This window comes from Myiozetetes cayanensis, unplaced genomic scaffold (genome assembly GCF_022539395.1).
Source record: "Myiozetetes cayanensis isolate MyiCay16 unplaced genomic scaffold, myiCay2020 scf1, whole genome shotgun sequence".
Classification (NCBI taxonomy): Eukaryota; Metazoa; Chordata; class Aves; order Passeriformes; family Tyrannidae; genus Myiozetetes; species Myiozetetes cayanensis.
In genome coordinates, this window is record NW_026086604.1 from 46,864,971 (window position 1) to 46,921,454 (window position 56,484).

General features: G+C 41.0%; 2 protein-coding genes across 3 annotated transcripts; one reads left to right on the forward strand and one right to left on the reverse strand.

The window, feature by feature from the left end:
- The first annotated feature begins 968 nt into the window (after positions 1-968).
- USP14 (ubiquitin specific peptidase 14) lies at positions 969-20,853 on the forward strand. The gene is made up of 16 exons (XM_050316444.1): positions 969-1,144; positions 3,705-3,850; positions 4,477-4,509; positions 6,362-6,466; positions 8,158-8,261; positions 10,405-10,463; positions 12,366-12,496; positions 12,806-12,886; positions 13,640-13,719; positions 15,186-15,300; positions 16,585-16,650; positions 16,945-17,037; positions 17,967-18,095; positions 19,165-19,225; positions 19,904-20,011; positions 20,134-20,853. Exons 1-16 carry the CDS (start codon positions 1,003-1,005, stop codon positions 20,283-20,285), a joined length of 1,605 nt encoding a protein of 534 aa, XP_050172401.1. The 5' UTR covers positions 969-1,002; the 3' UTR covers positions 20,286-20,853.
- A 1,787-nt stretch (positions 20,854-22,640) lies between these two features.
- THOC1 (THO complex subunit 1) lies at positions 22,641-41,999 on the reverse strand. Of its 2 annotated transcripts, XM_050316423.1 has the most exons (22): positions 41,862-41,999; positions 40,767-40,840; positions 40,602-40,662; positions 39,671-39,737; positions 38,553-38,671; positions 37,825-37,873; positions 37,268-37,363; positions 36,897-36,979; positions 36,313-36,386; positions 35,602-35,710; positions 34,512-34,643; positions 33,116-33,216; positions 31,967-32,033; positions 31,741-31,791; positions 31,036-31,106; positions 30,203-30,226; positions 29,692-29,787; positions 29,335-29,400; positions 27,298-27,381; positions 26,921-27,068; positions 25,083-25,161; positions 22,641-23,105 (listed from the first exon to the last, which is right to left on the reverse strand). In XM_050316423.1, exons 1-22 carry the CDS (start codon positions 41,907-41,909, stop codon positions 22,810-22,812), a joined length of 1,995 nt encoding a protein of 664 aa, XP_050172380.1. In that variant the 5' UTR covers positions 41,910-41,999; the 3' UTR covers positions 22,641-22,809. The 2 variants fall into 2 exon arrangements, with proteins under 2 accessions (XP_050172380.1, XP_050172388.1); XM_050316431.1 differs by lacking the exon at positions 30,203-30,226.
- Between the last annotated feature and the right edge of the window lie 14,485 nt (positions 42,000-56,484).

Here is a 56,484-nt window from a genome sequence, read left to right on the forward strand (position 1 = left end):
CATTGCTGGTAGATTAGTCATCCCCTTTACCTCCAGTAAAGTTCTTCTGTTTACAGTTTTATCTCTTACTCCACCCTTTCCTATAAACCAAAAGTATTTCATCCACAACAGCCTTTTTATTTTTCCTGCCTCCCTCGCCCTGCCTTGTGCAACCACAGCAGATTTGGGCAGACCCCCCAGGGGGGTCCATAAGCCCACGTCAGTTCTCACAGAGTCACGCAGAATCACTGAGTTGGAAAGGACCACAGCGGGTCATCTGGCCCAACCTCCCTGCTCAAGCTGGGTCATCCCAGAGCACACGGCACAGGATTGTGTCCAGACAGTTCTGGAATATCTCCAGTAAAGGAGACTCCACAGCCCCTCTGGGCAATCTGTTCCGGTGCCTGGTCACCCGCACAGTAAAGAAGTTATTCTTTGTGTTCAGGTGGAACTTCCTGTACATCAGTTTCTGCCCGCTGCCTCTTGTCCTTTTGCTTGGCACCACCGAGAAGAGCCTGGCTCCATCCTCTTGGCACCCTCCCTTCAGATACTCTTATACTTTGATGAGGTCCCCTCTCAGTCGTCTCTTCCTGAAGCCGAACAGGCCCGAATCTCTCAGCCTTTCCTCGTGAGTGAGGTACTCCAGTCCCCTGATCATCTCCGTTGCCCTCCTCTGGACCCGCTCCAGGAGCTCCACGTCTCTCTCGCAGGGAACTCCACACGCTCTCCCTCCAGCCCTTGCGCTCCCCACATCCAGTTCCCCGTCCGCGGCGCCAACACCGGGGCCCGTTCCCGACCCCGGGCCCAGCAGCGGTGGCTCTGCCCACGGCTCGCGGGTTTAACAGGACCAGGACCAGGACCAGGACCGGTCCTGCAGGATCCCGCTCTCCACCGTCGCTCCCGCCCCGGGCGCGCTCCCGCCGCCGCCCGCGGCCCCGCCCGTTCCGGCGGTGCGCGCGCACCGGCCCCGCCCCGCTTCCGCCGAGGGCCGCGCTTGCAGCGTCATCCCGGGGGCCGGTTTGAATGAGACCCCGAGCGGGGCTGGGACCCGCCGCCCACACCGCCCGCACCGCCCGCACCGCCCCGACAGCGCCGCTCCCCGCCGCGCCTCCCCTTCCCTGCCGCCCGCCCGGGACGCGCCGCTCCGCCATGCCGCTCTTCTCAGGTGAGCGCGGCCCCGCCAGCCCGCGCGCTGCCGGCGGGCCCTTCCCGAGCGGGAGCGGCAGCGGGAGCAGGGCGGGAGCGGGGCAGGGCGGGAGCGGGAGCAGGCGGTTCCGCCCGGGGGCAGCGGGAGCGGGAGGCGCCGCACACGTGAGCGATCCCGGCACACGGGCCGGCGGCGGGAGCGCCCCGGGAGGCGCGGCCCGGCCGGGAAGCAGGGCGGGAGGGAGGGAGGGAGAGAGTGCTGGCCTGGCCCTGTGGATGGCCGGGAAGGAGGGAGGGAGGGAGGGAGGCAGGGCGGGTGTCTCACACGTCCCGCGGGTCTCGGCACTGCCCTGCCTCGGCTTGTTTGGGTTTTCTGCTAAAGGAGAAGTGGTGCTGCCCGTCAGGTGAGCCGTAGTTCTGCATCCGTGCCCCCGAATTTATTTAAGTGCGTCTGCCTCTGCTCTTTTAAATCCATTATATCCTAGGTGAAACTGGAGGAATCACAAACTAAATTAGGTTGGAAAAGACCTCTGAGATCATCGAGTCCAACCTATGATGGATCACCACCTTGTCAACTAGACTGGTGCTAAGTGCCACATCCAGTCTTTCCTTAAACACCTCCGGGGATGGTGCCTCCACCACCTCCCTGGGCAGTGCATTCCAGTGGATAATCGCCCCTTCTATGGAGAAATTCTTCCCAGTGTCCAAGCTAAACCTTAAGTTACAGCTTACTTAAGTTGTACCGCGTTCCGCTTGCCCTCCTTGCCATGAGGCAAAGTTTCTATGAAAGACTGCAAGAGCAAAACCTCCAGTTACACTTCCTTGCTTATATCTGTCAGGTCTGGCCTATTGGGGCTTTTTAGTTTTTTAGGTTGTAGGTGGCTTCAGTACACAGTTTCTCCACTATCTTAATTGCGGTTGTCAAACTGTCATGCTTATGTCAGCATAACAGAATTTATCCTGAACTCATCCACATTTTGTGGAGTCTTCCTCGCTGGAGATATTCAGGAACTGTCTGGGTATAACCCTGTACCATGTGCTCTAGGACGACCCTGCTTAGGTAGGGAGATTGGACTGGATGACCCACTGTGGTGCCTCCCAACCTGACCCATTCTGTGATCTGTATGAGCTGTGTTTTCTGATCAGCAGGGAAAACACGTCCTTCCTTTTTCTTACTTTCCGTTATTTTCAATTTAACAAGTTTCTCTTTTGTTTTGGATGAAGTCTTGGTTGTGTTCTCTCAAGAGAAGACACGCTCTTCAGTTCCTCCTCTTGAGTGCTGAGTTGTCAAAACCAGTGACACTACAGATTAATAATTGCTAACTCTTCTGCATATTTAGCGGTGGGTGCATGACTGTTCAAAAATTCAAAGCCCAAAAGTCTGTGCAGCTGACTTGTTCAGTGACTGAGTGGGTTGTCTTCCTGGAAAATGGGGAAAGCTGTGTGCTTGGTAGGTCTTAAATATGCAAAATAATAAATGTGTTTCAAAAAACCCAGAACGCTGGGCAAATCAAAAGGTGCTTTCTGCTAGAAATACTGAAAAATCAGTCATTTGAGTTGCCTTGTAGACTAATTTAGTCTAACTAGTTTAGACTTACTTGTGATTATTCTATCATATTTACCCATCACAAATACTGTGTGCATCTGAAATCTGAACCTTTTTGGAAGTTTTTTTTAAATTATGACTTCTAAGAGTTTTGTGGGTTTTTTTAAAAAAAAGGCAGCGTTGCTCTAATATATTTGTGTAAAACTGAAATGCAGGTAGAAGAATGTGGCTTTCCTAAACTCTGATATTTCAGCCATTTACTGTGCATGTAGAGTATTACTGTCTGCTGTATTTTACAGATTTTCAGCAAAACTTCAACTTGCTAAAGAAGACTTGTGTGCCTGTGATAGTGATAGGAAGTGGTCATAGATGTTAATTAGAAACATACAGCTTATTCCAGGCTCTTTTTTGTCTGCTCTGGGTCGGTGCTAATTTCCCCAGAGTAAAGCTAACATTCCATTGTGCCACTCTGCCTGATGTTTCTGCTTGTGATCCCCTTTCCAGCATCAAGAACTGCGCTTTCTGTGACCAAATTTCACTTCACTTCTTAATTCCCATCCTGCACCTTTGCTGGGATCAGTAGCCTTGCTTTTAAAGAACGTTGTATTGTTTTCCGCTGAAGGAGAACGGAAATGCTATGGAAGACAACTGGAATTGCACCCCTGAACTTTCCTTCAGAAAGTTCGTTTGTTTGCAATGAACAGTACCAAGGGAATGGGAGAGCTGGTTCCAAACTGCTTTTGTGAAGACCTGCCTAAAGGATTTCTGATGCTGTTACACACATATTTCTTGCAAAGTTTCTCAGTATATATGTTACTTACAATGGTTTTGTAGGATATTTTTAGACTTGTTGGAAAGCAGTATGTTCTGATGCCTGAGTTGCCATATTAAAAGTTGTCCCTTAGCTTGATTATTAACAGGTTTTAAGAGTTGAAATCTGAATGTTTTGAGACAGTATAAAGTCTTGGTTATCCTGGTAGTTACATTCCTGTATATTAGGAAATAATCCAGTTTCAAAACATTTTGTTTGCAGTTAATGTGAAATGGGGAAAAGAGAAATTCGATGGCGTGGAGCTGAACACTGATGAACCTCCAATGGTCTTCAAAGCCCAGCTTTTTGCACTGACTGGAGTTCAGCCAGCTAGACAGAAGGTTATGGTTAAAGGAGGAACTCTGAAGGTAGCAATCCGCGTTTTTATATTATTTCTAACTTTATTATGAGATAACATGAGCAATGACTATATTTCCATGTGTTCCTCCAGAAGGTCTTCCATTGTACATTTTAAACTGACTCCACTTTTCAGAAATAATTGTGCATAATTTGTTGCCTACTGCTAGAAAATACTGGCAGAAGTTTGTTGCTAAATAGTTTTGAGATACACTGTTGTTTTAAGACGCTTGTCACTCTTATACCAAACACTGCTCTGCTTAGTGGCTTTCTTTTCCTGTTACTGTTTCATGTTGGGAATCTAAATGCAACTTTTTTCTTTTTAGCTTGTTTAACAAAAGTTTCTCTAGCCCTTCTTTGCTGGAGACTTTCTGGCATAATTAGATAAAGTCAGCTTTGCTTCAAAAAGCTGTTTACATGTAAGCTGTGTTGAATAAGAGATGAAGAACCTTATTGAAAGGATGACTTTGCTGCTTTTTATTTCAGTCAGACAAAACTTGATGTGTAAAGGGTTAATGTTGTGTAATCTTGGCTGAAACACAGTTGTATATTTAGAAATACATGATTAATATTAATGAAAATACTTGCTTGTCTTTTGCTGCAAGATAATTAACTTGTCTTTTATTTTGTTTCACAGGATGATGACTGGGGTAACCTAAAAATAAAGAATGTAAGTTCTCAGTAGTAACTAAATTTTACTAGTTTGATTTTTATTTTGGCATTTAAAGAAAGACTTAGAAGTGCTTGCTGTTTCTCTTTGAATGGGTAGTGCTTTCTTAAAAATCTCATCTTGATGTAAAATAATTTTACAAGTGTCATACATAAGGATGCTTACAAAAGCCTCACCATTGATTTGTAAAATAAACTTTATTTGGCATCAGTAGGGAAATGGCACCATCTCTTTTGAAGCACCTGGGAGCATGTATTTCTTTCTTTCTTTCTTACAAGAAATGCTCTGGGTCTGAGCAGTGCTCCTTCTGTGTGGTCTACCCTGTGACCATAAAAATAAGCGGTGTTATGTGGAGAGAGCTTGTGAACCTGGGCACTGTCTGTGGGCCGTTGTGCTCATTCGTCCCCAGTGTGGACAACCTCTGTTGGGAATGCTGAAGCTACAGCACTTTCTACGTCCTGAAATTTGTTCCCCTGTACCAAATAGCTGCTGTTTATAAACAAAGCCCTTAGGAATCTTAATTCATACCTTCGGCTAGTTCAAAAAGAAAACAAAAAGTGAACGTGTTTCTGCTGCTTACCTGTATAATATTGCACCAGGGAATCCCACAAATTTTGGGTGGTTTTTTTTTGGGTCGTTTTAATTTCTGTACATATCTCGTAACATCTTGGAACATCTGTTACAGGTTTTACTCCAGTTCTTCACTGAGCAGATTGACTTAGGTAGCATTACTCTTACCCTTGTAACTAGTTTGCAGTCATCAGTAACTAGTTAGCAGCCTGTAGATGCAGCTGTTATAGCAAAGTCATTCACCAAAAAAACCCCAGTAATATTCTTGTCCTTTTCTGCATACTGTTCTGCTAATAGCTGCCTTTATTCATTTTAATAATATTATATACAAGTTCTAGGGATTTATTTGCACTGTCAAAGCGGTTTCTTTTCATTCTGTTCATTCTCTTCCTTAGCACTGTATTTTTTCAAGGCCCCAGGTAGTAATTTCTCCTCCTTTGATAGATCTTATTGTGTAGATGTACTCCTGTTGAATGCTAAAAGACTCCTTTTCCTTGTGCTAGTTCAGCAAGCATGGTAACTTGATTGCTGTTTTTCCCCCCCCCTTAAATGTTGGTTCTCATGCCTAAACTGATGGGGTAATTTAGGTTATTTTTTACTTTTCAATTAGTTTAATGACCTTGGAACTTGCCAGGCCACAAATGGCACCTCCCTTTCCTGCTTGCTTTTCAGATGAAATAAAAGTATCTGAGCTCAAAACTGTGGTCCTCATTATTACCCACATCTGTCTAAAATGTCTCCTCAGATTCCAAGTTAAGGATGAGGGACGTTTTGTTGTTGTTTAGAGAATTCTGAGTTTGAGAACTGGAGACTGTTGATTGAAGCTCAAGTGGTGCAGCTTCTTTCAAATCAGAATTTAATTGCTCGATTACCCTTGGCAGTTTGTAAGGCTTAAAGGAAAGAGGAATGTCAGCACTCAGGTGTTGAAGGTGGTCCATCAGGAAGGGACCTTCTCTGACATGTTGGGATGTTCCATGAATGTTAAGTTTAGTCCCAGCTGGCATCCCGTGTTGTCAGCTGTTGGCAAGCTCACTAGATGTTTCAGTGGAAACATCTAGCATGGATAATGATGTGGAAGTGTCCTCAATAAGTACTTTCTTGATAAGAGGAAGTAAAGGTATACCCTTAAATCACAATAGTGCAGTATTGAGTCTGTAAACTAAGAGAAAGGCTGTGTTTATTCTCGGGCAAATAGCTGAAATACATTAAGAGCTTAATGATTTTATTTTAACTGGAAATAACTGTCCTTAAATATTTATTGCTGTTTTTACTGTGTTTCAAGGGGATGACCTTACTAATGATGGGTTCCGCAGACGCACTTCCAGAAGAGCCGATTGCTCGACCCGTCTTTGTAGAAGACATGACAGAGGAGCAGTTGGCTTCAGCTGTAAGCATATTTCAGACTTTGATTTCTTGTAAACCTCAGAGTAATGGCAAGTTTTTAAATACCTGCAGTTGCTTAAAACTGGATTTTAAAACTATGTGATGTGTTTAACATCTTCTCCAAGAAACGCAAATTTAAATTGATGACCCAGCTTGAAGCAGTGACGAGAAGTCTGGGATTTATTTTAAAAGTCATATAATTAGTGCTGTTTTTTCTTTGAGCAGGCAACTTGGTAGATTTTCTAAAAATAGCATTACTAATGTTTTTAAAGACAAAGTTGTGTTGCCCTTGCTGTATTAGTGGCCTGAACTTTGTCTGAACAAGGGCTCTTAGAAGTGCAAAATTGTTTCCTGCCTCTTTCATACCTATGGAGGTAAACCAGGGTTTGTCTGGGGTAGGGTGTGTTTGGGGTTTTGTGTGTCTGTGTTAGTAGTATTAAGTCAACTTTTCTTTGTGAAAAATGGAATTAAGTTTGACATTAGAAGAACAGATTTTATGTCTTGCTTTATTGGAGTTAAGTCTGAAAGAGCATAATTAATCTAATATTTTTTAATGAAGCAACTTCTGAGGTTTTTTTCATTTTTACCCTTTGAAAGACTTCATTTTCCCATCAGTCATTTGAACTGGGAGCTCTTTGTCACACTTAACAGTTGCATGACTGTTGTCAACTGTGCCTGCAGAATGGGAATACTTTTATGCATGTCTGTATGAAAAAGCACCTGTAGTTTAGGATTGTGTTTGTGCTTCAGGATTTAGTGCTTTCCAGGCCACCTGCAGGTGAAGGATATTTATGTATTTTTGAGATTAACCCCGAACACAGACTTTGAGATAACTGAGAGGCAAGCAAAGAGATCATTCAGTGTCAGATAACATTTTGAAAAAGTTGGTCGTATTGCATTTCTCTGATTGAAATTTTGCAATACATCAGAATTCAATTGTCTGTACTGCACGTATTCAATAATGGAATACACAGCTAAATGAATTCTCTCTTCCTCAGGTATTTAATTGGTATTGGTATCCAGTACTACCTCAGTTTCATTAAACTCTGTGATTTTTCCCTGACAACTACCTAAGCATTCAGGATTAAAAAAAAAAGAAAAAGAAAGAAAAATGCTATTATATGGTAATTTATAGTTGTTTCTGAAACTGGTTAGTTTAATTATTAGTTGGCCTTCACATTTGTCAAATTCACAAGTTGTCTGAAAAGATCAGATTAATGATCTCTTGTAGACTTCTGAAGAGGAGTTTAAATAATGCTTTTGTTTCAGACTACAAACTCCATCACTTTCAGAGTTTTACTGAAAACTGATTTTAATTAAAACATCAGTGTTTTGTGCAAATGTATTCATGTGGAACTTTCCTGGAAATAGAATTTTAAGGTCAAAACTTGAATGAGATTATAGTTGAACTTTCTGAATGACTGCCTGCTTGAAGAATATGTTCATTAAACTAAACATGCACAGGAAAGAAAACCAAAGCATTCCTGAATGTCCCCTAAAAACAGCGAATGGTGAAACGATTAATATAATCATAAAGTGCATGTGGAAAACTTCATAAAGTTGGATAGAATATTCCATGTTTTAAGTATCTCTGGTAGCTCCTCGTCTTAGAAGTTGATGTAAAATTACGGCAAATTATAAAAAGTGGTTGCACATCTCTCTGACCTTTAAGCACCCTTGTGAATTTTTTGGTAGATGGAATTGCCATGTGGATTGACGAACCTTGGCAACACTTGCTACATGAATGCTACGGTTCAGTGTATCCGCTCAGTGCCAGAAGTGAAAGAGGCCCTTAAAAGGTAGGATTCAGGACGAAAATACCATGACTAAAATGTTTTGTTTAGCTTATGAAACAAGATATTTTGTGGAACTGCTATCTTAATACTGGTATGGATTATCATAACAATCTGTTACTCTTTAAAACTATTCAAGGTTAACGTAATGATTGAAAGTTTATCCTGTGCCTGTGTTAATCTATACTTTAATAAAGAACTTTAAGATGGTGTATTTCTTGAGACTGGCTTTTAGTAGAGAGAACATGTTTTGCCTAGCTAGAAAGTGCTTCCTATCAAGACTTGTTTAAAATGCTAAAACAAGCTACTGAACTCCTAACCCTGTTTTTTTGTTAGTTTTTTATGGTCTTGTTCTGTATAGAAGAATCATATGGGAGTCCAGTTCCTTTGAGGAATATTTCCTTCAGTGGCTTTACTGTACAATGTGTTTTCAGGTGTGAAATTCTGATGTTACTGGCATTTGCTACTTGGAGGTACAAGCAGGAGGATCTGAGAGAGGACCGTGGGTGTTATGGTAGCAAACTGGAATATGCCAGAGTCATGTGGATGTCTAGGAAACAGAAGACATACCTTTATGGAATTTTGTTTCATTTTCTAATTTGTTCTGATTGTAGGAGAACTTTTCTGATTTTTGTTTGGGTTTTTTTGTTGTTATTCTGGACTGAAATGTGAAAATGTCCAGTGTAGGTTTTGTTTTTTTTTCTTGTCAAGGGCCTCCAAGAAACTTGAAAATTATGAATATCAGAGGAAACAAGAATACCTGGCAATGTGAGCCTGAATTTGTCCTCATGATGAATTGTAATGAGAAAACAATCAGTATTTTAGAAAAGCGAGAATTAGGTAGAGCATTACCATCTTAGGGTTAACTTAATTCCTTTAAAACACACTGCTTTCTTGGCTTCATGGTACCCAGCTGGATATTCCAGATTACTGTAAACACTGATTATTTAAGTAGTTATAAATTTTTCTTCATTCTGTTAGCAGGTGAACCCTAATTATTTAGCACTGAGGACTATTTGTGAAGTATAGAAACTTGGTTTTAAAGGTTTTTATTGTTTATCAGTGTTGCCATTTTAGGAAAAGTCTGTTTATTTCCATGTGAAGGACGCTTGAGTTACTGCGCTGAATCAGAATATTTGACAGATTTAACATTCCAAATGGCAAAATGTAGCCTGTGAAACTGGCAGAGTGCAGTACAAGATGTGGCTGTATTTTCTATGGGAAGTCAGGTTCACACTCAGATTCAAGCTCTGTTTTTCCCTGGAGATTTAGCCTTTATTTGGTCTTCTCTGCTTGACGACAGCATGGAAGGCTGTAGGGTATATGGCAGTAGGAGAGGGGTGAAAGGGCTCACATGGGGAAGCTTAATGTTACAGCTTTGTTTCTCCCCACCTGCTCCAATGGTCTCCCTATTTTGTAGCATGTCAGGGGAAAGTTTCCTGCTTATTATCTGGCAATGATGAATTGTCAGAATTGTAAAAGTGCACCCTGAGATTGGAGAATGTGTGAGACCCTCCTTTTGCTTAACATCTTACATGCTTTGAGGAGTCCATCTGCTCCTCATCCAACTGCTGAATTAAGAATTCATTCAAAGAAGAGTGCTAAGTTCTAGTAATGTGGGTGGACTCCCATACCTTTTCATTGTAGGAAATATCTCCCCAAGAAAACATCGCACCTCTCGGTGTTTTGCTTCTGCTGTGCAGGGAGGAAGCAAGTCTGCCTTCCATCTCTGTGCGTTGTATCTACCATTTATCCTCAAAAGTGGCTTTTTTCCATCTGCAGGAGCTGTGGAAAATGTTTCACAAATAGGGTAGCTTTTATTCAGACTTTTTTAAGAAACTGAGGAATCAAGTCTTTGAGGCAAGTGCATTATGGAAGTAGCAGTGATGTATCCAGACTTCTTGGTCTGCCTTTATTTATAGTCTGAAGGATACCAGTTTTCCTTTGCTTCCATGCAGTGCTTGCAAAATAGCTGAGACTTCGAGGTGAATGTGAGTAAATCTTACCTTCAGTTACTTCTGGTTTGGTTATTGATTTCTTTTGATATATTTAAATAAATCTAGCAACTGCCTGCTTCATGATCTAAAAAGTCCAGCTGCTCTCCTAAGTTGTGTTTAATTGCATACAAATTGTTTTTCTTCTCTTTTAGGTATGGTGGTGCCTTAAGAGCTTCAGGAGAAATGGCCTCTGCTCAATACATTACTGCAGGTTAGTGTTCAGAGTGGAGAACAGGGTTTTAAACTAGTGTGTGATTTCCTGCTAACTGCAGATGAAATTTGCAGTGAGAACCCTGTGTATTGTTCTTTAGTACATATGCCTTAGGAATTATAGATCTGCTAGCACTGGAGGATTCATTTTGTCTTTAAGGGTTATTCTGCCCCTGCCTGCAAAGCGTGTATCTCTGCATATTACCCAGCTGCACGCTGGGGAAAAGATATTCAAGGGTGGTCTAGGCTTAGATAGGAATAATTTGTATCTTTTAACAATGTTTCACATGTAGTCATAGAGTAACTGGAACTTCCTAAAGCACACTTCATCCATTCATTGGTTGATTTTGATCACTTTGCATAGAAATATTTTAGTGTGCAGTTCTTTGTTCCACTTAATGGTAGGCTAATGCCATACTCCTGGAACATGTATTTCATTGGTAGTTTTTAGCATGATTTATTGGCTGAGCATTTTTTGTTAGGGTAGTAGCTGGTGCTTCATCAGTGGTCTTAGCCTTTACCCTAAAGATCCAGATTTCATAACTGAAATGGAAAGTAGTGTCTTCAAAATGAGAGTTATTCTTTGTTGTGGTGATCTGGGTGCTCACAGCGTGGGAGCTCACGGTGGCCCCGTATCTTCAAACTCTAACTAGAATTCTAGTTAGACCCCTTACACTTGAACAAGGGTACTACTTGTCCGCTTTTTCTTTTTTTACTCTATTTCATTGCCCCACTAAGATGCTGGGCCAGGACACTGGGATTTCTACCAGTCCATTTAAGGAAAAACAAAACAATATAAGGAAGGAAAGGTCCAGTTTGTGGGTATGCCTGCTGATCGAATTTTGGGGTGGTAAGTTCAATGGTTACTCTATACAGACATGCCTGCCCCTCCCCTTTTAACTGCCTTTACTTCGTGTCCCTTGTTTTCTTTTTAAGGTGACAGCTCTGCTTCTTAGTTGTTTTATTTTTTTTTTTAATAGTTTAAGTAATTTGTAGTAAATTCTTGGGTGCTGAGCTGTTCAGGAACTCCTGCATGACACTTGTGGCATTTTTTTTTTAATTACTGTGTCATATCAGTTACACCTTTTGTCAAGGTCAGTGAAGGTACTTCTGAAAGAGAGGAAGCAACTGACCTTGGTTCCTTGTAATCTTGCCTTTGTTCACTTACTCAAGAGTACCATTCATTAGTCTCTCCATTTGTAAATTAGTGACCATGCAGACTGTTGCCTACCTCCCAGGGTTGTTGTGAGGATTAACAGGTCTCTGAAGTGACCTGTGGATTTAAAATGCTGTAGCCTGAGTAGATCAGACATAGATGGTAGGGTGTGGAGCAAATAAGAAAGCCATGTGTGTTGTCATGCAGTCAGTATCATTTGTTGGATTGCACATAGTTATGAGCTGTCTGCACATATGCATACACATACTTGTTTTCCTGGGTCTTAAGCATGAGTATTTCCTAGATATTTTAGTTGGGGAAAATGAAAGGTTTTTTTCCCAGTAGCTGGTGAAACTTAAGCTGCTCTAGAGGATGAATTGTGAATGTTTTCTGGTTTCTCTAGGTGTAGTCCTCTTGTTCCTCAAATGTTTTTCAAATGAAATCTTGATTGCTCAAAAAATTTATTTTATTTTATTTTTTGTTAGCAGACAGGAAAGACAAGGTATTTTGTGCCAAACTCTCAAAATTGTCATCTTGGTGCTTGCAAAGTCATGTTCACAAATGAGATCTTGAGTGCACCTGTTATGCCACCTGGAAAACTTGGTCCTGCTTTGGAAAGATCAGATTGGACACTGTTAAATGATTGGTCTTTAAATGTTGTTGCTGCTTTACTATTCTTTTTACACTTCCTGCCATGTTTGAATTGTTTTTGCACTTCTCAAAGCATTCACTTACTTTTTCTTCAAGCTCTTAGAGACTTGTTTGATTCCATGGATAAAACTTCCTCCAGTATCCCACCTATCATTCTCCTGCAGTTTTTACACATGGCCTTCCCACAGTTTGCAGAGAAAGGTGATCAAGGCCAGTACCTTCAACAGGTAAAGACCGATTATTAGCTTATTGTTTAAAAATTCTATAGTATAGTGGAAGTTGGGGACAAGAATATTTTAAAACTTCCCTTCCCTTGTGAAAATAATTTATCCCAGTAAAGTGTCTTTTTGTAGCGTAGAAGAAGTTGAATGTAGTATCAGTTGCTAGTTGTGAAAATGCATGGTGGAATTAGGGAGAAATTCTTAGTTAAGGAATCCTTACAATTATTTTTTTTTTAATAGAATAAAGGTTGATGGGTTTAATATTACTGAATCATAATGCTACTAGTCAGATGTAATGTTGTGTTCTCTTCCTAGGATGCCAATGAGTGCTGGGTGCAGATGATGAGGGTGCTACAGCAGAAGCTGGAAGGCATAGAAAGTGATACAGTTATGGAGGTAATTGTAGTCTTACTCTAAGCAGTTAGAATTTATATTATTTCACATGGTTTTTTGCCAAGTATTATCTGTTAGTGAATTCTTTAAGATGTGTCTGCCTGTAGTCCAGCAAGGGAAATTGCTTTCTGATGTGTTTGGTCAGCATAACCCTACCTACATTGTGTCAGCCACGCTGTGGAGGGTACTGAAGGGATGCCTTCACTCTGGGCTTTGTAAGGCTTGTGTTGGACCGAGCTGGTGGTGACATACTCACATGCATGGCAGCTAGCCCTGATAACCTGTGAATTCGGTGCATTAAGAACTTTTTATCTCTGAAAAAAGTGTGCCACAGTTTTAATTTGAAGCATTTTAAACAGACAGCTAACCAGATCAACCTGATAAAAAAACTGCGTGAAGTTTTTTCCCCAAGGTTTTAGCAGCCCAACTCTCTTCTTTCTCTGTAAACTGTTGCCAATGGCAAAAAATCTGATAGACTACCATGAAATTTAAGATAGATTTAAATGGGGGAGGGAGGTGTGAGTTTTTGATTGAAACTGCTTGCTGGTGTGCTTTGATGTGGTTTTAGTAGCATGCTATAAGCACACTGATTTTGAAACCTTTATGCTGTGTAAAAAGATTGACTGACTAGGAAAAAATGCACTTACAGAAAGAATAGGCTTTAAAGAATTTAAATAAATGGGGTTATTTTGTCTGTAGAGAAGACTGTGTTTACGTGCTATTTAAAGTTACATCATAAGAGAATTTGTTTTACAGACAGACTCTGGAGCTACAGCAGCATCTTCTAAAAAGAAGAGTTTAATTGATCAGTTCTTCAGCATTGAATTTGAAACAGCGTATCCTTAATCTTTAGCAGTTGAGTTCAGGGATGAAAAGCAGTGTTCAGAATAGTATAGAAAATTAAAGGTGTGGAAGAGGGGGAATGATGTCCTGCAGGAGTACACAGAAGCTGAAGTTAAGATTGGATATGCTTTGATAGAGAGGATGTTGTGGGGAGGAAGAATGATAATAGAAATTTAGAGAAAAAAACTTGTTGAATTTAAATAGCAGATTTCCTTCCCACAGAACATTAGACACTCATCAAATTCGAGGATGCTGACATGTTTTATCCAAATAAAAGTAGTTATTGTCCTAAATAGCCCTTTTTTGGCTTGTAGAGGTGTGTTGCTGATATACTTGTAGTAAACATGCACAAAAGGCAGCGTGATTGATTTCTTAAGAAATAAATTAGATGTCCACTCTTAGATGAGTAAGAAACAAATGCAGCTGACAACTTTCCAGTAGCTTCATTACAGCAAGAACAGAAAGTGCATGACCACATGGGGCACACATCTCATGGCAAGTATTACCCTTTTCCCACTTCTCTGCCCCAAAATCCCAGTTGTCATGAAACCGAGCACCACTTTAGAAAGAATTACACTGTGCATTTGGCTTGTCTGAAATAAGGAAGCATCCCCTTAGATGAGGTGCTGTATCTCATAGCTTGGTAGTAAAGAAGAATAAAGGCCTTTTTTAAGGTAAGAGCCACGCATCTCTCTCCCTTTATCATGATGTTTGTTATCCTTGAAATAGCTGGAGTTGCAGAATGTGTAGCTGAGAGTAATGATGCTTAAGCAGTAGCAAGAGGAAGAGACTTGTTAGAAAAGGGGTGTTGCAAACCTTCAAGGTGTGATCATGGCAATGTTTGTAGAATAGGTGCAGTCAGAAAAATACCTAGTAGGAAAGAGGTGGATGAGAGAAAAGGATTGGGGTAGAAATATGAAAAGAGAACAATTAGAAGAACGTGTAGAAAACAATGAAAGAATGGACTTTATTTCAGTGAAGAGGACAGATACAAAGCAGGAAAAGGAGGCTGTGCATGTTTATAGAAAGGAGAAGTCTGGCCAGCAGCAGGAAGAGAAGAATTTTATTAATTAAAAACAGCAATAGAATGTAATGTTGAAAGAGGGCTTCGTAACTTGGTGTTGGCAGCCAGTTGGTATGTTTTGTGTCATGGGGGTTGGGTGGTGGGGTAGAGAAGAAAGAGCAAAGCAGGCCTCAGCCTAAATGGTGATCAAATACTTCTTTTCCTTTTTTTTTGGTGTGCTGTCTTCCTCAGATGCCCCTTGTCATTAGCTACAAAGGAACAGATTGGTTAGAACGAAGGGCTCTTTCAAATCTTTTTTTACATTACGGGAAGTAAAAGTACTATTGATGCACAAGCACAGAATTCCCTTAAATTACTGTGCTGTTTGGCATGTTGGTTTCACTAGAGCTGTAGTTCAGCTCTTGCTGCATGATGGTTTTCCTTAATTTTGTGAAGCATGAAATGTACAGAAGCCGAAGAAGAGGAAGTAACTAAAGGAAAGGAGAATCTGCTTCAGCTTAGCTGTTTTATCAATCAAGAAGTGAAATATCTGTTTACAGGACTAAAATTGGTAAGCCATTGCAACTTTTATCTAATTGAAATTCTAGATGACCTCTGCTTTTAATCTGTGACTTGGAATTGACATCTGCTGTCCAAGCTTTACAAAGTTTCAAGAATCTTTTTGGTGTTCACTGGGAAGCTGGCTGGGAAATGAATTGCATGTTAAATGTCAAGTAGACTTCAACAAAGCTTTTCCTTGACCCTGCCATGGTCTTCCCCATGCAGGTAACCAAGAACAAGAAAGTTTGCTACTTCTTTGTTCAGCTGGCTTTCACTCTAGGCTGAGCTGTATCGTGATTTAAGAATGCAGTCATTGCTTCCCAAAAAATCCTAAAGTCAATTTTAAAGTACTGTGGCACTTTGGTTGCTAAGATAAAAAAAATGCAGATGATGGAACAATTAAACTTAAATTTGATTTTTAAGGGGGTGTTATTTTCCATGAGACAACGTCATCTTTAAACTTTATTTAAGTAGAACTTCCTAAAGTAGTCTGTGCTCTATATATATATATATATATATATATATATATATTTTGAAATTTTATGGGCTCTCAAAAATGAAGAGTGTGAAGTAACAGGTGGAGGAGTACTTGTATAAGATCAGGACAGTGATCTGGTTTGTACTTGACTAAAATCAAGTTGCATGGTTCTCAGATAATCTTTGTATCTGCTTTTTCTTTTTTTTTTTTTTTCCTACAATTTAGAAGAAAAAGTAAGAAAATAGCTAATGCTCACACATTAAAAAGATTAGAAAAAAAGAAACTTCACATTTAGGCCAAAAGAGATCTAGAATTCTTATGCTGGATTGCCTGTAGCACAAGAGTTGCAACACTAAGAACCAGGCTGATCTTTCCCTGAATTTTATAAGGAGACACCAGCTGTCTCCTTTTGTGCAGCTCTGTCTGTTTGAAACAGAGCTGAGAAATGTGCAAATATTCTCATCACAAGAAACTTCAGATTTTCTTTGGTTATTACAACCATGACACAATACGTTTGTAACCAAGTCCAGATGCAGTTCATAACCAAATCCAGTTGTTCTATTCCTGTAGAGTAAAATTTTCTGCAGAGAGAAACTTAAGTTGTTGTCAGGGCTCAGGAATGAGCCTGGAGCTGAAGGAATGAATGGGCATGGTCTTTCTGCCAAGGAATTTCAAAATCCTGTGTTTCATAATGGCTGATAGCAACACAAGAGACTGGCAGGACAAGATTTAATTTATGGTTTGTTTACCTCCACTGTGCTTGTCTTTAAGCTGTGTTGTATGATGAGCATATTTTACTTGTTTTTCTTTAAACAGCGTCTTCAGGAGGAAATCACCAAACTCTCTCCAACGCTGCAAAGAAATGCACTCTATATCAAATCTGTGAGTCGTACTTCTCTTTCTTTCTGTAATTCCTTTAAATGTTGTCAATTTTCTGTCCCAAAACACAAAGTTATTGCTGCAACAGCTTGTGATTTATGTTTATAAAGCATCTGAATATCCACTACCAAGAAATTGAACACCAGTTGAAAATTATTTCTTTGAGTACACTTCTATACAGGAGACCTTGCTGTATTCCCATGGGTTTGTGTACAAATATATTCCCATAACAGGCTGTAGTGCTTAAGGTCTATGAATGTCAAAAGTAAAAGCTTTTTCTAATTTGTTTTTTTGTAGTCCAAAATCAGTCGCTTGCCAGCGTACCTGACTATTCAGATGGTCAGATTTTTTTACAAAGAGAAAGAATCTGTGAATGCCAAAGTTCTTAAGGTAAGTTTTTTACATGTTGAAGTGTAATTCCTCTTAATACTTTTCTGTGAGTTTTTGTTATAAGTAGACAACTAGTACTTGAAGAGTATTTACTAAATTGTTGGCTTTTAAATTGCATTAAAAATATTAATGAAGTAGCTTTGTTCCAATTGTGATGGCGTGGGGCAAACTACACTATCAGACTGAGGAAGGAGGTGAAGGGCAGAAGTGAATTTACCCCAATGCTGTTAGGATGGTTTTTTGGTGTCTTTTCATCACTGGTTCAGAGGAGAATGTTTAACTTAAGGAGAGGGCTACGCTTTCAGTTGTTGAGAGTAAGCTGATAAGAAGCGTTTATGCTGTCCAACACTTCCTGTCTTAGTTACTTTAATTGTTTGGCTTTCTGATGGACAAATGCAAGAACCAGCTGCAAACAGGCAGATGGTCCAGTTTTGTTTTCTGTTGGCCTTGGCTGACAGACCTCGTCGGCTGCCCAGGGAGCATCATGATAGATGCTTCTTTCTTACAAGAGGGGGAAAGGAAATAAAGATTCAATTTTAGAAGATTGTTTGGATAACAAATACTGACATTTTTTGCAATTGTACTGTTATCCTACATGCCTTTTTTTTTTTCTTTTCCTTAGGCCTGCATAAGTATTTCTGTAGTGTAAAAGTAGGAGAGTTAACAGTAAAGAATCTGATTTATTAATTATTAATGTATACTGAATGTAGTAATTTATGGTGGTTTGTTTATACTGAATTAGACATTCTTCTGTGAGAGCATCGTAGCCCTTTAGGAAAGTACTCTCACCAGAGTTTCAGTAGAGCAGGTTGCCATAAATGTGAAGAGAGTTGCATTTAATTTGACTTAGGGTTGTCTTCCCATGGGAGAACTCTTTAATGTGGAGTACCAAATTGTGCTAATAAGTCTTTATGCTCTTTACTTCCTAGGATGTTAAATTTCCTCTTATGTTGGATGTGTATGAGCTGTGCACGCCAGACCTTCAGGAAAAAATGGTTTCTTATCGATCAAAATTCAAAGATCTAGAAGACAAAAAAGTAAATCAACAGCCAAAGAATGTAAGTCTCCTGACATTGTAATTAGGTCATATGTCTGAAATTGGGGTACTAATAAGGACTAGAGAAAACTTGGCATCCTTAAAGATATTATTTTCTTATGGATTATCTTTGTATTGAGCTTCAGATCTCTTTATCGTGCATCTTCATGAAAAGACAAGATCTGCTTTGGTATAACTGCTTGATGAGAAATGTTAAATGCTGTAGACAGACAGCATGTATTTAATGTATTAAAAATGTAGTGCTTCTGCTTGCCAGGGTTATGCCTAAAGGTTTTCTGTGAATTACAAAAAATTATTCTCTGCAAATATTACTGCTTGCTGGCTGGTCTCTTCTTGAGTGCAGTGTAGGAAGCTGTTCCCTGCTTACCAGCTGGAAAGGATTGTACAAGGAACTGCTACATATTTGACTAATAAAATTTAGAATATACATACCACTCAGCTTAAAATCAGTACTCTAAAAACTTGGTAAATGGTTTCATGTCCTGTCCTGTCTGCGGGTCAGTTCTAAAAGTGACTTCTCTGTCTTGAATGAAGAAAAAAGCGAATGAGCTAAAGCTGTAGTGCTTTAGCCAATTTTATTAAAGTTTGCTTGTCTTTTCCTGGCTTAACTCCTGGCAAATTCATTTAAACATTCGGATAAGGCTTGCATCTCCTGTTGCACAGATGGGAGCAAGGAAAGAGTGCTTTTTTTCAAACAAAACATATTGGCACTTAGAGTCTGTCTCTGGTATTTTTGTATTGGCACTTCCGCTGCCAGCAGGCCCCTAAAAAGGAATCAATCTTCAACTACAGAATTGTTTCATAAACAAACCCATAAATCTGGTGGCTGAACAGTGTAGGCACAATCCATGCTAAGATGGTTATATATTTGCTTTAAAACTGGTCTTGCTTAGATAAGGCTTTTGTATGTCCACCTAAAAAATACAGTCAATGGCACTTGATTCAAGTTGAATAAAAAATGTTTAGACTTAGAAACATGTTTAAGTCAGTGGAGATTTGGAATTTGATACAATTGTGCTAAAACTTTTGTTAAACCATTCCACACTAATTCAGCATATTCTGTTTTTCAGTCTAGTAAAAGTGATGGTGCACAGAAAGAAATTAAATATGAACCATTTTCTTTTCCTGATGGTGAGTACAGGGAAGCAAATCTACTTTAAAGTAACTTCCTATTTACTTGTGTTTAAGTGTGCCTGCTGGTAGGAGTATTTTGAGAACCCTGGCTCCTTTTAATGCCTCTGAAAATTATTCTTCAGAAACTGACAGAAATTTAAGGAATGGAAAGATTAGGTGAGCCAGAACGTTGAAGTGATAGTCAAAGGCATAATTGCCATCCACCTGACAGGCTGGTGATAATAGAAGATATGCACATCAAAAGACATTTGCATGTAATGTGCAGTTGTTTTGCTCTCTGCCTTGTCAGTGGGTGGTAGAAAGCTGAAATCAAAACAAAACTTAAACTGGACTTGTAGAAGCGTTGTGGTTGTGCTGGTGCTGCCTCAGTCTTCAGGGGCCTGGAGATCGAAGGGCCGACATATTCTCACCCTTTGCATTTATATCAGTAATGTTTATGGATCTGTGTTTATTTCATGAAAACACACAAAATCCTGGGTTTCCTGAGAGACTCTCCTGGCTGAGAGCTGCTGCTTTTAGTTCAGGGGGGTTTTGTACTGTGCTGTGCAGTGGGGTTTTACACAGCTACAGTGCTGCAGCACGGTTAACCTGTCTTGGGTCTGCAAGCTGCTAAAAATACCACACCTGTTCAAGTAGGACTTGATGTAACTCTTTTTCCTCCCCCTCTTTCCTCAGATATTGGTTCTAACAATTGCGGCTATTATGACCTGCAGGCAGTGCTAACACATCAAGGCAGATCAAGTTCCTCTGGGCATTATGTGTCTTGGGTTAAAAGGAAACAAGGTAAAAAAAAAAAATTAACAAATTGCAGCAGTGTTAACCACCCTTCGCAGCTCCTTTCACTGAAGGGGCTGTTAAGCAAGCTTAGATTTTATGAATTGATAATCCTCTCGTTTTTCTTGCAGATGAATGGATTAAATTCGATGATGACAAAGTCAGCATTGTTACACCTGAAGATATTTTGAGGTTATCTGGGGGTGGAGACTGGCATATAGCTTATGTTCTACTCTATGGGCCTCGCAGAATTGAAGTGGTTGAAGATGAAGCTGAACAGTAGTCTTCCGTTTTAGTCATTCTGCCTAGGTGTGAAATAAATGTTGATTACTGATCACTTCTTTAACCCCAGAGCTTTAGCAAGTGGATACATAATTTGTTCAAACCTTTTCATGTGAAGAGGGATATTGTTTTAAAACTGATCCATGTACCAATTAGTCACTACTGGACTGGACTGCCAATTGTGGTGGTGACAATACTTAAAATAGCTTTAATGTCTTGCAGAAGATAATTTTTTTTTAAAATGAGCCTCTCCTCCTTCTTCTCTAATGTCATCAAGTATTTATTACACACCTACTCTCACATTTGTTACTCTTGCATGGTTTATACCACAATTCAGTAGCTGTCCATCCTTTGCCTTACCTGGCAGTTTTGTTAGGAAGGCAGAAGAGGAACCGTTGCCTTGTTGTGTAACTCAGTGCTGCTGCCCGTAGCCAACAGCTGTGGCTACAATCAAGTATTTGTCCAGCCTGACCTGCTGATTCAGTCTGTTCTGTTGCTGGCATCTCATGATTTCAAAATAAATTGTGATCAGCAATGTGTCTCCATTAAAAACAGTTCCTGTCCTGGTAGTGTAGACAGTATGTGTTTGTTTTCACTTCTTGGGCCACCACTGATGAATGTCTCAAAGCAGTCAAGGAATAAAGCCACTTTTTTTTAAGCTGTAGGGACGTTTCTCCTGTCCTGTTTCTCAGTAGATAAGTAAGTCCAGTGGTGGCTGCAAAAATGGGCTTTGCTTACTTACAGGAACTTCTTCAGTAACTAGCTGTGAGTCAGTGTGACTGCAGTAAAAGAAACAGCCAACACTATCACAAAAAGGCCATCACCACACTCCCCCTTGGTGTGGAGGTTCCCAGTGCTGATGTGTCCCAGTCTCTTCCTATGAAATACCTTCACTTCTGTTGGTAGAGGGGTGAGTTTGCCTGCGCCCCACTTGCTGGGAGGGAGCCCCTCTTTTACCCTTCCCTGGGGACACTGGTGTCAGCTGTGGCCTTCACAGGTGCTTTCTCTGCCTTAAAATTGTGGGTTGCTGCACTGCCACCTTCCCTGCACAGCGTCCCCTGGGAGCACACCAAAGGCCTCGGGGTATATTTTAGATCAGTTGCATGGTACTTAAAGGCAAGCTCTGCCCAGTAAGGAAGCCCCAGTGGTTCTGTCCTTGTGTGCACCACAGAAATGCTACAGCCTTCCCCTGCGTGAAATGCTTGTTCTGTCTCCTGTTAAACAGGAAGGAGGGAGGGGGCCTGTGTGTGGTTGCTGCTCTGTGGAACTGCATCCTCCCATTGTCATCCTCAGCTTTCCCGCCATGGAGGTGGCAGGCAGGCCCCACTGACGAGCTGTCAGTCATCCCTGCACACCTCCACTCACAATATGCTCAAGTCCCTTCACCAAGTGAAACTGTTACATGTTGTATCCGCTACCAATCTGTACCTGCGGCAGGAGGCAAGACTTGGGCCGTTATTTCCAATAACTCCTGTATCTTGGCCTCTACTAACCCAGGACGCAGCACTCACATTCCTAACACATTTAAATCCGAAGTGGGGCAGCAGGCACAAAGCTGTCACCAACGGCTCTGCAGACAGGAGCTCGCTTCTGAGGTGGCATCTCACCACCCTGGAAATTCACAGCTGTGATTTAACAGCTGAAACAATACAGAGAGTCTATGTCGTTTGCCAAACACTCATCAATCAGAGAGATGTTGGTGAATGGCAGAACCACTACAAGAAATAGCCACAGAACAAGTTGTAGCCAGCTGCCACTTGGCGCCACAAAAATCTCCTGCTCGTTGAGGGAAAACAGCTTGTTCCCATCTATAGACAGCCATGTCCTCAAAATGAAACTCTCACTTCACAGTAACCTGGGACCAAAAAAGTTACCATGTTCACCGTGACTCAGGGGAGTTTCTACATAGCCAAACACATGGAGAGGCTAAAAATAATCACCAATAAAAATAAGCATGGAACCCCCCAGTCATGTAATTAAGGTTCAGACCTTAATTCAGACCAGCTCTTCAGCGGGCAAGCACTTCACTGGAAGTCAATGCTATGAGTTGGAGTTCCATCACCACCCTATTATTTTACCTATAACAGGTAAATCACCCCATCACCCAAAGGGTGAATCAGAAGTGCCTGACACACAGTCCCAACCCTGCTTTGAGAAACCACGCAAAGGCAGTGGTAGTTGGAGAGGCTGCTCTGTCCAATGGGAGCGACCTGACCTCTGCTGGTGCCAAATCCTCCTGCAGCCTGCACTGAAAGCTGCCTCTCCATCCTCCCTTTTATGTTTCCTCCATCCAAGATGAAGCTTCCCATTTCTGGGCTGGGATGACTAATCGCTTTCTCAGAAAAACCGGACAATCTTACAGTGTTATTAAAAAGCTTTATCATTTCCTGAACAAAAAATACCTATCAAAAAATCTGTTACCTAGCAACAATAGTAACAATTATCAATGACAACCACCAGAACAGTCACAATTAACGGCACCCCCAGCCCCCCAGGTCAAAGAGCAAGCTGGCAGCTGAAGCGAGTTAGCTGCTGCCTTCGGTGTCGTTGGTCAGGCTTTCAGCAAGGTCACTTAGCCCAGCTTTGGTCAGCGCCGTGATCAGGTTGTCAGGAGTTGCGTGTGCACCCTCCTGATCCTGCCAGGCCACCAGCAGCTGCTTAGCTCTCATCTTCACATCCTCGCTGTCCAACTCGATCTGCCGGATATCAGAATCCTTCATTTCCAAGTAGGGGGCCAAGGCCTTCCACTGCTCCCCAAGCCTGTTGGCAAATAACTCGATCTGTTCGCCCGTCATGGCTTTGTCCCGTTGTACCTCTGGACCTGGGGGAAAAAGGGAAGGAATCAGTGAGACATAGGGAGCATTTCCTGGCACTGCAAATAATTCTACCCTGATCTGCCCCACTATAAATCTTCTGTTTATTTACTGACAGACTGATTCAGGCCTTTCCTGTGGTTGCTAAAACACTTTCGAGCTCTGAGAGCAGGTTTTTACAGATGTCTTATTACCTGGGATTCAAGAGGAATGTCCCTTATTGCCTGTGATAAACACAGTCTTGCTTTTTATGTTATCTCCTGTTATATTGAGAGAGAATTGCTACATCAGAACTACTTCCTCCAAATAAGAAGAAGAATTTTTATAGGTAGACTACAGTACTGAACACAAGTCAACTATAACATTAAATTACAGAGCGATCTTTAACATTTGCCTTTTGGAACTTTTTAGTCACTTTAGTCAAACTTAACCAAGGTAAAAACCCCTTTTCCTTCCCTTTTTTCTCATGTTCCTATTGGCAGCAGGACTGTAACACTAACTTTAATGTGTAGCCAGTACTTTAAGGAATTTTCTGTCATTCTGGCATTGAGATAAAAACCATGGAATACTGTGCTCTGCTGAGAAGTCAAGTGCTGCAGTGATTACACAGGTGGGTTTGCACATGCATAGCTTATCATGGTCTGCAATCTATGGCTTACCACCTGTGTTTATTTCACAATTTAGAAAAAAATCCACCCAAAGACTGAATTACTTACATATAAAAATTAATCATATTCTTAATTTTTATTAAATATCTCACCCTTGTGCCACCAGAAGAGCCAGCTGGCATGGAGCAGAAGTTTCAATTTTGTCCAGTAATTATCAGTCACACTCATTTATCTGAACTCAGGTCACTACATCAAGGGGAAAGGATGGAAGATCCCGGACAACAGAACAACAAAAGCCCTCAGATCACTTCTCTTAAGTCTAAACCCAGTGGTGTACAGCACACCACAGCTCTGCCATCTTTGCTTTAAGACAATATTTAAAGAAAGATTTACATCTTTCTTTTCACACAGTGGCACCACCAAGGCTGTGTTAATCAGCATTAGGCTAAAGAGAACTTCTCTACTATTGGCAAGGAGACGGTGGAAAAGGTCAAGTGCTGGATGGAAAAGGGCAGCAGAACAGAGATTCACAGAGGCCCAATTGTTTTCCGCTAACAGAAAAAAGCCTTCAACAAAACCACCAGAGGTACCCAGTGTTTGGCTTCCATGCCCTGCATATCCCACCGGCCCACGCTGGATCCAGGAGCTGGCACACAGAGTGACAACACACAAGGGAGAAGGTGGTGTGAGATGAAGGTGTGAATGAGGATGGAAGAGGGCAGATTTACAGGCAAAGGAGATGGAGAAGGACACCTGGGAGAAAGACATACCAGGGTCACAGGCAAGAGACTAATGGAAGGAACAGTTTGTGAAGGGGAATGAGCAAGGGATAATATCTGTCAGGAAGATTGCTCTTCTCACAGAGAAGCTTTTGCCTTTAAGATATTTTAACTGAAGAGGAAGTAAAGATCTCAGAGTTGGAATATATCCATTTTTGAAAGTCCCATAACTATCCACCCCAGCAGGGACTATAGGGAAGCACTTAGCCTGGCAATTAGAGGGCAGAGAGAACAGGAAAGAGGGGCAAGGAATGCTCAGGTAGGTTTGTACACAGTGATACTGGCATTTCAGCTGTAAACACCGACTGACACTGTAAACACACACCACGTAGCAGAAAAGGTGAAAGAGGCTCCCAATCAAACTGCTAATCCACCAAGCTGGATGCTTTCAGCACTGCAGCACTCCATGAGCCTGGGAGGCTGCTACCACTGCCCTGCGTGCTGAAAAGGCTGCACTTTTTGGTATGAACGCTGGTTCAAGTCAGAAATGCTGGGGTACACAGGACTGATGGCCCCCAGTAGAAACCATGTTTAAACACAGCTTCTTCAATACACATCAAGAGAAAAACTGAAAAGACTGAGAACATGCAAATCTTACTTTCATTGTTTTCCTTTAATAAAGCATCATTATCTTCCTCATCTTCATCTTCGCCTGTTTTTATTTCTTCAGAAGGAGGCTACAATGAAAGAACCAAACATCACTGGATGAACTTTGTGTTCAAAGAGAAATTTTACAGCTCTCAGGTTGTCTCAGGGATGTGTGTTAGAATGGAAAACCTGACATGATCGCACATGAGAATTAAAAATTCCCCCACGGTCTCCTGCACCCAAAACACCAGTGACAAGTGTTCTAATAAAACATATTACCAACTAAAAAACCTAATAAAAGTATCCACTGACTTCACAGGATTCCCTCCTTTTCATTCAACTACGCATTACATAGTGAGCTTTATTACTTACTTAAAAAAACCCAAGCAACCAACTTGGAGGCCACTACTGATGTTTTTAAAAAAATTATTATTCACTGATTTTATTCCTCACTTGGGAATTCCCCAAAGTTTCGATACTTTCAAACCTCTGAAAGGTGGCAAACAAATACGCAAACAAGAAACTCTTCAGTCTCTGATTTAGCTACTCATCAGTGGAATAATTTCCTCTTTTCCTACATTTCAGCCACAAGGCCTTACGTGCTTCTTGCCATAACATTTGGTACATGACAGTAACACCAACAGAAATATTGCACACACTGATACCTTAATACATTAAACAAATTACAACACATTTCCCCTCCCTGTATTTTTTCTGAACCTGCTATTAGCACAGAGTTAACTCTGATGGCTGGACAAGCAAGAAACCTATATATTACAACCCAACCTTTACACCTCAGTGGTTTCCCATTACAGACAAGGAAGGTCTCCATACAGAGATAGTTGTTCATATCTGCAAGGAATTGCTGGGTTGTGTGCTAACTCAAAGGCTCAGGAAACACCCCCTTCCCCGCTGCTGGCCTCTCTTATCACTGTGTATAAAGTGATCTGAAAGGCGCCTCCCTGGACTCAAATTTATACTGTTGAACACACAAAGGGTTAATGCCTTATTAAATTTACAGCTCCACAAGGTCTATTTTTATTTTACATATTTTAAAAGTCAGGGAGCTGACAGAAGAGCTCTGGCAAACCTTTCTGTAAAACTCTTGCAACACTTAGCACGGTACCTTCAGCTGGCACACCCTGCCCCTTTTCCTGCCATCCCAATATATTCGAGAGCCATAACGCTGGCTTGGGCCTTCCATAAACGTGGTTTGCACTGCGACACAGAACCCAAGTGGCTGGGCACAAATACATTCCTGCCTACCAACGGGATTGCCACAGCTGTTTTTTTCCACAGAATACAAGGTAGGGCTCAGTAATAATAATAATAATGGCCAGTCTTCGCGAGCGAAGATCCGGGGAAGGTCTTTACACCTTCCAGCCTGCGCATTGGATTTTTTAGGTGAGACACAGTGTGCGTGGAACTGAGCCCACCCTTTAATCCTAAGGTTCATCTGCCGGGGCCAAGCGAGCTTGGACAGTGGCAGTGAGGTCCTCAGGACGTAGATGGGTTGCCTTTTTAAAGGCTAACGAGCTCCATCTGCCCGGGAGTGGCCCTGACCGGGAATCGAACCCGGGCCTCTGCGGTGACAGCACCGCACCCTTACCACTAGACCACCAGGGGCTCCAGGGCTCAGTACTTACTTGGTTAGTCAGTGTCTCTCAGTTTAGCGTTACTGGGATCTTCACAGATCGGACTAATTTTATTTGTAATTTTTACTTTAGTGTACAAACTTTTTTCCTGTTTTTTCCTTCTCTCTGTTCGCAAGTACCAAATGGACTGCAGAGGAACAACCAGGAAGTCATATGGATTCAGCAATTATTATTACAGGATAGTATTACTTACAGGCAGCTCCTTGGCTAATTTGATTACCATGTTTTCTAGATATTCAGGTAAACTCTTAAACTGTTGGTTTGTTGGCTGGAAAAAGTGGGGACTTCTGCGTGCCAGAAGTCTCAGTGCTCTCCAGCCATAGTTAGAATTGTTCACAGCCCTACAATAAAACACAAGTTTGGTTGGCATCTAATAAAAGCACAAAAAAAAAAAAAAAAAAAAGTAGATCTGAGACATTTAGAAATTAATAGAATTCTGTCCAAATGCAAAAATTTTTTGTGCATTACTGGAGTCCTGCACAGATATTAGTATTGCTGACAACAGTCTGTTTTCTTTAACAATCCAAACATGAGAGATGAAAATCAAGTGAAACACGAAGATCAACATACTTATACTTATTTTCAACCATGTTTTCAGGGTCCGCTTGTTCGATAGCTTCTTCAAAAAATTCCTCCAATGTCGGCATATATTCTCTAAAAAATTAAATAAGAAGTTTTAATATGCTTCAAAATCTACTACTATCAAATAGCTGGTTTTCAGTTCCTTCATACACATCTCAAGCTTATCCACTGAACAAAAAAAAGAAATCCTCCAACCAACCCCCTCAAATTTAAGAACTGCAAATTAGCAAAGAATCTGTTTGATACATGTTGCTATAAAATTTATTTACTGCATAACCACTGGAGCGTACCAGCAGTTGCTAGCACTGCCTATTACATACATTTAAACCTTCTGCCATACCAAAAGGTGACATCAACATCTGTCAACAGCATTCACAAAGCTCACGAGTGCTCAGGAGTCTAAAATGGTTGTTCGTTTTGTGCAATTCGACAGGATCAGTAAAACACGGTGATCCCCTCCCACCCCCTTTTCAGTTCCATCTGCTCTTGGAACAGAATAAGTGGTTTCTTCTGACAGGTATTTAAACCAGCACAAAAGGAACCCTGACCCAAAAAAACAACAACAAACAAACAGAAATGATATTTCCAATGATCAGGACAATTTGCTGCTGTGAAGGCTACAGGCCAGAAACTCAGATTACATAAGAACTTATAGGTTACTCTGAGCCAAAATTCTCAGAGGTGCAACAAGCAAGCTCATGATCTGTATTTCTGCTACCTAATGCTGACAGAGATACATCTGCTTCTGCAAGGGAACCTAGTAATTAGCTGGAGCAGGGGGTGAAGCACACTGGTCTATACATTCAATTTGGTTTTGAAAACCGTGTTTTCCCAAGGCAGCAGTGCCCCATGCATGATTTAAGTCTAGCACCATGAAAACCCATCTGATTTGAGCCCTGCTGTGTTATCCCCAAAACAACCATCCAAAAACACAGGTAAGGAAGTATTACCCCATTTGAAGGGAGATGTTAGGAACCAAAGCAAAAACTACGTTCACTCGACCACGTACAGTCATGAAGTCTGTAATAAAACTTGGCACTGAATCCAGACCCCATGGGATCTTCTCTTTCCTGTTTACCATGGCATGCATTTTTTGGTTTGCCTCCATTTGTTTAGATTTTTAATTTTTTTTATTTTTATGTAAATACATTGCAACACAATATAATCACAAACAGGGAATCAAAAGCTTTGGACCCAAACACTTCACCTTCAGCCCTTGGCCTAGTACAGGCAAGTATCCTGTCAGAGGCCTTCCTGTACATCCCAGCTCACAAGAAAGGACAGCAGTTCCTCTGCAAAGCTCTAAACCTCTGGAAAAGCAATTCCTCCGCTCATGACATCTGCACAGCTAGCAGCTCTCCACAGGCAATCAGACTTCAGAGCCACTAGGAGCAGAGCTCTCTTTGGGAACTGTCCCGTTCCTTTTCCAAATTTTCTTACTAGGTATTATATCTGCACAGAAAGGGATTTTGCTATCTCTAACGAAGTTATGTAGCAGAGTACATTTTAAGTATTTCCTACAATTGTGCAAGCAGAAGGGACAACCAATAATTGTGTTTTTCTACCTCTGCAGCACGAGTAGATCCGGTATGCGCTGGAACAATGCCTGCCAGCCAATTTCCTCTTATCTAGCATTGTTCAAAGCACAGGCCTACTTGAAAATCATAGCCAAATAGCATGCTAACTTCATTAGAGCCAGACCTGGCAATCTTCCTTCATTATATAAGGTAATTAATTATAAAATCATGCTCTACAAAATGGGAGTTTTCATCTGGTTTTTAGCTTAGATTTTACTTTTCTAAGCAATGAAAATTACTGACAGCATAAACACCAGAAGAAGTGAAGAAAACTGTAAGGGGATTTCAAGGCAAAGATTCGAACAACTGACTTCTCTCAAGACACAGTGATATGGCACACCCCCTAAGATCACCTTGTATACTTTTGTCAATTTTGTAGTAATTGTAATTCTCTAATTAAAGTGCTGAAAGTCAGCTTTAGACAATGACACATCCAGTTTTTACCTACCTACTCTCAGATTTACAAGCTTCCATGTTATCGGGACATAAGTTCCAAAGGCGGGTCAGTTCCTCACTGAAAAGAGAAGCATAAACACACATCGAACTCCACATTCATCATTCTACACCTACACACTGTTTAAATGGGATCTAGAAAGATGGTTATAAGGAAAGGAAACCTACTGCAAGTTTTAAAAGAATGATATATCCCTTGGCTGTTCTTTCCTGGCAGTTCCAAAGTAAGGAAGTTCAAAAATTACTGTATAGAAAAAAACAGACAGTGGAAAACCCCCTCCACAAAATACCCAAAACCAACTAACCAACCCAAACCCAGAAACCCTGTAAAGAAAAAAGAAATCCAACGTACTTCCCCATAAGGATTTTTTTGTTTGATCCTTTTCCTAAGAAGTCCTCTGGAGCTGGCCTCTTTCTCACAGGCCTCATTGGTTTAGAATCAGGAGGTCTAAAATAAAAAAAGATGCTCTTTAGTATCAAACCACAAATATTTCGAGAGTCAAAGAAATCCATTTCACCTTAAGATGGTGCCAAGTTAAATCATAATGAAAGTAATCAGAAGGACTGTGAGTCTCAAGTGGAAGGAGGCAGGACAGAAGAGAAGAGAGAAGGCAATGTAAGGATAAAGAAAGGAATCTGCCAGACACCAAAATTAGTTCACTCAAAAATGTAAAGGTCTACCAGAGTCCCAATACAGAAAAAGAAGGAAATCACATTTGTGCCAGCAGCACATGTAAGTATGATCTACCCTGCTGCTGGGATCATCTGCTCTATGATTGCAAGGTCTCTTTCCCCAGCTGCACCTGATTTCATGGGATCAGAGAATGGAGATCCCAGACCACTGAGGTTAGGGTAAGACCTACCCAAGCTGAAACTCTGGATGAGATCTAAAGGAGGAGACAGAACATTTACAAAAGTCAAATTTCATAGCTGAACTTCCCCAAAAGCCCCCCACAACAATCATTTCTCTCTTCTCACAGTCCCCCTCCCTTTTTCTTCAAACAGCTTAAGTCATGAAGAGGTGGCTGCACCTGATCTCTCCAATTTCAAAAGATAATGACCCAGATGCTCCTTACCACAAAGAGGCTACAGTTTTGTGTGTACAGTGAAGAAGGATGGAAGATGGATGTTTGGTCACCCTCCTCAAAATAGTCTAGCAGACATCTGGAGTTCAAGTTTTGCCACTAGTTACCAACACCTCTCAGTGGTGAAAGCCACTTGTCACTCCCTTTCAGGTAAGTGATCACCACCAAGTGGCAAACTTAGTAAGAGAACTCTTGCACAAGCTCCAGGTATGCTGCCCTGCCACGGCCATAATGCCAAAGGCTTCATTAGAGGCAATCCAAAGGGGTATATGGGAAAGTCAGGCATTAACTTTTTCAGCCTGGGGTCTGCCGAAAGCAGGAGGGGACACAACCCGCTCCAGTCTCCTCACTACTAAAAAATGTTGCCATGAGACAGTGAGGAATGCACTCCTGAGAGCCCACACATCCATAACCACCTCTTCCCTGACACAATGGAAGCCTTAAGTCTTTTGGCAAAAGTCTAAGAGCCTTCTGCACATGCTGAAGGGACAGGTAGCTATACAAATCTCAAAGTTTTGAGAATGGTTAACACTTCTATGGGTACCATACTCTGAAGTGGAACCACCATTTCAAACAAGCAGCAGAAAGCTTCTACTTCCTAATACAGTTACCTTTCTTTCACAAAGCTTGGGCAGCCCTCGTTTTTCCATGAGTTCCAGTTTTCTTCTGTATTTAATATATGCTGGAGAAACACAGAAAATATGGCACATTATTAGGGTCATAATCAGTTTTGGAGTTAATTCCAGAGGTTTTAAGTGAGCTACTAAAATCAAGGGGAATACTCTCGTTGTAGGTTGCGTATTTCAGTCACTACTTTGAAGGTCATCAGTATAATCTTCGACACCTGGTTTAATTTATTAAAAAATAGTATATCTCCTCACTTCAATAACTGTAGGAAATGTTTTATTTCTCCTGGTCTAAACAAGAAAATAGATGTAGTCAAAGTAAAGGAAGAAAGGGAAGCAAGAAGATAACATTTTTTTTTTTAAACTTTGCTTTTATCTTATTTCCATGTCTTTAGGCACTGCACTCCTACCTGCAAAGATTTCTTAGTTTTTAATAACCAATCTGTCCTGTATGTAGACATGCATATATACATTCATATTTCCATTTCTCTCCAGGAAAAGGAAGAAAAGAGCATTAAAGAAAACACAGGAAGAATATGACTACAAAATAAAACGACGAGACCTTTTTTTACTGAGACGAGGTAAAAGTTCTCTCAGATATAACACCCGTGTTCCAAAACCTAGTTTAAGCTGAAACTGCTTTTTTATGTGCTATATAGACTTTGTTCAGACAGGCATTAATGTACTTACCTCTACCATTTTTGAGAACCTTTCCCCATCAGGAGGATTTTCTGAAAGGAGCTATGAATAAGAGAAAAAAAAGTGAACCTTTTGCATTGTATCTGTAGCAGAATATGCAGGGAAAAAAAAAAACAACTAAAGAAAATGCTGGTTACTGCTTCAAAGGTGGCTGATACAATATTGCATGCTAAATATTCTTCCATGCCACTTTTATGCAAGTAGATACCGTACCAACCTGGTAAACCGCTTTGGTAGTATCTTCTATCCAAAGAGACTGTTCATCTGTTAGAACATAGTTTGAACTAGAATGGAAAAACAAAACAACACAACAAAAAGTGTCACTAAATCAGCTGGGGTTTTTTTGTTTTTTTTTTTAATTTTAAGAGTTTACTACACATCAAAATAGTGTTGAGGACACGTCATTTACACTACATATCTTCTGAGGGGTGTTAGCGGGGATCTGAAAAAAGAGCTTTGAATTTGCTCTGGTCTAGTCCCAGGGACTGACCATTTATTAGTTTATGGAATTAATTGGTTCTGCTTGGGGAATTTACTTTCAAGGTTTAGATTCATCCAATAGGAAGCCCATTTGTGTGATTCTAGATCACACCTTGATGTTGGACCCAAAGCACAGCAAATGGGGACAATGAAAAGCCTCACCTCAAAAAACTCAACAAGTGTTATATACATATATATATACACCACTTGTATCTCATACCATCCTTGATCACTGATAAATGAGTGCTTTTAATGAACATCTTAACGAACTGTGATTGAAATGACTGACTGTCACCTCAACACGACTGAACAGCAATTCAGAAGACCTGAATTCCATTCCTCTCTGGCACTGGACTGCCTTGGTAAATAATCTCTAGAATTAGGATGATGATCTTAACCTAGTTTACAAAGTTCTTTAGAAGCTATTTATAAAAAACACCATATTGCAGGTGAAAGAAAGCTGCTTTGTTAATGATGTCAATCATTATGCACAAATATGGCCAAGGCACAGGAAATGAACAGAGGTAGAATTTTCTTCAGCGTAACACTGAGATTAGGAAAAGATAGGGTTTGGTTCTGTCCCGTTAATATATAAAAGCAACAATCACCATTGTTATTTCTTGCTGATTTAGAATTCTGTGGCACACTAGGAAAAAAGAAATCAGCAACCAGTGCCACATTACAAACTCAATATAAATTCAAAATGATGCCACACAGAGGTAACTTGCACTGGCCTAACAACTTGCTGCTGCCAAAGAGAGTCTCCTCCCTGTATTTACCAATCCAAGGCTCCAAGTTTCACAAGAACCTCAGAACAAGGAGACAAACTCTATTTTGGTTTATCCCCAAGTCCCCCTCCCCAAAACACAAAATATTTTCACATTACCTTTTAAATTTGACCTGCCCCTTTAGATACTGAAATAGTATGAGGTACTGCAACAAGATGTGACGCCGGAAGTTACTGTCACTCAACTGTAAATCCATCAGCTAAACAGCAACAACAAAAGAATTACACATTAATGAGACCAAACATGAGTAAGTGAAAAAATACACCAAATGTTTCTGACAAACTCCAGGGGAACTATTTTTAAAACCAGATCATGATCAGCCTATTCAGTATCACCTGCACTTTCTGGACAGCGCTTCATAAGGTACTTCATAAGATGGGTAAACTGTCATCTAGCACACTTTAGGAAAGGGCATCAAAATTTCTAATGAAATCATTTCCTTGAAAGCATGAAGAACTTCTTGTAAAAGCACCCCTAGATTTTTGTTTAACAATTTCATAGTGCTGGATTTAACAACATTCACTTTGAAGTGAACAAGATTTTGGAAAAACCAATATTCAAATATTTCAGCAACCAAAGGACAACTCATTCCCTTTTCCTATTAACTACTTGCTATTTGCTACAACATGAGGATTTGGCTACCACAGAAGTGTTGACTTCATCAATGCTTGCACAGTGACACACTGCTTGGTTTCTATCCTGTAAGTTGCAGCATGATAGATCATACAAAGTGAACAACTGAAGAAAAAGGCCTTTGACTTTTGGGTGTTGATTAGGTTCTGTGTCTTCTATAACACATTATTTAAAAATTTTCAATATATAGGTGGAAGACCTATGATGAATTTACCCACTCTTGTAGTTCAGAAAAACTCATGCTGCACTGGGATTGACTTTCTGTCATCTATCAATGCATGCATTTAAAAGTTTAAGTTACACAGTGTTCCATAAAGAAGACAAAAATTTTACGATTAAATTCAACAGAGCTCTGTAATTTTGGCTTTACACTAACAGAGTAAAACCCTCTCAAATATTTTTGAAAGCAATTTTAAACAAGACTATTATGGAGCAGAAAATATAGTTAGCACATCAGACAAGTTTTGAAAAAGTAATTCCAAAGGCAACAAACAGATCTTAAGGTATTTACTGTTTAAACTTCTCTTTACAAATGCACCATTACAAATTAAATGCAATAAACAAATGTCAGCTTTACTGCAGACTCTTATTACAGAAATAGAAGTCCCTGGATCATTAATTAACAGAGGTAATCCAAAAATTAATAAAATATATTAAGTCTATCTAAATAAAGTGATCAAACAGCGCAATGGGATACTAAAAGAAACTGCAGAGCCTCTATCTGTGGAGTCATTCAAAACCCAACTGGACAAAGTGCTGATCCACTGCTCCAGCTGAGAGCTTTGAACACGGAGGCTGAACTAGACACAGGTTCCTTCCAACCTCAACTAGCCTGGGATTCTGCAAAGAGAAATCACATACCTTTTCACTAGTTAGGAACTTTGCAAAATATACATGTTCTCCTCCTGTTTTTAGTTCTTCCAACTTTTTTCGGGAAGCCTGAGTGTCATCCAACTTGTAACTTTTGAACACAGCCAAAACTTCTTCTGAGTACTATGAAACAGAGTTATTTACCCCATGAAAATCATACAAAACCTTTGTAGTTAGAGAACTACGCTAGACTTAATGCCAAGCAAGTAAAATAATTTGCAAACTTGCTACCAGCCCACTGAAACAACACATTTGCTACAAATACGTAGGATCTTGCTGAACACAAACGACGGCGAAAGTGTTATCGTGTCGGAATGTCTAATCATATGGAATATTTAAAATATGCTAAGAAACACAACATTTTGGGTTGTGAACAGTGCACAGCTGCTTGGTTGTTTGGATGTCATGAAGCAAAAAGGTTCATGTGATGGTAGTGCTACATTAATTAAAAAATTGCACCTGAAAGACTTAAAACTGGCCTTCTTCAGTTTTTGAACTGCATATGTAGTGTGTTTGTATGGTTTGTTTTTCTTCCTTTTTTTGACCCCATTAGTAGATCTCATTAACTAGATTTATATTAGGATGTCTGAGCAGATGTCACCTTTTATTACTAGAGCACAGAGAATGAAGATCAAAAAAACCCAGGCTTCTTGCTATTAAATAAACACTGAGTGACAAATTGTGAAGGAACAGTAGCTTAGCAATGAATCACCCTCAATATTCATACTAAGCAAAACTGAAACAGCTAGCTGAAGGGGACATTCAACTCATTGCTTCTATAAAGACATTTGCTTCACTAGAAACCAATAATCTTCAGAATCCCACTGGGATCAATATGACTATTCAAACGTATGCTATTTATCTGCTCAGAATAAAAAAAACAAAACAAACCCAGAAGTTCTACTTTTTGCAGCTGATAAATCACAAAAAAGGTACTTGTGGCATTGTTGCATTGTGGCAATGTTTTCAATGACACTTTCCAAGGGCCTTTGAACTGTTCTGTGCTTACACAGTCACTCTGCTACTCGTATAACAATGACTTTTACTAGGCTGAATGGTTGAAAGTATGTACTCAGACTACCTTAAGGAAAGTTTTCCATGACACCTTCTCATAGCACTGCACAGGATTTCTGAAATAATCTTGAAGCGACCAGAATTTTCTATACAGGTTATAATCTATTGGAATGGAACTGCAGAAAAAACAAAAACCCACAAATCATATTGAAAGTGATATCCTAAATTCAAGTCCATTCAGGAACGCACAACCCCAGAAAATATAATTCATTTCGGAAGTGAATTAATGAGTCTGTAGTGAACCCCTAGACAGAAATCTGTAACTTAGAATTTCTTCCCAAAAGAGTTTTCCATCCAGTCTATTGCTACTTTCTCATCATAAAAGCAAAAATAGTACAAAAAAGGGATCCTAGGAGTTTTTCAGTATCTGGGAGATGAAGAGGAGTACAGCCTTTTCTTCTAAAAGCATATACAGCATATATTCAAAATCCCTGGATACATCTTATCACAACAATTGTTGACAAGGGAATTTGGAAAACTGTCAAAACCAGAGTGGTTCTCAGACAGGGGATGCAACTTTTTCAAATCTGTACATTTCTTTCTCCTCTAGGCAACCCCACTTAAACAGTTAAGCCACTCTTAACTGATTAGATACTAATCTTGAGAGGCAGGAGGTAAAGAGAATTCTGACCACAACATCTAAAGATATTTCCCAAACAGCATTTTACTTTCACTTTACAAAGCTTTGTTTAAATTTTTTAAATTTCTGTAAACTCACCAACTTGTTGGTGCTTCATCATCTCCCATTTCACCTTCTTCTACGTCCATTCCTTCTTCTCTCTCCTCAGTGTGCTAACAGGAAAAAATAATTTAAAACTCATGCAAATACCACCACAATTTGGATACAGTTCTCACAGCGTTCTTTTTTATAAAGGTACCATTATATTTTAGATCAGAAAGCTTAAGCTGGTAACTCAAAAGATCTCCAAAGTACTATTACCATAAAATGTGCAACAAATTCTTGTCTTAATACCTTACTAAACTTTGCAACGACAGCCTGACTTCTCCTGGAAAAAGCTGAAGGGACTGCTCTATCCTCCGTACACTGTGGGGAAAACTTTGCACAGTAAGTGACACTGCTTATTCCTCACAATCAAATCAACCTTGTTCCCCTCAAAGCACACAGTTTAATGTACCAGGTAACATGCCCATGTCCCAGACCAACAGCTCAGCCTGGAAAAGGGACAACCAAGTGACAAACATTAACTAAGTCTCAACCATTAAGTACAGTAGCGCATTTTTGTGCAAACAACCTTACATGTTTACTGCAGAATGAGTGAAAAATGACATAGGAATTTTCACCTTCTGTCCCAGAGTGCTCTCGTGCTCGTTGGTATTGAAAACAGTGACATTTTCCAGGTTGAACTGACTCTGCAGGTTAAGTCCTGTGAAAAACATAGGGTCAGTCTTAGAAGCTTTGAAGTTCCCAAGTCTGTTCATTCAGCTGATTGTTTATGAGATGCTGATACTAAATTCTCAGTATTCAAAGCTTCTCACAAGCATTCAAAGCTTGTGTTCAAAATCAAAGCAAGTGAAAGTCACAAGAACTAAGATAAAAGCACAAAGTGAACTTCTCCAACTGGATTTAGTCTGCAATCATCACAAACTTTAAAAATTGAGCATATTTAGTCTTGTTTAGATGTTAAGTGTGATGCAATGCAAAAAAATCTCACCTGACTTTTCTGAAAGCGGAAATAACCTAGCCAAGAACAGCTGAATTCTTCCACAGAAGACTGTGTTTTGTGACTTAGATAATCTTCTTAGGAGGTCTAAATATTGTAAAAAGTAAAGAATGTTAGTAGTTATCCCTCTTTTCATTTCTCATGCAATAGAATTCAAGCCTTGCTAATTACATGACCTACAGAGCTAATGAATGGAAGCTCAGATTTGTAAATTTAAATGCTGGTAACTCTCTCAGATCACACATTCTTTCCAAACGCATTCTACCAATCCTCCTGACACCTTTAACACCAATAAAAAATAAGTTCAAATGAATCCTATTCTTTTATAGTGACCCCCACCAATGAAAAGAGTTCCCTGAGGCCAGAACGACTTTTATGTTAATTAGCAAGACTCATGAATATCTGCTGAGTGATGCAACTTATAACTTTATTACTTATGGAACACATCTGAATTTAAATTAAATCATTAAATTCACTTTCATTTGCTGAGAAGGGAAGTTCTTTAATTTTGCTCCTCCTCCCCGTTGCCCCCAGAAACTACAACTCACCATTGCACATTCGTAGCAAATAATTTTTCCCTGCAGAGTAAAATGTATTCTGAAACAGAGTAAAGGTATTTAGAACATTTAGAACCTTCCTGAGCAGATATTAACCCAATTAAAAGCAATGACTAAGTATGAGTCACTCCTACTGATAACTCTAAATTCGAGTCTTCCTTTAGATAACAGGCAGGTTTCACAAACAGGCAACATAAAAATATGCAGTCTCACAAATTCCAAGAAAGCATAAAACACATTTAAATCCAGCCTTCATACAGAAAAACCATGTGTGACAATGAACTATAAGAACAGCATCCAGTTTTTTTTCCTGGAACACGTTAATTTTTACTCTCATTGCCTTTATTATTCCATGTATTAATTATACAAATAAGCAAAGAACACTCATAAAAGATTTAGAGCGTTCATAGTACTAGTAATTTGGCAACAGAAGAAAGATATTGGTAGATACTTGAATCAATGATAAAGAACAGTTTGTGACTGTGAAGGGCCACAATGTTATCTGAAACAGAGCAGCCTGAATTAATTGCTATGGGAAGTAGTCCTGGTTAGAAAATGCAGCTTAGGAAAACTCTGAGAAAGTAGAGTTATTTTCAGGTGCTGCCTACAGAGTTGCTGTCAACCTGTCGATGCAAAGACAGTTAAAATCCATTTGTAAAAATGGGTCAGGCAGACAGAAGCTTTGGCAAAACTATATAACATTTTGGAAAAATACCTACTGATTTCCATGTAGCAACATTTTTCTCCACAAAAGTGAAAATTTTGTCACACTGATCCAAAGGGAGGCAATCCAGAACATCCCCCAAAAGCACAAAAGGAGTTGATGCAGTGCAGATACCTAAAAGGAACAAGGAATATTTTATTCAACAAATTTGAACTGAAATGCAAAAAATTAAGATGCATGGCACTTGAGGGACATTATATTAAACAAAAAAAAAAGTAAGAAAAAAGTTCTCCTAGGTTCCTACAAACCCTAACAAAAAGCTTGGGCTAAAGCATGAACTTTCATTAAAGCTTTTTCTATATACAGACATACTCAAAAGAGCTTTACAAGAGCTTTGCACTAAGGTAAAACAGATAATAAAAAGTAACTGTTCTAAAGACCTCAAAGTCTGAAACAATGTCGCACCTGTTTGCAGACTGCAAGTGAACTCTTTCAGACTTCTAAATCCACAGTTAGTCAGTCTGCACCCACCCATGAAGCCTGAGAGCCTTTTCCTCAAGTAAAGCACTGCTAAAGTAGTGCTCCAAGTCTGTCTATCCATGCTTGTAGGCAGTATCAGCACTCCTCGTAATCACAGGTCAAGTTATTCCACAGTTCATGAAACATACATGTAGTTGAGCTACACCTACTAAAAGAAACCAGTATTTTATCTGTAATGTGAACAAATAAACAAGGTGAAGAGCGCAAAATACACTTCTGAAGAGATCAGCACGCTGATTTCTGACACAAAAGACAGTTACAGAAACAGATTCAAGTATCTAAAAACCAGCCATGTACTGCCTCAGTGGTCTCATCTCTGAAATTTTGATGGGATAAATCTAAGCATTTTAGAGTGGACAAAGACAGAAAATGCTCTAATCACGCTGCAAACAAAACTATGCATCTTTCTCAATCAAAAAACAGAAGAAAGATTCCAACACAAATGTCACACATATAATTGAATTTGATTATATTATACCTAATTTCTCTTGTGAAACAAACTTAATAACCACTAGCATAAGGGCCACATATTACAAAAGCTAGCCACTCTAGGTGACTTACAGAAACCAAGATTTTAAAATTCTCCTAAATGGTCTCTAAAACTGCCAACAAATTCAAAAGAAAGATGCTCACCTTCTGTGACTCCATTAATAGCAAGAGATATAATTGCCAGGAGATTTTCACATGGAGCTTTGTTTATCTAAACAAAGAAAACAGTGTTAAACTTCTCTATTCTGACCTAAATACATCTAACAAAACTAAAATTCTTGTCTTCAAGTAGGCAAATTTTAAACAAATACTGATGTTCAACTTCCCAAAACTTCCAACTACCTATTAAATGTGACCTGTCAGTTAACTATATGAAGTTTTTACTGAGTAAGCAACCTTACCTGACTGCTTCCAGCCACTAGAGACCCTAATGTGCAGTCATTTACCCCTGAAAATTAATACTCCACATTCAGACTTCATTCAAGCATTAATTTGATCGTATTTGATTCCTTTCCATCTTTCTTTTCTGACAAGCTGACAAGGCAGCTTTGTTACATGTTAGTAACAAATCACAGAATCACACAATGGTTTGGGTTGGAAGACACCTTAGAGATCATCTTGTTCCAAGACCCCTGACATGGGCAGGGACACCTTCCACTAGACCACAACTTCTCTGGGCAACCTGTGCCAGTGCCTCACCACCCTCACAGTGCAGAATTTCTTCCAAATATCTGATCTAAACCTACCCTTTCCACCCACTCTTAAAGTACAGTTGTAGAACAATGCATATTTATGAATCAGAATTTTAAGACAGAGCAGACATTCATAAGCATTACAAAGACCCGCTGGAAAAGGCTCAGCCAACAGCTCTTACTACAGTGTGTTGTCTGTAAATTCTACCAATCTCTTTGAACCTTTCATATTCAATCTTAATTACCTAACTACTACGTAGTTCATGTTTGTTTTAATAAACAGTGTTTTCTTACACTAAGTTGCTATTAAATTAATATATTAGCCTGCAAACAGAAATTTGAGGTTCAACAAGAGATAAGCTGCAGCAGTTCATAGTACTTACTATTTCTTCTTCCACAACAACTCTAAAAGCTTGATCCAAGGTGCACTTCTTTTCATTTTCACTGAAATGCAAACATTTCACCTTAGTTAGTAACAACCATTAGGGACAAGATCACTAAAAGCTGTCTGAATAGGCACTTTTTAAAAGTAAGTGACATTTACTTACCTCCCAGGAACCTGGTTAAATGCGCTCAACAGCGGCTTGATGCTTTTGTTAATCAGAGCCTCTCTGGTGGACGTCTACCAAAATGCAAAGAAAGAAAATACAAACAAACCCCGCACAAAACCAGAAGGATGTCCTCCTTCCTCTGACAGCGGAGAGAAACACTAAGGAATCTTTCTGCCCCACGTGTCAGTTTACAGCGGGAACTTCCTAACAAGAAGGGCAAATAACAAGCGTGTAGGAAATCAGTCATGTGAGCTGGTAGGGCATCACACCTCAAACCTGGGCTAACAGTGTGGTGAAAACAGTATTTCTAAGGGAAATGTCTAAGGTCACAACATACTGCTGTATCTACCGCAGTCTCACGTGCCGCACGCACAGCTTCAGGTGACTGTGGTGATCTGGGACACGAATCACAGAATATTCCGAGTCGGAAGGGCCCCACGAGGATCATCGAGTCCCTCTCCTGGCCCTGCACAGACAGCCCCAAGAATCGCACCCTGTCTGCCTTCAAGGGAGTCAACAGCTCCCAACCGTGTATCACCTGCAAACTTACTTAGTATCCCTTGAAGTCCTGCACTCAGGTTGTTTATGAAAACGCTGAAGAACACACGACTCCCGCTAACGAGATGGTCTAAACATTAACACTTCCTGTTACGAAATTGATCTGATGGATCGAGTGCCTGTGCCTAGAACACTTCCCGCCCCCTTGTCCTACAAACTGGGCCGCAAACGAAGGGATCCAGAGGCCGGGGCACACACGCAGCTCCCCTGCTCCGGCAAGGGAAAAGCACCATTCAGCAGAGGCGCAAAGGAGATAAAAGCAATACGCTCGGACGTTTTTGCCGTATTTTACAATTAATTTATGTTACTCTAAAGGCTGATCCCCGCCTCGGCTGTGCCGATGCGCGGCCCCACCCTCACCTCACTCCCACACCGCTGTAATTCAGCTCCGTGAAGGAGCGCCCGGACCGGGCCCGCGGGCCCAGGCACAGCCCTACACCGCAGCTTCCCGCCCGCTCAGGCCCCGCTCCGAGCGGCAGGCCCGGAGGAGGGAATGGAGGGATGGGGAGGCTGGGGGAGGCGGGGGAGCCTCACCGTGAAGCGGAGCCGCGCCTCGGGCAGGCTGAACAGCGGCGGCGACATCTTCCCGGCCGGGCGGCGCGCGGCGATGACGCCATCGCACCCCCTCCCTCCGCGGGAAGGGCGAGGAGGCGGGAGGAGCGCCCTGCTCGTGGGCGGGATGGCCGCGGAGCCAGGGAAACTGGGCTGGGTTCCGTTGGGAAACACCTCCGAGGCCACCCGGTCCGACCGTTAACCCAGCGCTGCCAAGCCCGCTGCTACACCCCGTCCCCAAGCGCCGCATCCACACGCTGTCTGAGCGCTTCGGGGATGGGTGGTTCCACCGCTTCCCTAGGCAAGCTGTTCCAGCGCCTGACCACACTCGCAGTGAAGCAATTGTTCTCAATTTCCAACACAAAACCTCCTCCCCGTGAGGCCATTTCCTCGTCCTGTTCCCTTGTTACCTGGACGGTGCTCTCCCATTCCCCCCCGCCCCTTTGCCACAACCTGCTCTCGGATGGTCGTACGGAGCGATAAGGTCTCCCCTTGATGTCCAGGTTTTAGAAACATAAACTACTTGTCGGCAGAATTGCCTTCTTGAAGTTTAAGGGCTCGATACGCTTCGATGGTCTCAGACCTAGGGGGAGGTTAACAAAGCTCAGGGAGAAAGGATATGCCACTGATAGTGGACACAAACAATGCAGAATTTACAGGGCACAGGAACATTTGGCAAAACTCTCCAGATGAGGATGAAACTAACAAAGCCATCTCAACAACTGTGCTGAAATCAGTTCCAACTGGGTAAGAGGTAATTTGAACAGGGGGAGATCGCAACCGCTGACTCGTAGCCCACCGACTCAAGAAATCCACCTACCCAAGAAACCACCGACCCAAAAGAAAAGACTGAGCTTGTGGACTAATTAGTACAACATCACGGGGAATCATTTAACCAGTGGAAGATAGAATACCTATTAATAAGAGTACTATCTAACTTGTAGCCAATGAACATTAATGCCTTTGTTTGCTACGATGTATAAATAGTGGAAAGTTTGGGTAGTCGGTGTGCTGGCTTTGTGGACTTGCCACCCAGAACACCTTGGTGTCCAGAACTGTAAATAAGATTGGCCTCTTACACACCAGGTGAAAAAACCTATTTTGGGACAACATCCTCCTTTTCTCCAGTCTGAACACTTTCAGTTTCCTCAGCCACTCCTCATCAGACTTGTGCCCTAGACCCTTCACATTTCACTATGGCCAAAGTGAAAATTATTTTACAGATGTGGCTGGTGGTTTTTTGGGGTTTGTTTGTTTGTTTGTTTGTTTGTTTTTAATTGATAAACCACCCTAGAGCCAGAGTATGCCACCATTTTCAAAGCATCACTGAAGTAAGAATGATAAGGTATTTTTATATCACTGGTAAAATCACTTCCTCAATGCTGACAATTTACAGGTTGAGCCTACGGATACGTCCTAAATGACAGAAATATTTCCAGCAGAAATTACACTTTTCATGAACACAGAATCAGAATAATAAAATTGTTTGTGTCAGAAGGGACCTGGAATGTTTCCAGGGTTGTCTCATCTTCCCCCTCTCTAGGCAATGTGTTCCAGTGTTTTACCTCTAAGTTATGGTATGCAGTGTTCCAGTATATGCTTTGGTTTCTGTTAACAAGCTAAGAGCAGAAGTCTTTCCCAGTGTCCAGCTTTGCAGGCTGAAGGCTCCAGCTTTTCTCCACTGTGCACCAGTGGGCTGGGATGAGCCCTTACTGCCTTGCTGGTAGAAAGGACTGCACATATGCTTTGGACTGAGCTGGCTGGGTCAGCAGGTTAGCTCATCCCTGCCTGCCCATGGTCTGTGTACACTCAGCCATTCATGTCTGCATTGCTCTTAGGACCCTTTCCAGCAGCAGAGCCACCTGGGCCAAGGCAGTGTGGGGTTAAAAGCGCTTTTTGGGGCAGTTGATGTATGAGGCAGAAGAAAACAGCTCAGTCAGCAAAGTTGAGTAAAGAACTGCCATGGCTTCAGCCTGTGTTTTAATTCAGAGAACTGCTAGAAAGCCAAGCCCCAGTGTAGTTTCCCAGGTTTCCTTAGCCTGATGTTTGGTGTCTGGGCAAAAATCTTGGGTACTGCCAAAGTCTTGTTCATGAATAGGGAAAAACTCAGACATCCAATATCTTGCTCATATCAAAAGAGGCAAACAATATTACAATAAAATTTATGGTTATTATTACAAGGAAATAAGGAAATATTTAAAATAATGTATTAAAAAATCATAGGAGTATGTAGTTAGGGTGGGTTTTTTGTTGTTGGTTTTTTTCCTGGTGTCGTGTAGCTGTAGTTAGTTTTTGTACCGGGAGGGGGAAGTGTTTGCCCAGAAAAGGAAGGGGCAGCATGAGAGGCAGCTTGACCTGCGCTTGGGTGGCTGGCGCCGACGCTGCTCTGCTAATGGGGAGCTGGAGGCACGCTGCCAGCCCAGAGTTTGTCACTTCATCTATAATTGAAACCATTGTTTCACTCTGCCTAAAAAATGTGGGCTATGTCAGAGCCATGCCAATTCGTTTCAGATCATGGGGAAAGGGGCTTCATAACACTGAAAACAGGCTCCACACGATCTATCTTTTTGAATGAGTCACCTGCATATGCTGTGAGACATGCTGAATGTTATTCATTCAGGCTTGGAAGAAAGTTTATTTGTGTTGTTGTTTTGCTGTTTTTTGTTTTTTTTTCCAAAGGCTTTTTTTCATCTCTTATTTTGATAAATTAAACCATATTATCAGCTGAGTAAAAGGCTATTCTAAATAAATAATTTGAGATTATTCTAGCCGCCACCTCTTGCTGTATGAAAGAGAACTAGGGAAGACCTCTCTGAATTCGTTAAAACAAACAAACAAAAAAGCACTTTTAAACTTTTACAAATATAGTAGAAAGAGAATTACAAGTGTTCTAAGGGGATACTATCAAAGTAAATTGAGTCTTTTTTAGAATACAAATATTCCTTAAACCAAGACTGATGTTGTATGTGAATAGAGAGAAGCACGCTGAAAACAGTACGGTATACTTGTTAGTGCGGAAAGCATAAATGAAGACTCATTTTTCTTGGGGTAGGAACAGATAAAGAGGAAGAACAATGATTTATTAGTGGTTTATAGCCATGTCTTGTTTAATACTGAACTTTTCCTCTGTTTGGAACAGCGCTAGTTACTTTCTCACAGATCTCGTGCAGAGGAGCGATCAACACAGAGTTGTTAGTGCTTGTGTTGTGTTATCTACAAATGAGTCTAGCAAGCTGGCTGCAGTGCTGGAAGAAGTTAACACCCCAGCAATCGCTATGCACCCCTAGCAGAGATCACAACTTCAACAGCAATGTCATCAACATACCACTTCTGCTTGCTACTTGGTGTTGCCACAGTGCAAAATCTGACAACATCGCTTAAAGCCATCTTGATCATCCATTAATAGAGATGCCAAACCATGAAATGGACTGGCAGACAAAAAAGTGCTCTCTTTTTGGGCATCAGAAACTCAGTCAGAGGAGTACTGCCATGTACGTGTAAATTAAAATACCACAACTGTTCTGGATGTGAAGATGAGTCAGTGTCCCAAATTAGCTAGTGATATGTTAGAAAAGGCCATGTCTTCTACTATGTACTAGGTGGGAAGCTAAGAGCAGAAAAAAATGAGTAAATATTACTTTCTTTAAAACAATTGTAAGCAAAATCTTTTTTTTTTTTCAGCCCAGATTTAAATGCTGCCACCATCTGAGAGCTCAGATGAATGAAAACAATTAACAGCAACAGTATCTCAGGACATCTCTATAGTTAGAGATTAGCTGATAGAGCAGAGAATGTATTATTTTATGTCAAAAGGTTGTGTAGTTTGAATTACAAAAACCTCACCCAAGCAGATGCTGTCTTTTGGAATAAAATCCTGTTCCAAGGCTAAATTGAGTTTCCATTTTAATTTCTGTTATCATTCCTACAGAAAGGTGTATTTGGAGACTCCAAAGCTTCCCATCTCTGACGTCACTAGGGAATAGTGCTTTGTTCTCTCCTTCATTACCCACCCTTGTGCTCAAGTGCTTTCCTTCTCAACCTTCTTCCTCCCCTGCCACCTTGCACTCTATCAGTGTAGAAGTACAGGCATGAAAATTGATAAACTGCCTTATTTACCTAGTTTAAGTAGCTTACCCATTATTTCCAAGCCAGTCATGGGAAGTTGCACAAGGTACTTTTATCTTTTAAACAATGATAAAGAAAAGCTGTCCTGCCCTGGGTACTTAATTTTAAGGTGGCATCCTGCCAGCCACTTTAGTTTGTTACTGACTGTGAGATACAGTTAATAATGTGTGGACTGATAAAGGAGAAGCTACATTAACACAAAACATAGCCCCTCAAGAAAATTTAAATCATATTTTTATAAAGTGAATAACAGAGAATCTTTCTGCATTTTATTATTATGTTACACTTTTCACCAGAGCACACTTACAACCTTTATGATTTTTAAATCTTACGATGTTGTTCTGCTGTATTTAATACTTTCAGGGTTTCTTCTCGATTTCCTGAATAAATTGCTGGGGAATACATACCATATGATCCCATTCTGTCATATCAGCTACAGCAGAAATGTTTCACTGATATATGTTGGTGGCATTTTTCAAATAGTTTGGTAAGAGTACCTAGAAAGGGTTCATTTACCTGGATTCACCCCGAAGACAACTTCACACATTAATCTGAGAATGCTTGATTTTTCTATTCCTTATCTTTTGTCTGGGACAAAAGGGACTTGTTAGCATAGTAGTCCTAGAATACTGCCACTCTGCATATAGGTAGAAATATGGTCACAAATGGTAATGGTTGTCACCCACTAATGACTTTAAACACCAAGACCAGGGTTTTGATTTTGGCCTTAGAATAAAATAAAAATATGAGTCAGAGGAAACTGAAATCATGGTGCTCTTGCACCGTAGTAAAGAGATTTATGGACTGATTCTGCCCAAAGGAGAGTCTGTTGTCTCCACTTACTCTGAGACCAACAAACTGTACTGTTCTAACAAGAGGTGATGATCAGACAACACACTGCAGCTAGACACCTGCAATGGCCCAAAACTCAGGAGCTGAATGATTCCTTTTTTTTTTTTGTCATTGATTCTACATGGTGAGCCAGACAAAAGAACTGGGATTTTTTGGCCTGTGTCTAAAGCTTTGCTGCATTATTTCTGTATGTTTTGTTGTTGTCATCGTAATTATCAATTACACCACTTTTGTTTGTAAACATTAATATTCCATGGAAATCAAAGTCCTTGAAACGTTTCCAAATAGTATTATTGGTTACCTTTAAGTGTCCCTTTTGTACTTGGCTAATTTATCATCAGCACAGTGGTATCCTGAGTATCTGTGGAAGTGTTTACCACATATGGTTTGTTTTATCCAAAGCAGAGAATGTGTCATTTTGGTTGCCAAAAAAAAAATTAAAAAATTACTAGAATTTCTATCTCTGTGCCACTAATACTACAGAACTCTGTCTCTTTTTCAAGAGCAAGGTGTCACACATCTGGCTGCTATTTGCAGTAAGCATGGTATCAACAGCTCCTTCCCTCACTCAGTAGTATTTTTTGGATTCTAACCTAACAACACTACTGTGTGTTCAGCAGAGAACTTGGATTAATTGGACATTTTCTAGATAGAATTTTCTTGCAACATACCTCGTATTTTGAGCATTCTCTGACATGGAACCCCTCTAATTTTATTCATGAGAGCTTTATAATGTCAGACTTAGTTATTAAAGAATTCAGGAAGGCATCTTCTAGACCACATGCCTATGTTTCTGTACCATAAGTGCCTGGGGTTAATTCTTTACTTTCACATCTGCAACTGGTATGAATTCTGAAGTGTATTGTTGTTTTGCAATTATGCTACTGGAAAATGATGCCATTTTTGCAGATTCAGTTCCTGTAGATTGCAGGACTGAAGCTCATTCCTTCCTCCTTGTCATCCTCTTTTTGACCTTCCTTGTCAATTCACGTAAAATACAGCTCTGCTCTGAAGAACTTGAAGTCTTGTTCAAACACACACATAAAAAACCCATAAAAAAGCCAGTGGCAACTCATGCTGGTCATAAGCTTTTGAAAATGTGATTCTCTTTAAGGGTAAATTCTAAGTGAGAGAGCAAGATACTCAACAATCCAGGTCTGGGATAATATGGAAGAAGAAAAGAAAGTGAGAATACCAGAAAGATATTCGTAAAGAGAGCGGATATGATGACCCACCCTTAAGGAGAAGGAAGTGGGAGTAAGAAGTAAGAAGGAGGTAGAGTCAGAGCCATGAAGACCTGAAGAATGAACTTGACCTCAATGAAGGAGAGAAAGAATGCTTGGAGGAATAAAAGAGAAGCTAAAGGCAGAGACAGCCCATCTTAGCTTAAGCGTCCATCCTGCTTTGCACAAAAACAGAAGAAATTCATCATGCTGCAAATGATTTTCCTTTGGATCCCTAATAGCTCTGTATGTGGGGACTTGGTTAATGAGGAAATGGTCCCTAACCAGTGTTTAGTCCAGTCCAAGTAACCTCTGACTGACACATGCACAGGCAAGAGGAAAAGAAGGAATTAGTTCAAGCTACGAAAATACAGTCAGGAAAAGCCCTGCTGAGGCTGCATAGCAGGAATTAATCCAAAAATCTCCCCAAACCAAGGCAAATTATTTGGGTGAAGTTTTTATATCAGATGTTGTCGCTCTGTCAGCTGCTGTATCTCTTCTGTGCTTCAGCACAGGACACAATTTAGGAGAGGGGATCCTTTAGCTGAGGTGCTGCTTTAATGTGTTGATTCTCATCAGCAAAGAATGAAGAAAAGAAAGAATGGGAAAACATTTTAAAAACTATAGTGGGATTCAGTTAAATATCTTAAAATACATAAGGTCTACAGCTAACAATTTTATTGAGACACATAAGAAACCCCAAAATCAAAAACATAGGGAGGTCCAGAGTGGAATTAGTAAACAGTGTGTCATATCTCCCAGCTCACTTCATTAATATGACCCTTTCTACTATATCTGTGTGTGCTTGTGCTTGTTTGTTTGTTTGTTTTTATACTGCCAAAACCATAAATTCTCCATGCCCAAATGGAGGCTTGTGAAGTACCCTGCTCTTTGTGGACCTGTGTTTCACGTCAGCCTGCTGCTCTCCAAATGTCATTCTACACTGTCTCTGGGTGGGGGATTGTGTCCCCCTCTCAGACGGATTGTGGCTGGAAACTTCCATCTTACACCAATTGATGACATTCTTTAAGAGCCAGCTTAAAACAAAGTGGAAAAATCCAGCCATGTCCATGTGTAAATTCTAGCTAAGGCATGTGTCATTGATAAACTTTGCTATTGGGGCTCTCTGTTATACTTTATTTATATCAACTTAAAGCCTGAAAGAATGTCACTTTGGCTGCCTTTCAAAACCTGAAAACTGAGCATATGTGGATTCATTGAAAGGGAGATTAGTCACTCTTATTGCTTTAGAGAAACCAATCACTTTAAAATCCCAGCAACACCAATATGCCTCCCCATGAAAAAAACGCCCCAGAGTATTTCTTGTTTTGATCATTGTCTTAATACAACTATCGAACTACTAAAGCACAGTTCATCTACTGAAGTATGGAAAGGCATTTGAAAGTGTGGCCTGTTCAATCAAAACATCTGAACAGACTTGGAATCAGCAGGGTGTTTACATTTTTGTCAGTTATCTCCAAGCACTCGCTGCTAGTAGAAACAGTCTTTTTCCAGTCAGCCTTGCCTGTCATACAGTACTGGGAAAGCTCAGGATGAGATCCACTGTCCTTTAACACTGCAGTTAGTAGCAAACCTAAAGCTGTTTACTCTTGCTCCCACATGCACATGGATCCACACATTATTTCCTTAGCTTCTCCAAGGTGAGCTGTTTTTCTAGGTGCAAGAGGTTCAGCCCAGAACATCAAGTGTTATTGCCATGGAACAACTTGCTCTCATGATGCAACCAAATTCCTTTCCAAGGGCTCCTCAGTCTAAGTGTCAATAGATGAACAAAGAGAAAGCTAATATCCTCAGTGGCAAAATGGCATTGGTTGGCAGCAGAGCTCTCTTGGGCTGTGAGACTGCTCAGAGGATGTCCCCAGCCATCACTGGGGAGAGCTGTAGGGCTCTTTTCCTCTGGGGTCCCTCCTTTCGAACAACACTCTTACAAAACATGTGGGAATGGCAGGCTCAGATGCACTGAGATGAAAGGTGAGGGGTAGAAGAGACCCTCTAATTTATATTCAATTGTATATCTCATAGCTAGTACTATTTTTTCAGTAAGGCCCAGAACCTGGTTATCTGTGGAACTAGGCAAGGACCACAGCCTTCATAAACACCTCTTCTGACAAAATCAAGGGTGGATTCAGGATTTAGGTGGGATGAGTGAAAGTCTGATGACAGACTCTGTGGTAGTCTGTTGTCCTTACAGAGAACTCAAGGCGAGTAGGCTTATTTCTTAGGCACTTGGTTAAGTACCATAAATTAGGTGAGATGGATCTAAATCTAAATTCTGATCCTGTAAATCTAATGAATCTAATGAATCTAAATGCTTTTCCTGTGCTGTATTCCTAAATGGTAGGTGGAGCACACCAGCATACTGGCAGGATGATTTTCACCTTCATTGTATACACCCACCCTTCTGCAGGCTGTAGCCTAGGAGTAATGGCTAAATTGACTTGGTCAAGATAATGTCAGATCTGTTGCTTTTCCAAATGGCTTCTTGCTTTAGATGTTTCATGCAAAAATGAAGAATAATCTGTCAACCTTTTTCTGGGACTGGTCATGGTCTTGAGACCATGAAATCATGAAAACTGATTTCAAACTGGATGTATCTAGAGATATACCTAGCACTGCAGTACCTGGAATGTCACTGTGATTTCTCTCCTTGGTTAGCTGGTTCCTCAGACTCTCACAAGTCTGGATTCTTTGCATATTCACAAACCCAGTTACAGTTTCCTCACAACATTTGGCATTGACTTCTTATTTTTCTTCATAATGAGACTTAAATTCTCCAACCATTCTAGTAGTTTGGCATAGTTACTGGCCACTGGATTTTTAATTGTTGAGGAATTTCACAATCGTATAATCAAAATGAGAGTGTTTGTATGGCTCAGAGCATAAGAAGCTGTGAGCCACTGAGCTATGGTTTTGGATTTTAAGCCAGCTCTTGGAGCCTGTGCTCAGGGCTGTGACAGCAAAAGGTTTGTAAAAGCAATTCAGGAATAAGATTTCACTATGTCATTGTTAATAATACAATCTGCTAGCATACATCTGAAGCATGCAGGTATCTCCAAAGAAGAATTCCTAGACAAATTCCTGTGCTATGCTGGACCTGGGATCTGAGCAAACAGCTGAAGGAGAGCATTACCTACCACATGAAATAATTCCTCTGATTCCTGGAGAAAGAAGTTAGAGGGTGGGGGAGTTATGACACACTGGAAGTTGTTTCACTTTCTTTACTTTCCCTTGACTCTAACTACCAATTTAAATTACTTTGTGGCATATTTTCTCCTTGTTTTCAAGTTGGTTTGCTCTCCTGCAGAGCAGGTAGGAGAAAAAAAAGGAACATTAAATGTAGAAATATATGCAAAGAGTTACCTAACACAAAGTCAGTCCACCAAAGAAAAGTGAAAAAAGTATTTCAGCCTAATGTTTTTTAGAGTAGGATTAATAATCTGAGGTGCTCCTGTACTTCACAGCAGCAGGGATGCTCAGATAACAGTGTGGTTTCTAACCTGATGATAAAATACCCAAATGGCAAAATATAAAACCTGACTACAGCTTTCTATCAACCACATTATTTCTTGTTATATGTAACTCACCTACTTCAATTTCACATATAAATTACTTCTCTGTGTTACCCAGGGGAATAGGAATCATTTACTAAAGCATCCACCTGCAGGTTCTTGAGATTATTCAGCTACCTATCAGACTATAGAGAGACTAAATATAGCCACAGGGGGCCTTTAAAATCAAGGGCTGGAAGAGTAATTTCTGTTTCAGCAACAGCCAGCAGGGCCACGTTCTTGGTGAGGCTCTGGATCAAAAAATGTATTAAAACCTCTGTTCACATGAGAAAACCTCTTGTTTACATGAGAATAGTGTATCTCAGAGAAAGGGGTGTTGCAAGAAAGGCCATCTGAAGAAGAACAAGCAGTACACACAAATCTTATCCCAGCTTTTTGAGCAGGGAGCATTTGGCACATGGGACCTCAAGAGGTGCTAGTGAAGAGATTGTCCTTCCTGGAGTGGTGGTGATGCTGTTTGCAGCTAGTCAGTGTTGCCATGTCTCACTGCTCCTGTACCCCTGCTGTCACAGGTAAAGGCTGGCAGATCTGGACTCAATTCCACAGCATATATATGGCAATAACGGAAGTTCATGGTTTTCTCTGTAGATAACATTTTTACTGCTTTTACAAAAGGAGTGGTAGAGTCAATCTCAAAGAGGCCTTCTCTTAAATCCTGCCCTCTGACTTCTGTCCACCCACTCAGTATAGGCTCTTTATTTACTGCCTTGTTTAAGGAGAAACAGTAATTGTTCTGGTCAGCTGCTGTCTCTTTGGGAAATGAGGCACAGGGTACTTTGTCTTAGTTAATTACAAATATTTTGTGAATTAGTGGATTTTTTCTGGGTGTTTATATTTCTAGTCCATCTTCCAGCCTACTTTCTTTAAATATTTTGCAGGTGTTCCTGGAGGGATACTCACAAAACCTTTCTTTGTTGAAAAAATTCATCAGCATCTGCAGTGAAGAGTGAGAGAAATTGGGCTAAAGAGTCATTTAAGACATTGATCAATAGGACCAGTGATCTGTTTAAAGCCAAGAACAAATTTAAGTGAATTGCTACACTGGCCCTTTAGATCTTTGCCAGATGTCATCCTGAAAATTGATGGTAGTACCCACATCTCCTTGAGCTCTGCCAGGCTCTGCCTTCAATTATTATAGCAAACTACCATTTAATTTAGTAAAAAAACCACAACTGATAAACTTAGAAGAAAAATGAACTGGTTTTGTGACAGAGTGCTACACATGGAAATCTTGTGTGACAACCTGAGCCCCACTTGTGGGGCTCAGTCTGGTTGACTACACTGGAGAAAGGACCCTAGATGCTGAGAGTGTTTGCAGAGAATCTGTGAAGCAGAGGGATAGATGTTTTCTGGGTAAATCTTCAGGTGTCAGGCTACAGAGTTTTTAAAACAGGAGACAAATTTCACTTCATTTCCAGAAAGGTGAAAAGCACTGGGATATCTCTAGCTTCTGTTGCCTAAACCGCAATGGCACCCAGTAATTCCATATCAGGTATGGTGCAGGGTGTTTTAAAACTCAAAAACGCAGTATGAGCACTACTAGAAAAAAACTGCTTCTCCATTAAATTCAAGAGCTGAAGTTAAGTGTTGCACTCATTGCAGCACTCTAAAATTTTTTCTTCCCTCTCTGGTTGGCATGTAAATGACATAATTTGCCCTGATGTATTAATTGCAGGATTAGAAGCCAACTTGAAAATCCTTTAGCTGATGCTTCAGTTAATATATATTGTTCAAGTGCACACACTTCATGCTCTAGAATTTAATCTGTTTATGCCATTATACTCATTATTACATGAACCAAACTAAACCAGTCCCAGGTTGTCTGTGGTACTGGGTGGCATTAGTGGTGTGTTTGCTGAGCACTCTCTGATGTCACCTAATGATGCCACAGGCATAGTTGAGGTGTTGGCACAAGGGGGTCATATCTAACACAGCCTGAGACCACACCCTTGGCAGTGAGAGAATATGGCCCTGTACAGTAAGCACCCATGAGTAAGTGCCTGAATAAACCCCTTCCTCTGGGGTTTGTTTTGCCAGGCAGTGTTCTTTTTTGAATAGAAGCAGTGGATCTGATTCTGCCCGCTCACAAGCATGATAATTTGTGATGTCTCAGATGTATCATCTCAGGTGAAGGAGAAGCATGTGGTGTGTGTTCCTTTCCAGTGCCTGACAGCCCTGATCATGCCAACAATAAATAACAACAAATACTATATTTTCCTCAAGTTCCACTCATCATGTGTTTTAGCTAAAAACCAAAGAATTAACCTGTTCTAGGTTGTTTTGGCCTTCCCCCTGTCCTTCACTCCCCCACACCAGAACTACAGATCCTTCACCTGATTTCTTCACCTTCCTTTTAATATGTTTGAAAATTAGGGCTCACAAGCTGCTGCTTGTGCATTGGAAAACAACTGACCCAGTGTTCTCTGGGGTCTGTGTGCATGGAAACATCTCTGGATGCAGTGTCAGGGGTAGAAGGGGAGCTCCCCCCAAACAGCTGTGGTGCAAGGATTATAGAATAGAATCATGGAATTAACTGGGTTGGAAGAGACCTCTGAGATCATAAAGTCCAACCCTTGATCCAACCCTACTGTGATTACTAGATCACGGCACTCAGTGCCACATCCAGCCTCATCTTAAAAACCTCCAGGGATGGTGAATCCACCACCTCTCTGGGTAGGCCATTCCAGTGCCTGATCACTCTCTCTGTAAAGAACTTCTTTCTAATATCCAACCTAAACCTCCCCTGGCAGAGCTTAAGCCCATGCCCTCTTGTCCTGCTGCTGATTGCCTGGGAGAAGAGACCAACCCCCATCTGGCTACAAGCTCCTTTCAGGTAGTTGTAGAGAGTGATGAGGTTACCCCTGAACCTTCTCTTCTCCAGATTAAACTGTTTAGTCTAGTTCCCTCAGCCTCTCCTCATAGGACTTGTGCTCAAGTCCCTTCACCAGCCTGGTTGCTCTTCTCTGGACCTGCTCCAGCACCTCAATGTCCTTCCTGAACTGAGGGGCCCAGAAGTGAACACAATACTCAAGGTGTGGCCTCACCAGTGCTGAGTACAGGGGAAGGATCACTTCCCTGCTCCTGCTGGTCACACCGTTCCTGATGCAGGCCAGGATGCCATTGGCCGTCTTGGCCACCTGGGCACACTGCTGGCTCATGTTCAGCCTCCTGTCAATCAGCACCCCCAGGTCCCTTTCCACCTGGCTGCTCTCCAGCCACTCTGTGCCCAGCCTGTAGCAGCTGCAGGGGGTTGTTGTGGCCAAAGTGCAGGACCCGGCACTTGGCCTTGATGAACTTTATCTCCTTGGAATCGGCCCGACTCTCCAGCCTATCCAGGTCCCTCTGCAGAGCCCTCCTGCTTTCCAGCAGGTCAACACTCCCTCCCAACTTGGGTGACGTCTGCAAATTTGCTGATGATGGACTCAATCCCCTCATCTAAATCATCGATAAAGATGTTAAACAGGACTGGGCCCAGCACTGATCCCTGGGGAACACCACTGGTGACCAGCCGCCAGCTGGATGCAGCCCCGTTCACCAGCACTCTCTAGGCCCGGCCCTCCAGCCAGTTCCTAACCCAGCACAGAGTGACCCTGTCCAAGTCATGGGCTGCCAGCTTTTCCAGGAGTATGTTATGGGAGACAGGGTCAAAGGCTTTGCTGAAGTCCAGATAGACACATCCACAGCCTTCCCCTCATCCACCAGGCAGGTCATCCACCACTTGATCATAAAAGGAGATCAGGTTGGTCAGACAGGACCTGACCCTCCTAACACCCATGCTGGCTGGGTCTGATCCCTTGTCCATCCTGTAGGTGCTGTGTGATTGCACTCAGGATGATCTGCTCCATAACTCTGCCAGGCACCGAGGTCAGGCTGGCAGGCCTGTAGTTTCCTGGGTCCTCCTTCCAACCCTTTTTGCAGATCAGTGTGACATTCACCAGCTTCCAATCGTCTGGGACCTCCCCAGAGAGCCAGGACTGTTGGTAAATGATGGAGAGCAGCTTGGCAAGCTCTTCTGCCAGCTCCCTCATCACAAGAGCCACATACTTCTCAAACCTTGGTTAAACTGTCAAACAAGGCTTGCCTGGGCTCTAGGAAGTTTGTTCTTGGCTCTCCATGTGGAAGGACTGTCATTCCTGATCCCTTACCCATGGTGTGAGGAGCCCAGAGCAAGGCCAGAGCGCTGAGCGAGTCAGCTCCAGATGGATTTGCACAGCCTGTTACATAATGTACGCTCATTTTCACTCTCCCTCTGTGCTTGGAAAGAGAGTAGTATTCCTGGCTTTTTTCCTGGATTCACAGCCATGTATTTGTACAGGGTTTTTACCCTGGCTGGTGTGATTACAAAGGAAATGGTGCAGTAGCCCCTCAAATTGAGAGGAAATCAAAATACATATCAGTCTTCTTAGCCAGGGTCCCAACTACCATAGAGTTGGGAAAAATGCCATGCATGTGATTTTGCTGCATGTTAAAATGAAGGGAAGGGAAATGAAAAAAATATATCACCATGTCCTTTAAAAATTTGTACCTACAGAGTTGAAGCAACCACAAGTGATGCTGTGCAGATGGTTTTTCTATTGCCAGGGAGAAGTGCAGTGGGGCCAGAGTCTTTTAATCTGTCATATATATAACTGAAGATTTACAGTTGGAATCAGACTTGAAAATGTAAATGGCTTTTCAATTGCAGAGTCTGGTCCATCATAATGGCTTTCATTCAAAGCTTTGTCTGGGTAGAACAACAGCTGTTCTGCCTGTGATTTCTCTTGTTTTATTTTATTTTTAGAATTTTCTCATATGTAAAATGCCACAAGATGGACA

Coding starts and splice junctions, on each gene's coding strand:
- USP14 (XM_050316444.1), top strand. CDS start 1,003: ATGAGACCCCGAGCGGGGCTGGGACCCGCCGCCCACACCGCCCGCACC. Junction 6,467..8,157: donor AGGAGCAGTTGGCTTCAGCT/GTAAGCATATTT, acceptor ATTTTTTGGTAG/ATGGAATTGCCATGTGGATT. Junction 17,038..17,966: donor TGAATGCCAAAGTTCTTAAG/GTAAGTTTTTTA, acceptor TTTACTTCCTAG/GATGTTAAATTTCCTCTTAT.
- THOC1 (XM_050316423.1), bottom strand. CDS start 41,909: ATGTCGCCGCCGCTGTTCAGCCTGCCCGAGGCGCGGCTCCGCTTCACG. Junction 39,738..40,601: donor TTGTTGTGGAAGAAGAAATA/GTAAGTACTATG, acceptor TTCTTTGTTTAG/ATAAACAAAGCTCCATGTGA. Junction 25,162..26,920: donor AATTAGCCAAGGAGCTGCCT/GTAAGTAATACT, acceptor CTTTCATTGTAG/CCTCCTTCTGAAGAAATAAA.